The sequence below is a fragment of the Elaeis guineensis genome, chromosome 1 (assembly GCF_000442705.2).
Source record: "Elaeis guineensis isolate ETL-2024a chromosome 1, EG11, whole genome shotgun sequence".
NCBI classification, from domain to species: domain Eukaryota; kingdom Viridiplantae; phylum Streptophyta; class Magnoliopsida; order Arecales; family Arecaceae; genus Elaeis; species Elaeis guineensis.
This window is the reverse complement of record NC_025993.2, coordinates 102,699,809-102,771,897: the sequence shown is the minus strand read 5'-3', so window position 1 is coordinate 102,771,897 and position 72,089 is coordinate 102,699,809. Positions and strand designations below refer to the sequence as shown.

Here is a 72,089-nt window from a genome sequence, read left to right as displayed (position 1 = left end):
TTAATTTTCAAAAGTTAGAAAATCTACTTCTTTCAAAATTTTTTTCTTTTCATGAGTCAAATCAAGATTTAATTTTTTCAATTCTTTATTTTTCAAGCTAACTTTTATGAATTCAGTCATAAGTTCTGAAAATATGTCTTGTAATTCATCAAATATGAAATCTAGTGTGTTTCTGAACTTATCTCCTCTTGGTGAGCCATTAAACAAAGGTTGGCCACTTATTGTGTTTCCTCATTAGAGCTTGAGTCCTCATTATCGCTCCATGTGGCCATCATCACCGTTTTCTTTATCTTCTTCGTTGATTTTTTAAGAAGAGGGTAGTCCATCTTGAAATGTTTAGGCTTTTTTTATTCAAAGCTCATGGGGAGCTTCTTGTCTTTCTCCTTCTTCCTAACCTTACTTGGTTCACCTTTAAAAGGCTTCCTCTTGAAGTTTTGCCTCTTTTTTCTTATAAATCTCTTGAACCTTCTTGCAATTAAGGCCAAGGCATCTTCTTCATCTCCTTCATCCGACTCATCACTTTCATCATCTTCAATTGTGGTGGATTTGAGTGTGATGGTCTTCTTCTTCTTTCTTTCCACCTCATAGTTTTGCTTCATGGTTAACTCATATGTCATGAGAGAATCAAAAAATTTTTCTAATGAAAGTGTGTTGAGATCCTTGGCTTCTTAAATTATAGTGATTTTAGCTTTCCAAGCCTTTGGAAGAGATCTAAGAATTTTGCGAACAAGCTCACTATTAGTATAAGACTTTTTCAAATTTTTCAAACCATTTATAATATCGATAAACCTAATAAACATATTAGTAATAGACTTATTTGGCTCCATTTTAAATAACTCATATTTATGGACAAGCATACTAATGTTAGATTCCTTCACTTGGTTGGTATGTTCATGGATAACTTTTAACATATTCCAAATATCCTTAGCTGAGGTACATGTACATGTAAAAATTTTATTAAATTCACTAGCCTCTAGTACACAATATAGAATATTCATAGCTCTAGCATTAAGTTTAATCATTTTTATATCATATTCATCCCAATCTGCTTCAGATTTGGGAACATCAAAATCATCTACTCTAATTTTGGGTATGTGTGGTCCATTGATTATCACTCTCTAAATTGATAAATAAGCACTTGAACGTAAATATCCATGCGTACATTTTTAATAAGTATAATTTACTTCATTGAACAAAAGTGGATGGTTGGTCGATTGTCCTTCGATAAAAGAAGCACTCATTTGGATTACCATTTAATCTTAACTCTTGATCGTTGGATCAAATACAGCTGAGTACCAAGCTCTGATACTATTTATTGCCCAAATAGATAACCCAAGAGAGAAGGTGAATTGGATTTTCAAAAATTTAAAATAATTATGTATATTTTTTATAAGATAATGAAATGAGTGAGAGCAAAATATGATGCAATTAAGCAAACTAAGATATGAGAGAAATGGAAAGCAATAGAAGAGGTAAGCAATATACAAACATCATAAATTTTATAATAGTTCGGTACACTCCAGCACCTACATCCACTCCTTAAGAATCCCTTGAAAATTTTCATTATAATCTGTCTAAGATTACAACTTGATAGTTTTTCAATCTCCTTATCCAAAATTCAATTGATTTTGCACAACATTACCAAACAAAATCTAACCCAAGCCAATCTTTGACCGGGCCCCTCTGACCGGGCCAGCACTCCTCCTCCCGGTCACTTCTGTTTGTATCAGGTACCCTTGACAGAGACTTTCTTCACTTTTTTCTTGAAGATGCTAGCTTTAGGGTTGACTTTTTCTTAGGACCCTTCTTGTCTTTCTTCTTAGAGATCTTATCTACAATAAGAATAAGAGCCTTTTCATCCTTAAAATGATTTTCTGCTATTTTAAGCATATTCAACAGCTCAGATAGGCTAATATTTAGTTTATTCATATAGAAGTTTATGACAAACTGTGAGAAGGAATCAGAGAGTGGCTACAGGATCAATCCTGACTAAGCTCACTGTCTATAGCAAAATCTAACTATCCCAAACGAGTGATCAGATCAATCATCTTCAAGATATGAGTATACACGGACGTGCCTTTGCTCATCCTGAGACAGAATAACTGTTTAGATGTTGAAAATTATGTCTTAAAATTAATTATGTGATGATTGAGTTCATCCTTGTATATGAATTATTGATTATTGAATAAAAATTATTCTAATATTTTTTATCATAAAGTAACATCTTCTTTGAACTCTTGTATTGTGATGAGTCCTTAGAACTATACTAGTATGCAATAAAGAAAGGATTTATCGTATAATTCTTAAACATATTCACAATCAAATGATACGTCATTACAGGATGATGACGTTTATCGAGTAGAGGTCATTGTGTGCCATATAGGTTGGTTGTCCTCTTAACCAAGGAGGGTGGTGACATTGGTATGGTATACAGGTGAGATATAGGGGTACATCGTCACTGAATAAGTGACTTACCTGCTGAGCATTTTGTTGTCAAGAACTACTCGCAAAATACATGGATATAAGTATTCTTCAGACTTGAGATCACCATAATAACTTGCAAGCAACTCATTATGCTTTGGTGCTAGACTATTTGAATTTCTAATGTAGTGACAGAAGGCTATTGGGTACAGTCAAGTACTTATGAAGTCTGTGTGTGGATCAAGATGGGATTGATCCTTTCAAATTATTGAAGTTGATGTATCGCTGTATTTCAATTTAGCAAAGTTTTGACTAGGATAATCCATGAGATGAATTTGAAAGGTTGAAATACAATACGGATGAAGCAATCTCGTTGACAATTAATTTTGAGACCATCCTAGAGCATTCAGGGTTAAAAAGATTAATTATGCGGTAACCATGTATATGGATTCTGAAATATTCTTTTACGATAATTTGATCTATCTGGACGTCGAAAATCATTACTAGATGGTATCTCGATTAGTGATTTTTGTACTACCGACTTAGTGTTTGAACCTATGGAGTCACGCATACAAGTTAGACAAAGAAGGAAGGAATTGACCTATGTTTATATGTCTAATTTGAAAGTACTTGACTTGATTGAACATATAAGCTAACTTGATTGAGAATTAAGTTATGGGTCAAATAAAATTGAAGAGTTAACTATGTCTAGCTAACACTACATATGAGGTTCAGGTTCATTCTCGGAGATGAACAGTTTCTGATCTATGATCCATGGAGCATATGAAAGATTAAATTTAAGTACTGATTAATTTTAAATTAGATCTGAATTAATTAAGCTTAATTAGATCTAAAAATCTAAGTTAGATTTGGTATAAAAGTTCTAAAGAGTTTAGGATTGACAATCTTTTGAAATTATTTCGAACCAGCTTCGAATTGGATTCGAATCAAATCTGTTTTTGATGAGATATGAGTATTACACTTGCACTGAGATTCTCCTCTATTATGGGCTGACCAGCACCTGGAGCTTTGCTCATTTGGGATGTCCCATGTGGGTGAGGGAGTGGATGCAATTGATTATCATATGTGATGGCAATTCTATCTCATGTAGGAATCCTTCTTTCATGAGTATTAGATTGATTCAAATCGGATTTGAGTTAGGGCTGCTATACTTATTGGGTCATGAGAATTATCTATAAATAGAGAGGGCCTCTAACTTATGGATACATAGCAAACAAATCAAATCAAGAGAAAAAAGAAAGAGAGAGAGAGGCGTGAGAATAAAGAGAGGTCCCTTCTTTCCCCTTGCCCTCTCCTCTTGTTGCCGCCCCTCTTCCCTTGGGCATGGATCCATCTTGGGCGTCCCACCTACTGGTGTGAGGTCTCACACCAGTACATCTCATCCCTCGATTGATTGAGTTATGAAGGTAATTGGATTGGAGTTCATCCTGCTTTCCTGCAGCATCTGACATGCATGCGAAGTAGAGGGTCTGCACATCCAGGCCTCCACAAAGATTTATATCAGATAATTTAATATTTAATCTCCGATTCTATTACTAATTAGATAAAAATTTGATCTTTAATGATGTAGATGAATAAAAAAATTTTTAGATGCAACTTGAGCCTTTCGAAAAGAAACAGTTTCTTTCCTTTCAATTGATATCAGAGCAGGCCTGAAATATATATATGCATAACAAAATTTTATGAGACTAATTACATAAGATGTAATTGAGATTTTTTATGAGATATTAAATTTAATTTAAATCTATTTATATAAAATTTTTAATCTGATTATGATCAGATTAGAGATACCTAATCAATAGTTGATTGAGGTTGTTATAAGTTTGTTATAATAAAATTCTGCTGTTGCTAAATTTCTAATAGAATAACAATATAAATTAAAATATATTTTAAATTTATTTTAATAAAATTTTAATATTTTTTTTTTTATGAAGTAAAATTTATTTTAGATCTGAATTGGATCTGTTTTGACAGATATTTAGATCTGAATCCTATCAGAATTCAGCATCATGCGAAAATAGATTTTATCAAAAATTTATTATTTATGCATTCATATTTGCATCAAATTAATTTTTCATATGATATCAAATTTGAAATTAATATTTTGTAATCAGTATAAGATATGTTTCAGATCTGATATGGTGTATATAATATATTAAATTTAATTAGATTAGATAAAGAATATAATTGATAAGATCAAGGATATATTCATGATATAAAATAGTTTTGTTAATAATTACATATTGATGTAATTATGTATGAAACTAGATTTCAGATCTTAGTAGCCTAATACTTGGATTGATAAGATCATCAGACCGTCTGATCATAGGAGATTGAAGAGATTAATCTCTCTTTTGCTTATTTGATAGATTTTCTTATGATGTATAAGGGTGTCATTGTAATCTGATTTTATGAAGAAAAAAAGTGAATAAATTTTTATGTATTTTGATCATAAATATATTTAGATTAGATCTAAAATGGTTTATGATTCATTACAATAAGATAAAATTTAGATATAAAATTACTTTAAATTTGAATTGCATGTTACATATGATGTAATTGGTATTGATCTAAAGATTGTCATGATACATGAGATGTATATATAAAATTTAGATTATACCTATGTATATTAAATTGCTAAACATATTATAAAAACTGACTTTCATGTGTTGAAACATATGATATGCTTCACCTGAAATTTTTGTAGAATAGTTCTATAGATTGAAATACACATTTCACATACTTAATTATGAATTAAATTTTGAATGATTTAGATTTGAGAATTAAAGATCATTAAGACACCATATAAATTGATGGACAAAGGGTTAGCATGAATCAGATCCTTCTAATAGGTTAGACCTAGGGTTAGAAACACATATGAACCATATAGAAAAATTGATTAAATCTAATCAAGTATTGAATTAGATCATATCAGTATTTCTCTAAATCAATCTCAATAGTTATAGTTTGATCAAGTCCATGTATTTGATCCTAATAAATGGATCATGATCATAGCTCTATGGTTGAGTCTGAATATTCTGGTGAACCAAATCGAAACTAATTAACCAGTTGGTGTCTAAGATAAGTTTGACAGATTCGATCAAGTAGTTTTTAATTGAGAGCTATTCACCTAGATGCGTCTATGGTGAGTTAAGCGTATATCCCTCCTACTGATCTCACTTACCTAGCCAACATGATAGATTATATTTTGATTAGGTCACTAGTCGATTCGTATAGATCCATGCCATTAAGGTGAATCAGTGTGACTGATTTAGGTATCTTTAGATCAGCTTATGTCTAATCATTTACATGACTTGGTGAAGTTAGTGGGAGGATTTGCAGCTTGCAGGTTGACTTCTTCTCTTATTCTCAGATCAAAAAAATCAAATCTTCTAAATTATTAGGTCCATAAAGTGATAAATTTATGAGATAACTTGATCATTGCCTTCCATTAACGTGCATGATAATGAGTCCAATATTCTAAATAGGCATTGGATGTGCCACACGTCTGGTGTCTATTACATATTGAAATTATCATTCATCATATGACCATCATGATGTACCTTCAGATCAATGCTCAAATTGATCGATCCACACTCAGGTCTGGACATCCATTTGTTGGATGCACTTGGTATGTCATGTTAATGGTTGGATCTAACTAAGATTTTAGTAGAAGCACCACACGCCTACTGAAGAAAAGCCTGGGGCAAAACTTATTGCTAGAAGTTGTTTGGAGAAATAATTGGTTATGAACCTATCCATGGATGCACTAGGGTTGGTCGAGCCACACTCGGGCCCGAACGCAGTCCATGTGGATTTTAGTACCCGCTAAGGAATTAGTGTAATTCTTCGAGCTGGAGGTAGAGGCTACCAATTAGTAAAAATAGTAGGAGGACCTTTAGACTAAAGTCTATATTTTTAGGATCAAAAATAATTTATATACTAATAGGTTTATATTTTTTCTTTCAGTTATGCCCAACACACTATCCCTTTGTACGCTGTTGGACAGCGACAGGCTCATCGGACCCAATTTCGATAGCTGGTATCAAAAGTTGAAGATCGTCTTGGAGCACGAGAGGATTTTGTACATCCTTACGAATCAAACACCTGAAAAAATTACAACCAATGCTCCTCATGTCGTGAGAGATACTTACATGAAGTGACTCAATGACCGCATGACTGTGGATTGTGATGAGGGCAGCTATGAATGACTAACTTAGTCGTAAGTTTGAGGATGCACAGCCCGAGGAGATCATTCAAATATTGAATCAGTCCTTCGACACCCCTGAGGATGCGAAGAGATACAAAATCTCCTGTGCAGTGTTCAATGCCCGTATGCGAGAGGAGACTTCAGTCACCAATCATGTATTGTACATGATTGAGCAGATTGAATGCTTTAGCAAACTTGGCTTTTCATTGCATGAACAGTTAAGTAAGGATGCTATCCTCAATTTGCTACCAAAATTCTATCTATCCTTTCTTAGTCATTATAAAATGATAAAGCCTACAGTAAACTATCATGGTTTGCTAGGGTTACTGCAGACTTTTGAGAAGGATCACCACCTCCAGAAGGAGCCAGTAAATTTAGTGAGAGGTTCATCTATAGGGCGATGATCCTCTAGGAGAGGAAAGAAGAAAAAGGTACAGAAATCCCATGTCGTCGATCTCAAGCAGAGCAAACCATCAAAAGTGGACAAGAACCATATAGAGTACTTCTTCTGTAAGAAACTGGGTCATTGAAAAAAGAATTATCCTTCTTACATAGCTATCTTTGACCCAAACAGGCCTAAAAATAAGAGAAAGAAGCAATTGGTTGTTTCACAAGGTACTTATATAATAACACCTTATAATTTTTCTATTTAAGATACTACTATCTGGGTGTTGAATACCAAAAATTCTATTAATATATGCAATTCGTTGCAGGGACTGCAAGTAAGTAGAAAGTTTCGAGAGGATGAGTGGTTCCTTAACATTAGAGATGGAAGTCTTGTTTCAGTTCTAATCTTAAAAACTTTGTAGCTTATCTTCAAGTCCAATAGTGTCATGTTAAATAATTGTCATTATTGTCCCTCTTTTTTGATGAATGTCATCTCTATAGGCCTTTTGGTCAAACTTGGTTATAAGTTTATAATAAAAGATGATTTTTGTGATATCATGATGAATGATACTACAATTATGCATGGACAATTGAAACATGACATATACATAATATCACGGTCTATTAGTGTAATGTACACACTCAGTAAATACCCTAAATTAGATAATATCAGTGAATCTTACCTTTGGCATTGTAGGCTTGATCATGTAAACAAGAATAAGATTGACAGGTTGATCAAAGAACATATCCTTGAGATAGATAATTGTGAATCATTGCCTACCTGTGAGTCCTGTCTACTTGGTAAGATAACTAAGTTACCTTTTAAGAAAAAAGATGAAAGAGCCACCGATGTCCTAGGTCTAATACATACTGATGTATGCGGGCTTATGAACATAAGTACCAAAGGAGGATACTACTACTTCATTACGTTTACAGACGACCTATCAAGGTATGCGTATGTCTATTTTATGAAGCATAAGTCAGAATCATTTGAAATGTTCAAATAATTTTATACTGAAATAGAGAAACAAACTGGAAAGAGTATTAAGATCCTTCGATCAGATCGAAGAGGTGAATATCTCACCAGTGAGTTCTTGACATATCTGAAAGAGAATAGAATTCTCTCATAATGAATCCCTCTTGGAACACCACAATATAATGGGGTGTCAGAGAGGAGAAATCAAACCTTGTTAGACATGGTCTGATCCATAATGGATTTTGCGAGCCTGCCAATCTTCTTTTGGAGATATGCTCTAGAAACTGCCTGCTACATTCTGAATAAGGTGCCCAGCAGGTCTGTCGATAAAACTTCATATGAGATATGGATTGGATGTAAGTCAGTGCTCTTACACCATAAGGTCTGGGGGTGTCCAGCTTATGTCAAGCATTTAAAGACAGATAAGCTTGGATCGAAGTCCGACAGATGCTTGTTCGTAGGATATCCAAAAGAAACTAAAGGATACTACTTCTACCTCGTTGCAGAACAAAAGGTGTTTGTCAACAGCCGCATAGTCTTTTTGAAAAAAGAGTTCCTTGGTGAAGGAGCTAATGCCTATAAAATTGAACATGATGAAGTTCATGAGGTGGAAGGACTGATACATACAGAATTGAATTTGATTGGTGAATCGAATCTGAAGCCAGTAGAGGTGCTATTAAAAAGATCCGATAGAGTATCACGTTGGTCGGATAAATACTATGATTTTCTTATCTGAAACTGTTGCTCCTTAGATTGATTTTGATGATTACAAAGCAGTTGAAGGGGTACCAATGATTTCTCACTTGAAAAAATCTTATTGCTCTTCAGGGGCAAAATTGTAATTTTATCAAAACCCTGATTTGATAGTATCAAATGATAGAATAAAAAATTTGTGATCCAATGGTAAAAATTTTATTGATTTTAGACTTGTATTTTGAAAGATATGCATGATTGAAAATCATGAGTCGACCCATGAGTCGACTCCCAAGGCATGAGATGACTGGCACGCTGAAATTTCTGGCCGGCACAGACTTGGCACACCCTGTGAGTCGACCCATGAGTCGACCCCCAAGGCATGAGTCGACTCATGAGTCGACCTCTACGGATTTTTTTCCAGTTTTACAGAACCATGAATCCCGTTCACTTCTGTGACGATTTTCCACAGAGGTCGACCCATGAGTCGACCCCCAAGCATGAGTTGACTCATGAGTCGACCCCTGTGACGGGATTTTTTCATAACGGTTAGTTTTTAACCCATTTCAAATACTTTTAATGCTCATTTAATGCAGTATAACGGCTCTTTTTCCAGTCTAGAATGATTTCCTCTATTTCTTAAAGTTATAAAAGGAACAAAAAGGTGGGAATCAGAAGGAGCATTCAAGAAGAGAGATTTTAAAAAAAAGATTTCAAGCCAACTTTTCAGCTCTAAGCAAGAGCTCATTCAAAGCTTTCAAGAAGCCTTTAATCCAAGCTCACCAACTCCTCAAGTGCACATTCAAGTCTCCATCCACCTTGAGGAAATTCAAAAAGGGTCTTCTTCTCTTGAGTAAAGTGTATTTAAAGTTATATTCGCTCATTGAAGGAGCTTTCTTTGTACTTATTTGTGCTATAAATTGTTATACTCAGTTTGAGTGATTGGTTTTGTTTTGGAGGGGTTCCAAAACAAGGGAAGGTTGATCCGAACCTAGAATCGGAGTGTATTGGGTTGGCTTGTACCCGAAAAATAAATGGACTAGTTTGGAATAGCTAGAGTCAGAGTTTCTGACGTTTGTATTCGGGTTGAATACAAGATTAGTAGATTGAAATTCCCAAGTAGGAGCTTGGAGAGTGGATGTAGGTGCAAGGTTGGCACCGAACCACTATAAATCTTTTTGTTTGGTGTGTGTCTAATTGCTCTTCTTTATCTCTTCATTATTCTCTTGCATTCTTGCTCTTGCTATTAGCCTTGAATTAATTCTACTCACTCTATCTATTTAGCTTTGTCAAACATTTCTCATAAGTAATAAGTTAAGCTTAAAAGTTTTAGAAACCCAATTCACCCCCCCTCTTGGGTTGCATAGCTGGGCAACAAGTGATATCAGAGCCCGGTGCTCTAGCCCTTCTTTGATCTAAACAATCAAAGAGCCAAAGATCTATGGCAACTCATGTTGGCACTTCTCTAGCCGAGGGGCAATCCACCAACCGACCTCCACTTTTTAATAGATCTAATTACACCTATTGGAAAGCTCGGATAAAAATATTTATTCAAGCACTCGACTATGATATGTGGAGTATCATAGTGAATGGTTCTCACATACCCACTAAAATTATAGATGGTGAGGAATCAACCAAACCCGAGAAAGAATGGGATGAGGTTGATAAGAAGATGGCCCAATTAAATGCTAAAGCAATGAATGTTCTTTATTGTGCTCTTGATGCTAACGAATTTAATCGTATTTCTACTTGCTCATCTGCTAAAGAAATATGGGATAGGTTAGAAGTAACCCATGAGGGAACCAATCAAGTAAAGGAGTCTAAAATCAACATGCTTGTGCATAAATATGAATTATTTAAAATGGAGCATGATGAGTCCATAACTGGAATGTTTACTCGCTTTACTGATATTATTAATGGTTTAAAGAGTCTTGGCAAGTCCTATACTAATAGTGAGCTTGTAAGAAAGATTCTCAGGTCCTTACCAAGAACTTGGGAAGCCAAAGTGACTGCCATTTAAGAAGCTAAGGACTTGAACATTCTACCCTTGGAAGAGCTTCTTAGATCATTGATGACTCATGAGCTGAGCATGAAGCAACATCAAGAGGAAGAAGTCAAAATGAAAAGAACAATTACCCTTAAATCCACAGCTCCACCAGATGAAGAAACTGATGACACTGAAGACGAAGAACAGGATGAAGAGATGGCACTCATTACCCGAAGATTCAAAAAATTTTTGAGAAAAAAAAAATAGGGGATGAGGAAGAGGCCATTCACAAAAGGAGAACAGAGCAAAGAAAAAGAGAAAGACCAACCTCTTATCTGCTACGAATGCAAGAAGTCGGGATACTTCAAATCCGAATGCCCTCAGCTGAAGAAAGGTTCCAAGAAGTACAAGAAGAAGGCCATGATGGCCATTTGGAGTGCGAGTGATGACTCAAGCTCCGACGAGGAAAACTCAACCAAACAAGCTAACCTGTGCCTTATGGCACACGAAAATGAGGTAATTTCTGAAACTCTTAGTGACTTTACATTTGAAGAATTACATAAAGCATTCTATGATTTAGTTGATGAATTAAAGAAACTAGAGATGAAGAACAAAGATCTAAAATCAAAAAATTAATCTTTATTGAAATAAACTAAAAATATTTCAATTGAAAAATCCACCCTGCTTCAAGAAAATCAAAGCTTAAAGAATGAAATTGTCAAGCTAAAACCAATAGTAGAAAAGTTCACCTTGAGTTCAAATAAATTCAATATGATTCTTGATAATCAAAAAACCGTGTATGATAAGGCTGGACTTGGCTATAATCCCTTGAAGAAACAAAAATATCTGAAAAATATTTATGTAAACTCTTTAAGTAACAAGTCTTCTAATATTACTTGCTTCAAATGTGGTAGAGTAAGATATAAGTCATACACTTGCTTCTCTAACAAGTCTGCAAACTCAACTATAAAGAAAATATGAGTTCCAAAAGGAACCATTATGACTAACCAAAAAGGACCCAAGAAAGCTTGGGTACCTAAAACAAAAACTTGACTTTTGCTTGCAGGTGTGTCTAGCATCCCAAGGAGGAAACAGGAAATGGTATCTTGACAGTGGATGCTCGAGACACATGACTGGTGATGAATTCCAATTCATCACTCTTGATGCTAAGGATGGAGGGATGGTCACCTTTGGAGACAATGGCAAAGGAAAGATCATCGATATAGGTAACATTGATATCACTCCCTCCAAATACATTGAAAATATTTTGTTAGTAGATGGTTTAAAGCATAATTTACTAAGCATTAGTTAATTTTGTGATAAAGGATATAAAGTTATTTTTGAATCGTCTGTTTGCATTGGAACTAGTCCTATTAATGATGGCATTAAATTTATTGGACATAGACATGGTAATGTTTATATGGTAGACTTAAATGATTTAGCCAAAATAAACATGCAATGCCTAGTATCCTTGAATGCTAAAATTAGTGAGACTAGTTGGCTTTGGCATCGTAGACTTGCACACATTAGCATGCATTCTCTTTCAAAATTAATTAAGAAAGAATTAGTTCTTGATTTGTCAAAACTGAATTTTGAAAAGGATAGAATTTGTGATGCATGCCAACTAGGAAAATAAACAAGAGTTTCATTTAAATCCAAAAATATTATTTCAACCTCTAGACCTTTAGAGCTTTTGTATATGGACTTATTTGGACCTACTAGAACCACTAGTCTAGGAGAAAAATGATATGGTTTTATAATTATAGATGATTACTCTCGTTTTACTTGGGTTTTTTTTTTAGCACACAAAGATGAAACTTTTCATGTTTTCACTAAATTTTACCGAAAAGTCACTAATGAGAAAAGATTTTCAATTCAAAATATTCGAAGCGATCATGGAACTGAATTTGAAAATCAAGACTTTGAAAACTTTTGTGATGAAAAGAAAATTGGCCATAACTTCTCTGCTCCTAGGACACCCCAATAAAATGGGGTAGTAGAAAGGAAAAACAGAACCTTAGAAGAAATGGCCCGTACCATACTTTGTGAAAGCAACCTTCCAAGATATTTTTGGGCGGAAGCAATAAACACAGCATGTTACATTTTAAATCGTGCTTTGATTAGACAAATTTTAAAGAAAACCCCCTATGAGCTTTGAAAAGAAAGAAAACCTAATATTGCTTATTTTCATATTTTTGGTTGCCGATGTTTTGTGTTAAATAATGGTAAAGAAAGATTTGAAAAATTTGATGCAAAATCAGATGAAGCAATCTTTCTTGGTTACTCCTCCACTAGTAAAACTTTTAGAGTTTTTAACAAAAGAACTTTAGTAGTAGAGGAGTCCATATATGTTGTCATTGATGAATCTAACGATCTTCCTTCAAGGAAGAATGAAGGTGTTGATGATGCAGATCCTCTTATAGAAGGAATGAAGGAAATCACTCTGAAAGATTCAACAATTCAAGATGATGAGGAACATGAAGACAAACAGGATAAGGGAGGTGAAGAACATCAAGAACAACCTCAAGGTACAAATGACCTACCCAAAGAATGGAGGTATGCTCACAATCACCCTAAGGAGCTAATTATTGGTGATCCTATGCATGGGGTAAAAACTCGTTCTTCACTAAAAGATGTATTTAATCATTGTGCTTTTGTCTCTCATCTTGAACCAAAAACTATTGAAGAAGCTGAAAATGATTATAATTGGATTAATGCAATGCAAGAGGAACTTAATCAATTTGAAAGAAATAATGTATGGACTTTAGTATCAAGACCTAAAAATTATTCAATAATTGGCACAAAATGGGTCTTTAGGAATAAATTAGATGAACATGGAAATGTAATAAGAAATAAAACAAGATTGATTGCTAAAGGTTATAATCAAGAAGAAGGAATTGATTTTGATGAGACCTTTGCACCTGTTGCTAGATTAGAGGCCATTAGACTTCTACTTGCATATGCTTGCTTTATGAAATTTAAATTATTTTAAATGGATGTCAAAAGTGCATTTTTGAATGGGTATATTGCTGAAGAAGTCTATGTAGAACAACCCTCAGGTTTTGAAAATCATGCTTTTCCTAATCATGTTTTTAAATTAAATAAAGCTCTATATGGTTTAAAACAAGCACCTAGGGCTTGGTATGATAGGCTAAGCAAATTTTTACTAAATAATGGTTTTTCAAGAGGTAATGTAGACACAACCCTCTTCATTAAAAGAAATCAAAATGATATGTTAATTATACAAATATATGTTAATGATATTATTTTTGGGTCTACTAATGAATCTCTTTGTCAAGACTTTGCTAAGCTCATGCAGGGAGAGTTCGAGATGAGCATGATGGGAGAACTTACATTCTTCCTCAGACTCCAAATTAAACAAACAAAGGAAGGAATCTCCATCACCCAAAGCAAGTACACCAAGGAATTACTCAAAAGATTTGGAATGGAGAACTCCAAAGCAATTGGCACACCCATGAGCCCTTCATGTAAGCTTGACAAGGATGAAGAAGGTAAATGTGTAGACTTAAAATATTATAGAGGTATGATTGGCTCTCTATTATATTTAACTGTAAGTAGGTCTGATATCATGTTTAGTGTTTGTCTGTGTGCTAGATTTCAATCTAATCCTAAAGAGTCTCACTTGAATGCTGTTAAAAGAATCCTTAGATATTTAAATGATACTCAAACTCTAGGATTATGGTACTCTAAGGACTCATTAATTGACTTAATAGGATATTCAGATGCTGATTTTGCTGGATGTAGATTAGATAGAAAAAGCACTAGTGAAACTTGCCAATTTCTTGGAGTTAACCTAATCTCCTGGTTTAGCAAGAAACAAAATTCGATAGCACTGTCTATGGTTGAGGTCGAATACATTGCAGCCGGAAATTGTTGTGCTCAAATCTTGTAGATTAAGCAACAACTCGAAGATTTTGGTATCAAACTTAATGAAACACCCATAAGATGTGATAACACTAGTGCCATAAATCTTACTAAAAATCCAATTCAACATTCAAGGTCTAAACATATTGAAATAAGACATCATTTTATAAGAGAACATGTTCAAAATAAAGATATAATTCTTGACTATGTTTGTACTGAAAATCAATTAGCCGATATCTTTACAAAGGCTCTAAGTGAAGATAGATTCTGTGAAATTAGGAGAGATCTAGGAATTCTTGATCCTTTTGCCTAAATATTTCTCCAATTCCAAGGAATCGATGTCAAAATTTTTTTGAGCTCAATTTCCATCATCTCTCTTGGACCTAAACGCTCAAGATTATACCTCTCACAACTTGTCATTGAGCAAAAATTCTTCTCCCAAAATTCTAATTTTTTTTGAAATTTATTCATATTTTTCCTGAAATTTTGTGACTCATGAGTCGACCTCCTAGGGTCGACCCAATGGCATACTTGAAATTTTTGGCCAACATCCCATGGGTTCATTTCTTTTTAACTTAAAGCCCGTTCATGAGCCGACCCCTCCTTCTTCATCTTTCTCCCTCCAAAACTCGTCGTCCTCATCTTCATTCTCTCCAAATCCAAAGTTTTAGCCCAAGATCCTTCTCCCATCACCTCTCCACCTCAAATCGCCCCTTGGGAAAGGAGCCTTTCGCATTTTTCTCCCTTGATTGAAGCGGTTAGAGTGTGCTCTAGCTTCCACCATTCTTCTCCAAATCGGGATTTCTCTCCGTCAAAAATCTCTTTCCATCCTCTAATAACCCTCCTTCTCCTCACCCATTTGATCTTTCGAGTCTCCTTGCCTACTCTTGTGGTGAGAATGGCCCCAAAGATGAAACTCCCTCAAAGAAGGAAATCAGTCCGTGCACTAGAAGAAGGCATCCGCAGAAAAAGGCAAGCTTCTCAGACCTCCTCTGCTCCCATTCCAGCTTCAGCGTCTGCACCAGGTCTCTCTCTGTCTTCTCTTAGCCCTAGCAAAATCCCTCTCTCTGACAGAAAGGTAGAAACCGGCAAGAATATGGACTTCAGATTTTTTGAAAAAGAGGGTTTCTCCTTTGGTTCAAAGATAAAAAAATTAGGGTTGGGGATTTTACTGTTCTCTCAAGGAAGTTACATATGTAGACTTGGTTAGAGAGTTTTATCTAAATCTGCACTATGGCAATGGAACAGTAACTTCTACTGTTAAGAGAATTGATATCTGCTTAGATCCTATTATTTTGGGAGAGATTCTGCATTTGCCCTGTGAGGGATATTCTAACATGGAACTCCTAGTGAAGGAAGAAGGGATCAATGTAATTTTAGGAGGAACTTACTCGGGAAGTCTAAATAAATTAGAAGCCAAAATCTTGTCAATTGAAATGAGAATTCTACATCAATTAGTAACAAAGCTTTTCTTCCCAAGAAGTGGTAGACATGACCTCCTTTCTGGCCGAGATATATGTATAATATTTTATGTGATCACCCAAACCCCCTTAAACCTTCCTGCTTTAATGATTGAGGCCATGAGAGAAACACTGAATAGATCCAAGGCACATCTGCCTTTTGGTATGGCCCTCACACTGGTTTTCAGGAGGTTTGGAGCCAGTTTTGAGGGGGAGGCATCTGCTAAGCTTTCTCATGCTGACACCATCAACCAACACACTCTGCACCGCATGAGATTCACTAGGATTGATAGTGGTTAGATCAAGCGTACAGAAGAAAGAGCTGAGGAGAGAGCTGAGGATAGAGTTGAGGATAGAGCTGAGGAAGAAGGTCCCTCATCACCTCTTCATGACTTTAGGGCAGCATCTCCAGATATCTAGTTTGTTTCAGATCCAGAGGCTGGCCCTTCAGAGTCCACCAGGAGGTACACACCAGTTCAGCAGCCAGACAGCAGAGCACCTCCTTCAGAGTTCAGATTGGCTGATGATCAGATTGAGCAGATTTCTCAGCGTGTGGCTTCCTTGCTTTCTCGTCAGTGGAGCACTTCTGCATTTGCACTGGGATCCACATCATTAGATACATTTGATCAGACCTTGATCCCCCATATCTCCACTGTATTTTAGTTGATCTCAGATCAGTCTGTTCGGATTCAGCAGCTCGAGGATTGCATTTTGAGACTGACTGGGAGAGTACTTGACTTGCAGGGACAAGTCTTAGCTTTGGCCCATCCTCAGCCACAGGAGTGCACTATTGAGATCACAGACCTTACTGCGGAGGCTGGCAGGCTCAGAGGTGTATTGGAGGGTGGTTATGAGTTCTTGAGGAGAGAGATCAGAGGCTCTAGTGAGCATGCTTCTACACAGTTCACTGCACTGCTTCAGTCTGTTTCAAGAGCTCTGAACGTTCTTGATTCCATCAGGCTCTCTCTTGCAGTCCAGTCTTTGACCTCTGAACGTTCTCAGCCTTCAGGATCATCTCGTCCACCTACTCATGCCAGCACCTCCACTCGTGGGAGAGGCAGACGGGGTAGAGGATGAGCTCTTGGTTGTGATCCATCATCTCTCCACCCCATCTCTGATACATCTGATTCTGATCCATAGAGTCATGTGTTCTACTAGATCCTTGTTGTTAGTCATGTCTGTTGTTCTTTCTAGGATCTGTCTTTTGGGCCATCTAATGATGCTAACTAGTTGACTTTTATATTATGGAATATGTATTGAAACAACTATGGTATCAATCATCTTTTAATTATATATTTACTCTTTGTAATGGTATCAATCATCTTTTGATTATATATCTTTTCTTTGTTGCTAATTCATATCTATGGTACTCAATAGCATATTTTGTTTAATGATTGCTGTATTCAGGAGGAGCAAATATTAATGATTAGCACAAGAAGTTTGAAGAAACACTAAAGAGAAAATGTATTCAAAAAAAAAAGAGGGGAAGTTAACAATATTTGATGATGTCAAAAAGGGAGAGAAATTAATGAAAAATATCAAAAGCAAGATTATTAAATGACTTAAAAATACAATGAGTGAATTGCTAAGCAAAAGTATCAAAAGAGAGATAAATACAAAACTTAATAATAAAATGAGTGAATTGGGAGAAATTAACAAGATTGCTAACAAAATGAATGAATTGCTAAGAAAGCAAATGAGCAACCTTTAAAATTAGACATGCTCTGATACATCTTAAAAATTTGACATGCTCTGACATGCTTTAAAATTAATTCTTAGACATGCATTGATACACTTAATTGTTAAACATACTCTGATACTAAAACTAAATAATCAAATGAGAATGAGCAAATTTTCAAGATGCTAAGAAATTTAAAAAACAAACAAATGAGCAAATGAGATATTTTCAAACACGCAATTTTCAAATCCTAATATAAATTCTGCTTTGCTCTGATAATAAAAATAAATTTTCTGCTCTGACACCAAAATCACATAATCAAATGAGCAAATTTTCAAATCATTAAGTAATAGGTAAATTATTTATGCAAATGGGCACATGTATCACATGCCAAAAGAATCAATCTTCTTTTCAAGCAAATGCACTCATAAGTTGGTAGTAAATTTCCTAGTTATCTTCAAACTACCTATAATGTATTTCATTCTTTTGAAATTCATGATCACTAATTCATATAAATGCTTTTGTTCAAGTATTTTGTCATCATCAAAAAGAGGGAGATTGTTGCTCCTTAGATTGATTTTGATGATTACAAAGCAGTTGAAGGGGTACCAATGATTTCTCACTTGAAAAAGTCTTATTACTCTTCAGAGGCAAAATTATAATTTTATCAAAACTCTGATTTGATAGTATCAAATGATAGAACAAAAAATTTGTGATCCAATGGTGAAAATTTTATTGATTTTGGACTTGTATTTTGAAAGATATGCATGATTGAAAATCATGAGTCGACTCATGGCACATGAGATGACTGGCATGCTGAAATTCCTGGCCGGCACAGACTTGGCACACCCTGTGAGTCGACCCATGAGTTGACCCCCAAGGTATGAGTTGACTCATGAGTCGACCTCTGCGGGTTTTTTTGTCAGTTTTACAGAACCATGGATCCCGTTCACTTCTGTGATGATTTTTCACAGAGGTCAACCCATGAGTCAACCCCCAGGCATGAGTCGACTCATGAGTCGACCCCTGTGATGGGATTTTTCTACAACGGCTAGTTTTTAACCCATTTCAAATGCTTTTAATGCTCATTTAATGCAGTCTAACGGCTCTTTTTCCAGTCTAGAATGATTTCCTCTATTTCTTAAAGCTATAAAAGGAACAAAAAGGTGGGAATCAGAAGGAGCATTCAAGAAGAGAGATTTTGAAAAGGAATTTCAAACCAACTTTTCAGCTCTAAGCAAGAGCTCATTCAAAGCTTTCAAGAAGCCTTTAATCCAAGCTCACCAACTCCTCAAGTGTACATTCAAGTCTCCATCCACCTTGAGAAAATCCAAAAAGGATCTTCTTCTCTTGAGTAAAGTGTATTTAAAGTTATATTTGCTCATTGAAGGAGCTTTCTTTATACTTATTTGTGCTATAAATTGTTATACTCAGTTTGAGTGATTGGTTTTGTTTTGGAGGGGTTCCAAAACAAGGAAAGGTTGATCCGAACCTAGAATCGGAGTGTATTGAGTTGGCTTGTACCCAAAAAATAAGTAGACTAGCTTGGAATAGCTAGAGTCGGAGTTTTCGATGTTTGTATTCGGGTTGAATACAAGATTAGTGGATTGAAATTCTCAAGTAGGAGCTTGGGGAGTGGATGTAGGTGCAAGGTTGGCACCGAACCACTATAAATCTTTTTGTTTGGTGTGTGTCTAATTGTTCTTCTTTATCTCTTCATTATTCTCTTACATTCTTGCTCTTGCTATTAGCCTTGAATTAATTCTACTCACTCTATCTATTTAGCTTTGTCAAACATTTCTCATAAGTCATAAGTTAAGCTTAAAAGTTTTAGAAACCCAATTCACCCTCCCTCTTGGGTTGCATAGCTGGGCAACAGAAATGGTAATCCCATCGAACTTGATGAGAACGATGAGGATCCGATCATCTATATGGAGACTATGCAAAGGTCTGACTCTCAGAAATGGCTTAACGTCATGAAATCTGAGATGGAGTCCATGAAGATCAATGGTGTATAGACACTAGTTGATCCATTCGAAGAGATAAAACCCATAGAGTGAGAGAAAAAGAGGAGCAGATGGGAAGGTAGAGACTTATAAAGCCTATCTAGTTGCCAAGGGTTACCGTCAGCATTATAGTATTGACTATGACAAGACGTTCTCTCCTGTGGCAATGCTTAAGTCTATCTGGATTATGCTTGCTATCACTGTACACTTAGATTATAAGATCTGACATATGGATGTCAAAACCACTTTCCTTAATGGGGAGCTGGAAGAAGAAGTGTATATGATACAACCTGAAGGGTTCACATCCACAGATGAGTCGAAAGTGTGTAAGCTGAAAAGGTCTATTTATGGACTTAAGCAGGCATCTAAGAGTTGGAACATGCATTTTGATAAGGTGATCAAAATATATGACTTCGTTGGGAATGAAGAAGAGCCTTGCATCTACAAGTGGGCTTCTGATTATGTAGTCATCTTTCTTATACTGTATGTGGATGATATACTATTACTAGAAAATGACATCCCGACTTTGCAGAGTATGAAGCTGTGGTTATCATCACAGTTCTCTATGAAAGACTTAGGAGAAGCATCCTACATCCTAGAGAAGAAGATCTATAGTGATAGATCTAGAAAGTTGCTTAGATTATCCCAAACCACGTACATCAATATCCTGTTGAAGCGGTTCAACATGGATAATTTCAAAAAAGACTATCTTTCGATAGGCCATGGGATTACACTTTTCAAGAGGGATTGTCTGACAACTTCTGAGGAGAGAGAGCGCATAAGTAGAATACCATATGCTTCGACAGTGGGATCTATTATGTACGCTATGACATGTATGAGGTCGAATGTGGCCTATTCACTAGGGATAGTAAGTAGGTACCAGTCTGATCCGAGTGAAAAGCATTAAAAAATTATGAAAGTAATTCTTAAGTATTTGAGAAATATTAAAGACCAATAACTTATCTATGAAGATATTGATCTGAAACTTATGAGATATACTGATTTTAATTTTCAATCAGATTGTGATGACAGCAGAAGCGTGTCGGGCTATGTATTTACTCTGAATGGAGGAGCTATTTGCTGAAAGAATTTCAAGCAACATACTGTGGCCGATTCTGTATTCGAAATGAAATATAATGCTGCATCGGATGCTGTAAAATATTCTTCACCGCTATCACCTGGTGCGAAAGATCATGAACCATAGTGATGTCGAACTTCAAAAAATCGATGAAAAGGAGAACCTAGCCGACCCCTTCACTAAAGCTCTCGAGATCAAAGAGTTAATGATTTCAAATGAAAGATGGGTATAAGATACTTCTCTGATTGGCTTTAGTCCAAGTGGTAGTTATTGAAAATTATGTCCTAAAATCAATCGTGTGACGATTATTGATTATTGAATAAAATTTATTGATTAACGATTATTGATTATTGAATTATTGATTATTGAATAAAAATTATTCTAACATTTTTTATCACAAAGTAACATCTTCCTTGAATTCTTGTGTTATGATGAAGTCCTTAGAACTATGCTAGTGTGCGATAAAGAGAGGATTTATCGTATAGTTTTTAAATATATTCATGATCAAATGATATGTTATTACAGGACGATGACGTTTATCGAGTGGAGGTAGTTGTGTACTATATGGATTGATTATTCTCTTAACCAAGGAGAGTGGTGACACTGGTATGGCATATAGATGAGATATAGGAGTACATCATCACTGAATAAATGACTCACATACTGAGCATTCTACTGTCAAGAGCTGCTTGCAAAACATATGGGTATAAGTATCCTTCAGATCTGAGATCACCATAGTGACTTGCAAGCAACTCACTGTGCTTTGGTGTCAGACTATCTAGATTTTTAATACAATAACAGAAGGCTATTGGGTACAGTCAAGTACTTGCGAAGTCTGTGTGTGGATCAAGATGGGATTGACCCCTCTAGATTATTGAAGTTGATGTATTACTGTATTTCAATTTAGTAAAATCTTGGTTAGGATAATCCATGAGATAGATTTGAAAGGTTGAAATACAACACGGATGAAGCAATCTCAGTTGACAATAACCTGAGACCATCCTAGAGCATTCAGGATCAAAAGGATTAATTATGCGATAACTATGTGTATGCATTCTAAAATATTTTTTTATGATAATTCGATCTATTTGGACGTCGAAAATCATTGCTAGATGGTATCTTGATTAGTGCAGGAATTGGTTTCCGTGCTACCGACTTAGTGTTTGAACCTATGGAGTCACGCACACAAGTCAGACAAAGAAGGAAGGAATTGGCCTATGTTTATATGTTCAATTTAGAAGTACCTGACTTGATTGAATATATAAGCTAACTTGATTGAAAATAAGTTATGGATTAAACGATATTGAAGAGTTGACTATGTCTAGCTAGCACTATACATGACGTTCAGATTTGATCCCAGAGATGAATAGTTTCTGATCTATGATCCATGGAGCATATGAAAGATTGAATTTAAGTACTAATTAATTTTAGATTAGATCTGAATTAATTAAATTTAAGTTAGACTTGGTACAAAAATCTTAAAGAGTTTAGAATTGATAGTCTTTCGAAATTGTTTCGAACTAGCTTCGAATTAGATTTGAATCGGATCCATTTTCGATGAGATATGAGTATTCCCACTTGCACTGAGATTTTCTTCTATTATGGGCCGACCAGCACTTGGAGTTTTGCTCATTTGGGGCATCCCATGTGGGTGAGGGAGTGGGTACAAATTGGTTGTCATATATGATGGCAATTCTATCTCATGTAGAAATCCTTCTTTCATGAGTATTAGACTGATTCAAATCAGATTTGAGTTAGGACTCTTATACTTATTAGGTCATGAAAATTATCTATAAATAGAGAGGGTCTCTACCTATGGATGCATAGCAAATAAATCAGATCGAGAGAAGAGAGAAAGAGAGAGAGAGGCATGAGAAGAGAGAGAGATCCCTTCTTCCCCCTTGCCCTCTCCTCTTATTGCCGCCCCTCTTCTCTTGGGCATGGCTCCATCTTGGACATCCCACCTGCTGGTGTGAGGTGTCACACCAGCACATCTCATCCCTCAATTGATTGAGTTGCAAAGATAATTAGATTGGAGTTCATCCTGCTTTCCTGCAGCATCTGACGTACATACGAAGTAGAGGATCTGCACATCCAGGCCTCCGCAAAAGTTTATATCAGATAATTTGAGATTTGATCTCTGGTTCTGCTGCTAATCAAGTAAGGATTTGATCCTTAATCATGTAGATGAATAAAAAAAATTTTAGGTGCAACCTGGGCCTTCCGAGGAGAAACAATTTTTTTTCCTTCAATAGATATCTCATATCTAGCAGTCCAACTCTGTTTTCCATACAACTTCTTTAAGTTGAGGAGTATGGGAGGAACATCCATGCCTTTATGTTGTCTCTAAAGCTCATTACTCATAAAGGCAAGCATGATATATTTGACAGTCACACTGTCATCTTGCCATATCTTGTATGTAATACTTTCCTCCTCAGTAGCATCTTCATCGATCGTATCAGATGCAGGAGTATCCAAAATATAGGAAACTCTTTTCTGTATGAGAATAATTCTCAAGTTTCTCAACCAGTCTATATAATTGGATTCGATCAACTTGTTGGCATCAAGTATGTCACGCAGTGAAAGTGAGAATGTCATTATGTAGATAAATCTACAATAACAAGAACATAATATAAGTGGATAACTCATGATGATATACGCAACTAGATTAGGTCTTTAATCTAATTGTTACTCCTATTATTTTATCGAATACCATAGCCCTCTCCTACGATAAATGAAACCTTGTGGTGCACAACAAACCTTCATGAGTTCAAAGGTAGGAAACTCCTTTCTAATTGCATCTCATGCAACTCTCAACATAAACTTACCTTTAAAATATTTAAAGTCTTGTGGTTGCACAATAAACTATAATATTTTAGTTAAGTTAGATCTTTTATTTTCATACAGTCGTATCTGAATAATGCGACTCTTATAGTTGCACAACAAAGCAACATATCCAAAATGTGTAAGCATCAACTATGCACCAAGACAACCCCACATCAATCCTCATAATAAGTCTTGTGGTTACACAACAAACCCACTGTAGTTCTTGACATGAAATTGGCTTAGCATGAAGGAAGGCTTTTGTAATGTCTACATCACTAAGCAATCCAAATTCAAAACTCAGTAGACCAAATTAACTAGATAAGTAGGTGAAAGGCTCCCGATACCTTCCTTAGATATCAATAATTTGGTCAGATAAGTAAATGGACCTAATTAAATAACCACCTTTGACACTTGTCTTAGACACCAACTGATCAATAAATTCAATATTCGAATAATAAGTGAATCTCGATACTACAACTTAATATAATTTTTAATGAGGGCTTTAAATTGATTTCTAGCATATCATAACATTTATATCATATGTAAAAATGCATATCATAAGAAGAAAAATAATAATATCATGCATCATAACATGTTATTCAAGTTGTAATATCATTCATATACATATGTCAAAAACATGATTACAAAAATCATGTAGGGTGCATTCAACAATTGAGCCAAAGTTATTTGACTATGATTTGGATCTAACACTTGATCCAATTTACTTATCAAATTTGATTTAAGCCAATATTTTGAATCTTAATCCAACTTGGATTACATCATATTCAAAACCCTAATCACATTAGGTCTGACCAGGTCAACAATTGACCTAAATCCAATGCATCCTAAAAATCGATTAAAATATTAATCTACCATGAATCATAAAATTTTAGATTATGATAAATTTTAAATTTAACAACTAAAATTTAAAGTCTAACTACAATCATGGTCAAAAATAATTTTTGATTTAAAGATCAATATAACTAATCGATTAAAATAATCAACAACATACGAATCAGATCAAATCTATATTACAGCAATAGCATCTGTTTGATTGAATCTAACAAAGATGGCTCTGATACCACTATTAGATCTCGATCACGTAATAAAATATAAATTTTAAAAATTTTTATATGCATAGAAGAAGTTTTAATATTTAAAACTCGCTGACCGAAATACAAATCCTAGAATCATCTTGCAAACTTCAATCAAACCAAAACAAGTATGTAAAGAGATAGAAGTTATACTTTCTGAAGATAATGGTCTAGTAATAAAATAATCTTTATAAGACTCTAAAGTAGAAGTCCTCCAACAGTGATCCACATGGGACTGATCAGAGTCTTTCCCATCCAATGTAGTGTTGCAGCCTTTCTTCATAAAAATACTACCGACTTTTCTTTTCAAATAATGATTGCACCACCACCTGTATACCTTCGAATCCTCTACTAAGATCACACCAAGAACCTCTTCTCAAGAGATCTCACCACCTAAATTTGATTTGGAGCTCCAACACTTGAAAAATCCAAATCCTAGGACAAACAACCCCTTGCTTTCTTTTTCTCTCTTGCCTTTCTTTTTATTTTTTCTTTATATTTTTTCTTATCTTTTTTTAAATTTTTTTGTCTTTTTCTCACTTATCACATGCCTAACAATCAGAATATCAGCACCTTATCACATAAGGGATGTCTCTTTAAATAAGGAATGAGGAGACACTAACAATCCCCAAGGGGCACCAACTCTTGGTGCTCCACTTCTTCATGTGGAGATTAAATTCTCCATATGATGAATTATGGCACAGAAGAGCCTTCAAACAGAAGGACTCCTCCTCTTCTACACCCATAATTTCTTTATTTAATTTAGGCATGGGATATTAAGGAATGATGAGAGAATTTAAGGTAGAGAGGTTAAGAGTCTTAATAAAGGACTCTCCTTCTTCCTTAATGCAGAATTAAATGGGGTGGCATTTATTTTTGGCATGGACTTCTGATGTGGCATGGAGGACTCCTATTCATATGAAACTCTTCCATGTTAGGTAAAAAATCAATTAAATTCAGACCTAATCCAATTAGATCAAAGGCAACAGGTTAAGTTTAGCTCAAACACTTTGAACTAACCTAATTAGAAACATAGATTAACAAAATATGCTAGCATATTAAATTAACCCATAGAATTTATAATAAACCCTAATTAGATCAGGACAAGATCAAATCTTAAGGTGTATGACCTATTAGGTTCCATATCTAGCCAGTAGTGGACTCAGGCTCATGACCTAAACCAATCGATTGAATTAGATCCATCCAAATACATCAATTAATCAGAATTCTTTCTAATTAATTTTTAAATTAAATTTTTTTAATTCTTATGAGTCTACAAGTCAAGATTAATATCTAGCAACGTATCATGACTATCCAAAAATGATAAATTTGATAAAAATACTAAAATTATCCTTCAATAGCAAGTTACCGGTGTAATTGAATCTTTCAATCATACAACATCTCAGATGAGCTATAGGTATGAAATCATGTCAAACCTAAATACTTATCTATATATATCTCGATTAGATGGTAATGATTCAATTGATGATACATTAAAAAAATTTTTCTAATTATCATCCTATTTTGCCCAAAGATTTTTCGAATCATCAACCTATGAGATCACATAAGATGTTCACTCTCCTTATTAGGAGTGATCGATCTCTTATTGATCATTCACAACCTTCATACACATTGCACCATATCAAGAATACCCCACATAAGGATCAAAAAATCAAACTAGAGAATGAACTAAAATATGGATTCATATACACAAGATACCATGGTGATCTCAGATCTTAGAATCACTTACACAACTCTCACTAGAGAACAATCAACTGACATACAAGATACCATGGTGTTCTCTCGTAGGTCAATTCAGTGAACTCATTCTCTAACGAGCACCAACATCTTTGTATTAGTGTTACTATATAAGTGATTGTGAGATCAACCATCTCTCCATCGAGCATACATAGGATGTGCCAGTCTTATCGGTATTATTGATCTCTAACTCAATAAACCAATGATTGAAAATATTTTAAATTAGGACTATTAAAGATTTAGATCTCACTGGCATGATCTTATCATAGCCTTAAGATCATTGTGCTAACCTATAGGGTTTATTATAATCTTAAATAAGCATAAGATGCAGCATATAATGAATCAAAATGCCTAATTTTATTAATAAAAATATCAATTGCATGAGTTTGAAAGATAAAAATATAGAAAAATATCCTATCGTATCACACATATGATTGGCTTGTAAGGCATTATTCTTTCACTTGGTTCATGTATAAGATCAACTAGAGAAATAAAGAGGTTCAACATTAAGTTCAAGCTTAAGTCAATTCTAGAAAGTTGCTATCGATTAAAAAATAATTTTTAAAATATTATCCAATCAAGCTTCATCAATAAGAGTCAGAGATCTTATCAAATCAAGTGATATTAAGATGAATCAAGGATCTTGATTGGTCAACTAACATTAAAATAAGTTACAGAGCTTATCAGGAGATACCATTATTCATACCATCTAAAAAAAGGTACTTGATTTCATAATAAGCAAAAATAAAGGAATGCAAAAACAAAGTATCTAATTTAAGATAAATTATATTCTGATTCTTGAACTAGGTCAAATTTTTTTAAATAATCTCTAAACTATAAAAAGCTAAAGTTTAATCTCTAAACTATTTGCGTCAGTTTAATGTTATCTTCAAATATGATTCAGATAATTTTCTCTCATGAAAAGTCTAATGTGGTAACCTCCGATGCTTAAGTATAGAATCTTTTACTCATATAGCTCAACCTGCACTAATATGGCTTAAAATATTTAAAAAAATACTACTGATGTGGCCAAAATTTCTAATTTTTCAAAATATATCCTTTTGGGCAAAAGATAAATCATACCCCAAGATCGCCACTAGAATCGATGGCACTAATGGCAGATACATTGCCCCATACTCCTTGATCTCTCGGATCATCTCTTCCATCTCAAATTTTGATAAGATGACCATCGTCAATTTCAATCCTAGTAGCCTCGTTGCGAACACTACTAGACCGTAGATATAGAATATCGGGATGATGTAGATGAACGTCTCTAGCACGCTGCTGCCCTCCTCTAACTTGAATCGATTGAGGATGATCTGGACCATTGAGATCAGATTTCGGAGGATTGCCATCATGCCTTTACTAGTCCTGATGGTCCTAAAGGAGTATAGAAGCATCGCCGTGTCATCCTCGCTCATTGTCTTCTGCCAACACCTAAGATCAGGCTCCATCGCCATCAATTCTTTGATCGTGTAGTGGATGTGGGCATCATTGCTGGTGATCCACCATCCTCAAGGAGGATGATGGGTAAATCATGGTCATAGGGGAGTTTACCAATGAGGGGGCAGGTGGCAAAAGTCAAGATCAGGTCAGTTAGAGATTTACTTGGTAATTTCTTATGGGGTGTTTAGGAGGTTGGTCATGGTGAGAATGGCGCCGAGGGACATGACGGTGAGGGAGATAATGGGGAAGTGGATGGAGTTGGAGAAGAGGAGGATAACCTAGCCCTTGCGAATGGAGACATTGGCGAGCCACACCTAGAAGGTGCTTGCAAGTCAGTTGGCCTTGATGTCAATGACTTGGAGGGAGGAGGAGGCATTGGCCGGTGGTGGTAGGGAGAAGACTGTGAAGGCATTATCGGCTAGCTTGGTGATGCGGAGAGAAGTATTGGAGAAGAGGAAGGAGGGGAGGGGGCCAAAAGGCAGTTGTAAGAGAGGGAGAGGACCTATAGAGAGTGCATGACAAGGAGGGCAATGGGGAGGATACCTTGAAGGTCGTTGCCTTGGAGGCCAAGGTAGAGGAGAGAGGAGCAGTTGGCGAGGACGGTAGAGATGGGACCCTTGAGGCAGTTCCGATCAAGCAAGAGATAAAGGAGGGAATAGAGGCAGGTGAGGTAGGGAAGCAAGGTGCTGTGGAGGTGGTTGAAGGAGAGGTTGAGCTGGAGGTGGGGGTGACGGTTGGCCACATGCATACAAAAGAATTAACCATTGAATTTCACCCCTTTTGGCCACATCAACAGTATTTTTTCAAGATATTTTAAGCCATATCAACATTGATTCAGCCATGTGAGTAAGGGATACTCCACATAAGCACCGGAGGTTGCCAATCAGACTTTTGATGAGAGAAAATCATCGGAATCGCACTTGAGGATAATGTTAAACCAATTCAGATAGTTCAAGAACTAAACTTTTTATAGTTTAGGGACCATTTAAGAAAATTTAACTTAGTTCAAGGATCAAAAACATAATTTATCCAAAAAAAGTACTTGATTTCATAATGAGCAAAAACAAAGGAATGTAAACATATTTGTAGGAGCATTCAAAAGATCCTACAACTATTTAAAAAATAGCTCAATTACCTAAAAATCTTTTAATTTTGTTTCCTTTTCAATTTTAGCACATCATTCAATTTTTTTCAATTGGATATACATATTTTATAAATTATTACAGCATTGGTCCACCATCAATTGGTGTCCAATTATATCGTTAATGTGCAAATATGGAAATGACGTATTAATATTTTAAAGATGATGTGTCATAGACCATGTTAAGCATAGACAAGGAGGTGAGAAAATAAGAAAGATATCAAGATAGAGAGACAAAGAGAGAGAGAGAGAGAGGGAGGGAAGGAGGGGAGAAGGGTTGAGGGAGTGAGGGATGAGATTAGGGTTTGTATTTGGGAGCTTAGTCTTGGATACCCTTCATTTGAATGTGCTTAAAAGGGTAAGTGGTCAGATAAGGGTTTGCAAATACAAAATTGCAAGTTGGAGGGCCTTGGAAGCTTTAATATGATGGCATAAACAATCACTTCTATAATAGAGTAGTGATTTCCTTCTCTCTCAATAACTCTCAATGGTCCCTCATCAGATCTCTCTATCAGTAGTCCCTCATCGAACCTCTCTTAGTGGTCGCAAACTATTTGAAGAAATGCCCGAGGCCTTTTTGCACCAAAAGGCAAAGGTTGGTTTTTTATTATATTTTGTTAACTATTTGTTTGATTAGCTAATTATAGTTCTGCACCATATTAGGATAACAAACAAATAAGGATTATTAGGATTGCATAACGTTACATGCATCACACAGCTTGTTAGTTATGCTATTTGGAATACTTGAGTAATTGAAATTAAATAATTAAAGTGATGTAATGATATATATTAATTAATTAATAATAAATTTTATATTATTTTGTTACTAATAGTGGCAATAGCATGATTTTGTCATATAGAACAAGAGATAGAATCAACATACAAATGCATCATGGGGGTACTTTACAAAGACATCTGAAACTGACATACCAAGAGTTAAGTTTGATATGTGGAATAATAGTGATCCAGATTTCATTGCATAATTTGAGTTAGTAGACATGGCAAGGTCTTAGAGTATCAAAAGGTATCGAGAATGTGGTACAGAGTTTCAAACATGAATGTAAGTGAGGGTGTTAGAGGAATTAGGAGTAATAGTGAACTAATAGAAATAATACCTATTGTAGTTCAATATGGGACCATTATGATGTATGTAGAAGTTGTGACTATACAATACTTAAAGGGTAAAAATGTAGTTGAAGCTAAGGAGTCTAATGTCAAAGCTGTGCTTACTGATACTTTTGATAAAACTCTTACAAATACTCAAGTTGCAGCACTTGTAGCTAGTGATAAGTCTGTTGATGAAGATGATGATCCTAATTACCTGTCAATGGAGCCAAATGAAATCGAGGAGGCTTTGAGTATTGATGAGCTCATGATAGATAATAGAGAATATCTAGAAGTTAGAAATAAGAAGAAAGATGTAAAGTAAAAGGGCACTATTGGAATACTTCATGAACTTGGCATTGGAGTAGGTGTGCTTGAAAGTAAAGTTGATGCTGTTAGATCAAGTTCTATTAGACTAGATGCTATTAGGCCAAATCCTATTGGAGCTGAAGGTAATAAACCTACTCATTTTGTACAAATTAATGAAGAGAGATAAAGAGAGTTGAATGATTACCATAAGAATCTGAAGCTTCAGACGCTGAAGTCCTATTCAAATAGTAGAGAGGATGAGTAGTTTGAGTCTAGAAGGGAGAAGAGGATATGGTACACTTATTACAATATAAAGTGTGACAATAGGAATGTGAAGTTTGAACCACATATGAAGTTTGTAAGCCATAAGCAATTTGAGGATATTGCTAAGAGATTGCTATAGCAAATGGATACAATATTAGATGAAAAAAGAGTAATGAGAAAAAGATGGAGGCCAAATGTATGACAAGTATCCATATAAGATATATGCAAGCTAGATGCAGAAGGGGAAGATATTTATTATAAAATATTTGAAAATGAACACAAGTATTGTAGGAGTTTGAGGAATAGACAAGTTAATTCTGAATGGTTTATTAAGGAATATATTAATAAATTTAGGGTTAATCCTAATCAGAGTGTAAAAGAGATAGAAGAAGATATATAAAAGAAAAATATGCTTTGACTATAACTAGGATGCAATACTATAGAGCTAAGTGGAGGGTATTGATAATGCATACAGTTAGTCTAGAGGATCATTATAGTAAATTGTAGTCCTATATTACTGAGCTAAGAAGGACAAATAAAAATAGGATTTTTACATTGAATTTATAGGCCTACTACTACGGCAAAGCTATATTTTCATAAATTTTATGTTGGATTTGATGCTCTGAAGAGATATTGACAAACAAGATGCAGGGCAAGCATTGGAATGGATGGTTGTTTTTTAAAGATATTCCAAGGAGGTCAACTCTTTTGTGATATAGGAAGAGATGGAAGCAACCAGATTCTTTCAATAGCCTGGGTAGTTGTTAAGGGTCAGGGTGAGAATATTTGGATTTGATTTTTAGAATGACTACTTGATGATCTTGAAATTCATGATGAATATGGTATACAATAATTAATGACCAGCCGAAGGTGCTTCTGTTAGTATCTTACTAATTTGTTTTCCATATTCTTTAATGGTTTTCTTTATATTATACCAATAACTTAACATGCAACATTTGTTTGTCATAGGGCCTTTTTAATGCAGTAGGAAACATAATTTCACATGCAGAGCCTAAAAATTGTACCAAGCATATATATATATATATATATATATATATATATATATATATATATATATATATATATATATATATATATGCTAATTGGAGAAAATCAAATCTTGGTCATGTGCTTAAAAAATGGTTTTGGACAGTTGTAAGAGCCACAAATCAAGCATATTTTAATGATGCCAGTAGAGAGATACAAGACTTATCAGGCAAGGCTGTTGATGCCTTATGAACCAAGGTCCACCCTTCTATAAGGCATTTATCAGTATCTTTTTAAAATATGGGATCATTGATAATAACCTTGCAGAGACTTTTAATGGTTACATAAATCAAGCAACATATAAACATATCATAGATATGCTAGAAAAAATAAGAGTTGCATTGATGGAGATGTTTGAAAAGAAACAAATGTTGGTAAATTCAGATAACAACATATGCCCAAGAATAAAAAAGAAGTTAGAAAATACTAGAATATGGTCCAAGGTCTACACTTCAAGGCTTAATAAAGAGTTAAAATTTGAAGTTAGAGTTTTAGATCATGATAGGTTCATTTTAGACCCTAGTAAGAAATCTTGCTCACGTGGACAATGAAACTTAACTAGCATACTTTACATCCATACAATCTTATGCATCAACTGGATAAAACAAGATCCAAATATATATATTGATGATTGCTATAAGAAGAAGACATGTTTAATGGTGTTATCAGTATGCATTTGGCCATTGAATGGACAAAGGATGTGATCTACAGAAAACAATGAGCCAATCTTGCCCCTCCTATCAAGAAGATGCTTGGAAGGCGAAAAAAGAATAGAAGAAAGGATAGGGATGAAAAACTCAAGAACAAAAGGAAACTACCTAGGACCAGACTGTAGATGCAATGCAAGACCTATGGCCAATATAACCATCCTAAAAGAACATGCAAGCATAAAAATCAATATGAAGGAGCTAACATGAGAAGCTCCCAATTTGTATAAAACCCTAATATAATATATCTTATAGTCCTATATGAGTCTCAATGACTTCATAAAATTTTTTTTGCTACTTGTAGGTTATAGGAAGATCACAAAAGATAGAGGTGTTGGAGCCACTTCTCAAAGACCAATGAGTGAAAGGAGGCCAAGAGTGTTGTAAAGATAAGGAGGGCAAAGTTCAATCACAAAAGATGTCGACTCTCCAGCCAAGCCAATTGTATAATAAGGCAACCTTTACTGACAAATAGAGGGTAATATTGTTTCATATTTATTTTAACATAAATATTAGTTATTTTTAATTATTATTTTATATGCTATTGCTAAGGATATAAACATTCTTCATCACAGATCATTCAAGGCTTTGGTGTATATCTCTCTCCTAAAATTGGACTAAATTATGTTAGGATAATATCATTTATTATTTTTAATTACTATATACTAAATCTATATATAATGCTAACCCTAATCAATGAACAATTTGGGATTTAAAGATATCTGGAAGAAGTAAAATTCAAACTTTAAAGATACTACCGTAAAACCTGCGGTTGGAGGTGCTAGAACCAAACCATCACTTGGAAGTGCTGCAATCATAGATAGCTTTGAAGATAGCCAAAGCTCTTCATTAACTCAAACTCAGCCATGCCAGGAAAAGAAAGGGACTTAATAGAGTGTTTATTACAATATAATATTCTAATTGTCCCAGACATAATGCATATGCCTGTAATTTTTTTGGTTTGGAATATGTGACACCATAGTGTTCTAGTTGTTTGTTTTGGACAGTGGCTATTTAAATAGCCATTATAAATCTATATGGGTTGATAGTAAATGAAAGTTCTTTTTTGATTTAGCTCTTCCATACACTATGTAGGCTTGGTGCTTAATATGATTATGCAATGAGCTTTAGGATCTCTGAATTTAATTGCGGAGCATCTATTTCCCCTCTTCATTAGCTGATGTACAACAACTCCTCATGGTTATGCTATGTCCTAGATGAGCTATTAGAGAATTGTACAAGGAATGGGCTATTTTTATTTCATAGATAAGCAGGGTGTATGAGCAATGCTATAGAGTCCTCTTATTTGAGCTTCAAAAAAAGGATGTTTCTTTAGAAAGAATTAAGTTATACTTGCTAAAATGATTACTACTTTCTAATATAGTGCCCTCTAGAATGGTTATACTCCCTATAGTGTTAAGCCCCATTAATGGTTGTATGACTAATTGAAAATAGCATTCTTGGATGTCTCTAACTTCTCCTCTTCTGCAATTACTCTACTGTAAACTAGCTCATGGAATGAAATCCATGGGTGACCCTTTACGGCCTCCCTTATCTTCAAAAAAAAAAAAAAAAACATAAAGCAAAATAATCATAAACCAACAATAAAACTTCTGAAAACTACATAATACTATTTATTCATCATAATTAACATCCATATCGTAACATCGATACAACCAACCATCAGTGAAAAAAATATTTCAATCCTCAAGCACTACCTATATGAAACATCAAAAGTTAAGGCAAGTACTGCTGAAATTATTTCTAATTCACCCTCAGCAATAACCAATACATCAATAGCATTGTCATCCATGAAAGCATAATAGACCTAACATATATCTTTTCTCTTCCTTTCTGCTTTAAAATCTCAAGCCTTAAGTACTTGTTCTCCTCTTGCAACTTTGCATACTGAATTTTTATTTTCTCAAGCTCATCCTCTATTTTTACCTTCAACATCTTCATTTTAACAGTTTTCTCTTTCAGTATTTTCACCAATTGACTGTAATTTTTTTCATGTCCTCCATTAGTCGAAGCTTCTCCTTAAGCCCCTCTCTTTGACTACTCGATATGGTAACCACCTACTTCCCATGATCACGTATATAAAAATTAACTTACTGAAAAAGATCATAATGATTTTCCTACAAAAAAAATAGTTCAATCAACAATTACTAGCTCCTAATATCAGCTAAGCATTTGAAAATTCTTAGATTCCTTCTACTTCATAAAATATACAACCCAGCTTTAATTTAGTGATGACATAGCACAACGCTGAAATAGCTGAGAGAACTATTTCCTCGACCATACCCAAGCTTCCAAAAACATCCATTGCAAATCCTAATATTTTCTCTCACCCCACAATTAATTTCACAAAAAAACATGAAACCTAATCACAAGTCTATCTCCGTGGCTCTCTTTCCTGCCCCCCTTTAAGAATCTAACCCATTTTCAATATATTTCCACATCTTTTATCAATCAGTAACATATCACTTCCACATCTGCACATTAATGATAAAGTTGGACAATGATTGACCGCAAATCAACATTGCGACAATTTATAGTTTATAATACTCAATTAAAAAAAAATTTAAATGATGTACTAAAATTAAAAAATTTTTAGATAATTAAATCTTTAAACAAATATCTAACCATTATAAAAAGCATATTAAATTCCTTGAAATTTCCGACACCCTCCATTGCTTCACTGGAGCTTTTTCTGCTGGCTGCTTTCCCCAACCTTTCTAATCCATTATTGGTTAAATTTTCTACTTCAATAAGTATCATTACGCTACCCACGAATAGTTAAATAAATGCTTGCCACCCATCACCTTTGGATCACCAAACTATAAATGTTGCCAACCAAATGCTAATCTCCATGAGTTGGATCGGTACAACCACCAAAAAGCAAATCTTTTTTTTCTCCGGATGGAATTTGGACAAACGCACTCAAAAAATAACCCTGAATAGTTACAACCACAGATATTTCAATATTTTTGATGGTCAAGCAACAAACCCCATAAAATTTTAAACCCAACCATCCAAACAAATCTTTAGAAAGCGTGTGAAAACCACAGAAGAAGATCACCAGATGACAAAAGTTGACCAAATACCTGACAAAATTATCTCTAGAATTGATTTGTTCACATTTGAAACAAAGAAAATGAAAATAACCAGAACAAAATGATGCAAGACGGGTTCAAACCACTGCTAATTTACACCACACAACCCCTTCAGTTTGATTTTGGTTCCTCCTCTCCTCTTTTTTTTTTCCTTTCTTTTCCCCATTTCTCTATACAAGATTTAACCACAAACAAAGTCCCTATGATTTTGCACAATAACAAATTAAGAAGGGACAAGAGACAGATCATTTACAGCTCATCAATACTGAATTGATAACATGCATTATTAGTCGGACGTTGGCGGCTTCAGATGCCGTGGTTGTGGGAAGTGATCTTTGGTGGGCCAGTATGTTATAGACCTGCTCAAATATTGGCCGTACATGCATTGTGATCATCGGATCTGTTGGATTGATTGCAACGGCTACTTCTGTCATCCATCCAACTTTGCGCGAAGTTTCATTGCTGATATCACATGCTAACTGCTGCAGAAGAGCTAACAGTACTCCTTGATTTAGAGGAAGTGGTACCGTGGAACAAATTGCATGCAAATCAACCTGAAAACCCAGAATTAGTATGACCCAAAAGAATAGAATTTTGGGGGTGCTAAGACTCGTAAATAATCAAAAAATAAGATAAGAAAAAGCTTAAGGTGAAAGATTTCTCACAACAATATTTGCTGGCTTAAACAGTAATCCATCTATTAGTCAACATTTGTGATATAGCTTGATGTATATGTAAGATTGCGCATCATACCTGAGAACATAGCCAAGACACGATGGAAACATTACTTCTCTGAAGAGCCATGGTGAACGCTTCCTCATATTTCCTCTCAGATATCAATCTTGTTAGTTCCTTTGTTGGATCCAGAGGTGCCTCAACCTGTTGTACAGACAATACCTGCTAAGACTAAGCTTAACATACTCATTTACTAAGCCGACATTTAAAGAAAGCGATGATCCGGACTCCAAATACTGAAGAATCAAAAGGGTTTAATATAAAACATAAAAGACAAGCAAGATCAACAACATGGAAATTGACAGGTGGTACCATCTCAGGATGAGCAGCCATTGGGCCATTATTTTGCTGCATGGCAATGGGATTCAATGCCTTCGTGTTTCCTGCAGCAAGAAGAGCCAAAAGCTTCCGCTGGCCATCAATCAATTCAGTAGTAAGATTTTGGGTGATTGTGGATGCAGAATTGATTGCATCCTGCAGGACAAAAAACAACGTTATCACCAAAATATATATATATATATATATATATATATATTATGGGCCTTGTTGCAGAGAAATTCAATACATCAAACACCACATGCACCACAGTATGATCAGTAATCCGGAACTGAAAGCACTTACCCTCAAAGTGAGAGCCAGAGGACTGTGTGATGCCTCAAATTGCTGCTGAGATGCAGCAGTATGTTCAGTCATTCCCTTCTGGAATGCAGCGTCCACTTGTTCAAACATTGCTTTGCAAGACTGCTCAAATGCAGGAATCATTGAAGATTCCAGAGAAGACCTCAAGCCATCCTGCATGCGCATGAAAGAGAAACTGTTTAGACCAAAACTAGCCCTGTAATTTCTAAAAACAAAAGGTTGGCGCACAAAAACAAATCAGTATAGCTCGTAACCATGTAAAACAAGCCAGCGACATCTAATTCATGTTTTCGCAAATGTCACAGAACAGAAAAAAGATGCTCTTCTCAAATTATAGAACTACAACTTTATTTAAATCACAACGATAACCCCGATCATCAAAATTTATCACAAGATATAAATGTTGATATTGGCTCTATGAACCCTCATTTGCCACTCATGTCAATTAATGGCTTAGACCACTGTCATTGAAAGCCTTTGCAGACCATTTCTCAGAGATTCAACCTGTGCTACCTTTGTTCATTCTGTACTCATCAATAATGTCTCCCAGGTGTCCTTTCAAATTTTCATTCTATGTGCCTGTACAATCTTCGGGGCTGCTAGCTTTGTCCTCAACCAGTGCAACTCCCATAGCTCCACTACCCGTCCTGCACTTTTATCTTTTCTAGTTTTGCCAGACATACTCATCCAACCATTCTCATTTCTATTGCAACTCAGTTTCCCCTTAGAGCTTCTTTATCGCTTAGTACTCTAAGCCATGCAACACTTCAAGTCTTAATGCCATTCTATGATTTTTCCCCCCCACTTTACAGCACATGGCATGTTTCACAAAACTACCTACAAACACCTCTCCACTCTCCACTTCATCCATCTAGCTGCAATATCTTACAAGCCTTCATCAAAGAAACTAGCAGACAAGAATTTATAGAAGGGGGATAAAATTAGTATTTCGTCTTTGAACAGGTTATCATGGGACATACAAACTAGTTAACTCTAAAAGGTACCTCTCTTGCCAAGCCTGCATACCTGAAGAGCTTGCTTCCCAGAAGTTTGGAACTGCACTTGGATTTGCCTAGCCACCGTAGCTTCAAGTTTTGAATTGACAGTCTTCTCCAACTGATTTACTGCTTTGTCTCCAACACCTCTCTGACAACAAGGGATTAATGATACACCAACAGGAGTATCGAATTTTAGCCAAAACAGTAAGCAAGGAATTGAATAGAACCTGAAATGCATCAGTTATTGCTGAAGAAATTGTTTTTTCAATAACTGGTGTAATTGTACGAGCTATGACTGGTCCAACTGCAGAGATTTCCTTCTTCAATGCTCTTTCCAACATGGCAGGCCAATCCTTGCTCATACAGTTTGTGATCAGACTTGTGATCTGCTGCATTCGATCTCTCTCTAGCTTCTCATGCTTCGCATTTTCTTCCTGGAAACGGGCCCACAAAGCATCAACATTGGCCTTGATGGCTTTCTCCATACTCCGGCCTAAGGCTGTCTCCACTCTTTTGCCTTCTTTGGTGACAGGAACAGCCAGCGTTACACTCATCTGCTTCTGCATTTCCTTTTGCATGGTCATAAGCTGCAAGACAGACCATTTCTAAAGTCAGATAACAAAATGAATGTCCTAACAAAAGTAGGCTAGATATTTTATTCATATCAACAACAAAGCATCATTGTCAAGACTGTTCGGACATAGATAAATGGTCATCATATTTCAAACAGCCAAAACCACCAAAGTCAGCCTTGGAAACAATAGCAGAATCAACTCCATTTCTTGCAATCTCAACAATGACTTAATGTAGAATATGAAAGAACGTATAGAAATATCTCCTGTTCCAAAAATCTAACAATTTTATTAATAATATGGCCATCCTTTTCTCATCTAGCAGAAAAATATCCACTTCCAAAGAGTCACGATGTATGCTGTTCATTTTTTAACACAGTACATATGTGATTTAAAAAAGTCATACTATAATCATCCCTTATGATGAATCCTCTATCACGGCTATGGCCAAATGATAGAACATAATGGTTATGTTGATTTTCATATATTCAATAGATGAAAAGGGCTATAAATAAATAATACCAGTAAGCAATCCAGGCCTAAATCAACTGCTGAACTGCAAACAAGAGATCATGGAAAATGCTAGATTCCCCCTTTGTTACAGCACAGACATAAGTTTTTGACTACCCCAGGCTGTATTACTAGCAACAAAAACATTCAAGATAACTGACCACCAGAGAAATGCTATAGCCTTTCGGCACAAATGTCACTGATAATTGAATACTTTTTTGACGATGTCAACACTGCTTACTATGCCCAATTTGAATTTCAATAATTGACAATCTTTCCAAAAATGTATACTACTTTAATTAGTATATTTAACACTACAGTATTTTATGTTTTTAATTAACTTTCAAGTTCTTGCTTCCTACTATTTTACCCAATTCTTCAATGCAGACAACCCCCAACCAGACATAAATAATTAGGAGAGAGAATACTGTTGTGAAGAAGACAATTGGTGAACAAAAGTAGATCCAGTTTTAGCAACAGCATTCCTGCAGATAGTATTCTTGTGGAAACCTTTCGATGTAATACATGAAGGAACTACATGATGATGATGGTGTGGCAAGATGTTATTGGATTCCAGGAATTATTTTGGGACATTCACTACAGAATTGGCCAACTGGAGAACAACATCCACCAATCACTCTCGCTAAACTGAATAGCTTTGCATCAACCACCTCAAAACCAACCCCCCCGCCCCAACACCCCTCTTCCCAACCCAAACCCCCAACCCCTAAGGAAAAAAAAAAACACCAAAAGATGTATGTCTGAGCCTTGCTCCACTCAAAAAATTTCTAATAACAATACGGGCAATCATAAGGTGATTGTAATTGATAAGAAATCATGTGGAATTTTGTATTGATTAGAGCACATCAAAGACAGATCCTTCTGTTAATTTGAAATGGTTATGATCTCAACAAGCAATTGGAATCAAACATGTGACCTGCTGAAAGTTCCTTATACATACAAATATATGTGACGTTTGAAAGAATGAAAACTAACAATTTGTTACCTCAAACATCAATTTGAGGCAAGTATGCATCAAATCTACCCCTACAACCTTGGAAGGTGAGTCATATAATGAAAATGGTTACCCCTAGACTTATCGGAAAGCAAGACTATGACATGGTTGCTAGGAGAGTAGAAGTTAATATTTCACACTGAATGAAGCAAACTCACGATTAAGATATAGACCAAGAACTGCATAACTAAGGAAACAAAGTTCCATAGCACAATGGATTTTGTGCAAACTTTTGAAATCAGAAATCTACTATACATCAGACATTATAAAATTTCATTCACTACAACCATCAGTGGAATGGAAAGCCAAATCTTTGATGAAATCTTCTCTTGACAATTCAGGTACAAAAATGGTGATGAGAGATGATGCTTGTTGTGTGCAAGGATACATCATACCAAACACAAATACCTCCAGGGTGGCTAAATAGTAAATGCCAACAAAAATAACAAAATTCATTGGGTAAAGGAAAACAGGAAAACATGGATATTAGAATGGCTTTCTGAAAGGCTAGAGAATTTCTTGAAGGCTGTCCCAAACCTTGCATATGATTAAATTTGATATTCTAGATAATTATACAAGGAAAATCTCTTGAAATTTATGAGATACCATTAGCAACCGGACACATGCAATGTACATTCAAAAATAAATAAACATATAAACCGTAAAAAGAAATATCATGTTCTCCCCCCTTTGAGATATCGCCCTTCAAAAGGGATTAGAATCCAACTAACTCTGGATCTGGGAGGAAGAGGGCAACAAAAACCCACCTGCCCAAAAACACGGAATATAATCTTATTATTTTATTCCCTTTTTCGAGAGCCAGAATTTTCTTCTTCTTTTTTAAATAGTCTAAAAATCAGTTATATACCCTAGGACAAGCTTAAGGATATTTTGGTTAGAAAAAAATGACCAATGGAATCAAAATGAAATGGTCCCCAACCTCAAAATTTTCATTTTTAATTTAATTAAATAAATATCTAAGGCAGCAAGGATTGCATCACTTGATCTTTTGTGTTTCCTTATTTATTAATTTGTTCAGTTACTAAAACCTACATATCACAAAAAGCACAAATGGCTCTTCTCAATGAAAAGATAGAAATGATAAAACCAACATGAATTATGCAAGTGCCATGTAATTCATATTAGAGTTTAAAGAATGGAGTAGATCCAGTAAAGAAAACATCTTATGAATACATTTCCCTCAGCAAACTGTGCTAAATGCATAAACACTGCAATTTCAATAGACAATACAGAACTTTTATTTTACATTCTGTTTAAAAAAATGGCTTGCACAAAAGCTACATTTATTTTCGAAAGGCCAATAAACATAACATTTTTCAAAAAAATGCTTTCAACAAAAAATTTGAACAGTTAGCACGCTGACTGGCAATTAGTCAATTGATGTTTGACAAAACCATATCCAGTTTTTCAAAACAAAGTATTGAAAGATGCAAGCAATGGAAAATGTGCCAAGAAGTGATTGCTTTATTAAATGACAGATGTTAACAAACAATGATAGCAGCAGTAAATACACTTCGAGGAAAAAAAAAAAAGACTTGATTCTATGGATTGATAATGTTCCAAACCAAACTATGCATTTCCTTGATAGTTGACCAAACTATGCATTTTGTAACACATGATGTAAACAGAATAGTTCAGCATTCATAACCAAGTACTAAGAAATTTCAGAATAATCAAGTAAAATCTGCAACTCCAAATTGCTTCTCATAATCACCTGGTTCAGCATATCCTGCATTGCCAGAATTTGAGGAAACACAGTTTCAGTGGAAGGAGCAACTACACTGCTCCCCGGTTCATTTGAAGAATCAGTAGAGTTAAAAGGACTTGAATATGGGGATGATAAACCAGACGCTTGAGACTGCTTTCCCTTTGACTTCTTCCCTTTGGCAGCAGTTACTGCAGTACCAACAGATTCTGCCACCTTTTCGGGCATATCCTTTGTGCTGTCTTGAATTTCTTCCTCGCCAGTACTTGGAGGTTGTTCCAATGACTCAGCAACAGCTATGCCATCAACAGCACGAGATTCTTCCACACTGCAAGTTTCAGTTTCTGCCAAACATGCATTGGCCATCTCAATGCTTGATTCTGAAATCTGGGAGGATTTCTCCTTTCTCTCTGCAGTAACAACTTTAGCCTCTTTTTGGGAGTCAAAATCCTCATTCTGACTTGATCTACTCTCACCTGCAACTTTTAGTTCCACTTCTACATTCTCCAGTTTATTATTAACAGTTGCATCTGGAACCTTCGCTTCGTCACCTTTAGGACCTTGATTAACATGACTGGTCTCAGATGAGGATATTGCACCTGATAAGATTTCCGATGGAGTTACTAGATGTGTTGTGTTGCCACCCAGCTTAAACATAAGACGAGGATTAGGCACCATAGAAATATCATTTTGACCAGCTTTAGATCCATCCTTTCCCAAGTTATCACTCATGGAAAGAACATCAGCAGTACTTGTGATAACAGTGTCCACTCTCCTATCAACCGAATAATCAACATTTGATGGGTCAACATCACGGCCACCAGGTGATGGTACCTGCTCAAAACCTTTTGGAGGGCCTTTCAAGGCAGGTAGCTTTCCTGCAGGGTCTAAATTCAAAGGAAGAGGGGAAGATAAAATGTTTGCAGCATCAGCATCTGAACTTGGAAGTGGAGGAGCACTGGGCTTAACTTCAACATTCGATGGAGACAGTTCCTGAATACCATTAACCTCTGAAGCTACTGAAGTTACAGGATATGAAGTTATAGGTTGATTGTCAGTGCCGCTATCCATTAATGGGGGTTTGGGTGAAGCACTTCTTCCTACAGGAAGATCACTAACCATAGGTCCACGGGATGGTTCTGCAACTGGTACCCCTTCCGAACTAGGTGTGTCAGAAACACGTGATATACAAGGATCCTTCCCCAATGCAACATTATCATTTGGTGGTGGCAAACACTGTGATAAATCCAATGCATACTGCTGAATAGCCTGTGTCTGAACACAGTAAACCTGAACCACCTGTTCCCCATCAGGAAGGCAGTCATTTGTTCCGGTAAGGCTCAAAATAGGCATTGCCACAGTAAAATCTGCTACATAGTCCATGCATGTAGCTGCTGGATATGGACCATAGTCTACATGAACTGCATATATAGCATTCTTTTTAGCATTTGCAAGTATTATAAGGCTTGCTCGAGGCAAAACCACAACTTGGTTAAAAAATGCCTCCTCAAGCCGAGGTTCTGAAGAACTTCTCAAGTCCAAAGTCTGAGTGCACTGCCATGCTTCAGAATCATTAGGCAAAAGCCAACCTTCTTCCCCAGCAGAGGCCCATATTTTCACTTCTCTATTCAAAGAACCCTAAGACAAATGACAAGAAAATTAGAGATGCTATTGTTGTATGCTAAACCCCCAGAATGACATCCATTGTAACTGCAATGGACTACTAATTGCATCAAAGAAATAGCATAAACCATGTTAACTCTCTAGCTAACTGCTATAGTATATTTAATCTACTAAATCTGAGATGATAACAGAACATGCAAGAATATGCATATTAAAGAATATCTTGTTTATTTTGTACATGTCTTAAATGAAATAACGGCCACATACCGCTGTGATGAGATTAATGTGATCGGGTCTATGAGGCGATGTCAAGAATGCAACTGAATTGACAGCTTGACCATCATGCGGCCTCAAAGTTGTAAGGGGAACTGCTTTACGATCTTCCCAGATCTTAACCTGAGGTATGGGGTGATATTAAAAAAGAAATCAATATACGGCAAGAAAAAATGCCTCAAAATATACACAAAAGTAATGTCCTACAAATTTTCCCACTAAAATATTCAAACAGTCAATGCTCACAGGTTTAGCGGCAGAGATCAATCAAGAAGGCTCAACCATCTATTTACAATAATGCAAAATGTTATATCATATGAGAAAAACAGCAAAGAAACTCCTCAAAGAAAAGAATGGTGTGAGTGATGAAGTGCTGAAAAACAATGGTTGTTCTCACCCATCTGCAAGTAAAAACCAGCTAAAATAGCTGCTGCTCCTACTGACAAGGTAAATCACACACCAACATCTAAAGTGGAACTTCTGGATTTTGCTAAATTAGCAAGCATCCGACAAAATCAAATCAAGCTATCAGTACAAGAAACTGTAGAGAGCAACTGATACCAATTCAATGAAGTACTCCAATTAGGATTAAATTAACAAAGTTGCCAATTATCAATCAATGCATGACCAAATGGTTGCTTTGCAGGTGTAGCATAACTATCCCAAAAAACAAGAATGAAAATCTGGCACCAGTCGAGCGTGTATTTTATTCCTGGCTCAATTGCTTCTTAGTTCAATGTCTGTCTACAGTCCAACAATCTTCCCTGCAGAGAACGATTCTTATCTGATAAATCCCAAGGTATCCCAGAGCCTTCTTTCCCCTTACTTGTGCATTGTTATTATGTTTACTGTTGCCTCCATGTCAAACTCCAGTGGCCCTCCAAAATTGACTGGACCTAGATTTTTGAACTGTTCCTATCATGATTACACCATACACATCTCAAAGATGCATCACAAAAGTTGGTAGTATAATTTCTTGATAAAGGCTACAGGTAGTTTTCAATCATCAAGTAAAAAAATAAACAAAATCTACTTCCACCTAAAAAGTTACATCAGCAGAGAACTACTCTTACCATAATTCTGATGACCTAAATGATTTCCAAAGAGCATTCATAACGCTTGCACAACTTCTCTAGTGCATAACTAGAAAATAAAAATCAAGGCATTTTAAAACAAAAATGAGGAAATCCAGGGAAAATTTTGATTTAAATATTAAAAAATTGCGATCCAGAATGGAGCACTTTGTTTAATAGCATGTTCAAGGCAAAATGACATACTGATCATTGATATAACAAAAGATGTGGCCATCATAGACCTAGGGTTGAAAACATTTTCTTGCTGGAACCTCATAATCATGTTGAAATTTCCAGTATTACCTTTCCCTTTTCTTTCCTTTTTTCTTAAATCCTTCTGTTCTTTCCTCTCCTCTGTTTCTCTATTGTTTCCTCTGTTTCACTTGATTACTGGTGTCAGGCAGGTTCATTTCTTATCCTTCCTATTTTAACTTAATAGAAGAAAAGGTAAAACCAAGCAATCATATAAAATCTACAATATTATATGAAGGACAGCTCTTCTCATAAAGCATAAAATATGTAATTCATTGGTTGGCCAAAACACCAAATCTGGAATTTGGTAATTCAGGTTGAAACTAACCGAAACTTCAAACCATGACTTCGGAGTTATTTTTTTAACCAACAGCAAATGCTGATTAGTACAAGGGAGGGCTATATAATGGTTCAACAACAAAATCTTGTAGCAATGACATTAACATAGGTAGTTCTGCAACGGTACTAAGATTCAGCTGCTAATGGCATACCTTGCAAAGAAAGGAAAAAAAAAAAGGATATACCACACTAAACCACCTGACAAGAAAACGTGAAAGGGGCACATGCATAGTAAGAAAAGTTGGTAAAATAGTCTTTCAGCAACTTCAGATATTTCAATTGTGATTGAGGTTTGCAACACAACATTCCCTGCTGACGGGTACACCATGCAAGTCTGTAGAATTCTTGTAACAACCCTGACATGATAGGGGTTTTGCAAGCAAATAAAGGGCATTGTCTGACACAATGGGCCAAACAAAATATGTAGCATAACCATCAAATTTTTTATCTCAATAATTTCTATTCAGCTATATGAACCTTCTTTGCCAATCGTTCATGTTAATGCATCATCATTGTAAACTAACTAATATACTCACTGAATAATTTATTCATGTTAACAAGTTTTCTCCTCATTTCTAGACCTTCAAAAGATATATGTGCTCCTTCCCACCTTAACAATTCCTCCACTCATTTACTGTCACACCAAAACCATCTTAATTATTTCTCCATCTCTTTATATTCGAGTGCCGGAACATACTTCATATGTACTCATCATCCCATTCTTTCTGACTTTATAAGATATTTAACACATTTCATCATATTCATTTTTCAAGAATATTTGTCTCGTGTTTAGACCATGTCCAAAATGTAAATCATAAAATATTGCAGGCTTAGTTGTCAACTTGATGTAAGTCTACAGTATACAATTACATACTATACATTCGACCTCTCTGTTTGACTGGGCTTTCATCTGTCAAATATCTCTTCATCTATCTCCACATTCTTCTATACAGTTGATTCCTTGTAACAAATAAGATGACACTGAAGTATCTCTTGGTTGCCTACTTCAACCAAGGCCTCCTTTTCATTGATGTTGAATTCAATAGTCTTTGTTCAAATTCTATTGATTAGAAACCCTTATTCTCCATAATTCCCTTCATAAATTTAATTGGCCTCAAATCATAACCTTGCATTACCAATTAACATAATATCATTGGTAAACAACATAAACCATAACAAAACCATTTTAACACTAAAAACTAGGTCAGCATTTACAATTTCAAAAAGATATAGACAAAAAGAATCAATCGCAAGGAAGGCAAAATGGCTGAAGATTTGCCCATCTTGCCACCACCACTACAAAATGAAAACCAGAAAGGTCTTTATAGGTGCATGCAAAAATTTTCATAAGGGAAACTTCGAGCATTCATGGAAAAATTTGCATCTCACTCATCTTGACATTAAAGACCAAAGAAAAGCCAAAAGGGTTGATAGTTTGGGTGATGCAACCAGATAACCTTGAAACAAAACATGAACTTAGAACCAGAATGACAAGATATGCACTCTAACAATGCCTCACCGGCTTGCAACATCAGTATTGTGCCGGTTGCTTGTACTTGACATGCTGCCATGCTGACATTATGAAGCACTAGCATGGTGTGGCATGGCACAGCACAGATCATTCATAACTTTCCAGTGCCAAGTTGGCACACCACCAGCATGCAATCCTTCAATCCTTGCATTAAGTAGGGAAACAACAATAATGTGTCGGCACAAGACAAGCAAGGAGGTCATGTAACTAGAGCAGCAGTATTCCCATCCAATTAACAATAAAGTAACATGACAAACTGGCAAAATTGTTGGGATGCAATTGTTCCAAAATGGATAATTCTTCTATACATGGTTTCAAATATCAATGGGATGTCCCACGGGATGGGGTACCATCTTAAGTGCCAGGACAAGATTATCCCGCCATTGTCCAAGCATCCAGTCAGCACATCCCGGGATATCCCCCGTCCCAAGTGTCAGGACAACAAGGGATGACAGCACTTCTCGTTCCTCAAGAAGAATCAAGATAGCCCCATCCCATGAGATTTAAAACCGTGCTCCTATACAATGGGACATGACAATTCTAGTCATGCAAGCCCTAAAAGGAGAATGGAAGAAGTAACTGAGATGTAATGTCCAAATCATCTAAAGTTAACATCAACGCGCAAAAATTTCAAACAGCTTGTGAAATCATACAAATGCATAAACAAACAGAACTTGAGCTACATCAAACGATTGACTTGTTGAAATGGATGCCCAAAGCATCTAAGTTTAACATCAATCTAAAAAGAATTTCAGGTAAAGTTTGCACAATCACACAGATGCATAAACCAACAGAATTTGTACTGTTCAATATAACCATAATAGAATCTACCAACAGAGACTCAGCATATACTTCCAAAGCACCAAATGGTTTCAAACTATTGTTTAAGCAACCATGGAGTACCAGCATGAAAATCTTAGCTAGACGAGATATTGCATGCAGTCAAACACGTAAAAATAATAATATAGTTATGGATAGCTTTGGTGCATATAAGATGAGCGTGAAAAAAGGCGTCGATGAAAAGGCAGTTTTTCATGCCAGCAAAAAAATAATGGCATGATTACATGGAGATAGATTATCTAAAGTTGTCAAAAAATTTGAAATCCACCTCAAGGAGCACACATTTTTTCTAGGTAATCATGCATTGTTAAGCTTTACAAAAATACCAGATAACAGCAGCAAGTTCTCCTATATATCACAATCGTAATTCTCTCTACTACTCCAATGTTAGAAAATCAACTTTACGATTATCAAGAAGATTTTCAGGCAAAAGTACAAACCGTGCCATCTTTTGATGCTGAAGCCAAACGAGTTGTCATCCATTGAGATATTGACAAATCTGTCACTTCACCATCATGCTTGCCCACAAAATGCACGCCATCGATCAGCTTCTCAATTGGGCATCTTAGAGGTTCCTCTGCAGAAAATTCTTTTCCTCTTCCCACTTTTGTTATGTCAATTTTTAGAACACGGTTTCCAATTCCAACAAATAAAAGTTCCTGCAGAATAGTTATTGATGACCAGAAGTATGAGCTTGATATATAACACTACAGACATTCCATCATAGCAGAATATTCAATAGTAGATGCAACTGTCCAAGTAAATACGCCATGGAGAATATAGGGACTGAGTATATTTATTCAAATAAAGCTGTTAAAGAAACCATCCATGAAATAGCACTAAAACAAATGATAGCTTTTACTTGTTTGTGAGAATGCCAACAGATTCGTGGATGATAGGATTCTCCATCTCCTACAATCTGAATGGCAACTATGATTTTTCCTGTAATCTGTGGCTTATTTTCCTCATCAGGCCCCTCGTCAATCTTCCATGCAAAAACCCTTCCGTCCACACTTGCACTGCAAAACATAGAATAAGTGAGCTGCCAGGAAACTGCTGAGGAAAGATAACAGGAGAGACAGGTAGAAGACAAGTTGAAGATTACCTTGCCAGAAAGTGGACATCTTCAGCAAAGAAAGCCATGTCTGTAACCCTCTGGAGAAAATGCAAATCCAGTCAGCTGGAAGTGCTAATAATAAAGACCTTCACATATGCAGTTCTGCAGATTGTCTCTCTAACTAGTGTATAAGGGAAAAAAAGCATATAAGATGTGAAATGCAATACATAATGACTTAAGAATATCTTATCCATGAATTTAGTTGTCATTCCAGGTAAAGAAGATGATAGAAGAAGCAATAACTTCTTCCATTACAAGCAAAAAAGGAAGTTGCAACTAAAGCATGTCAAATTAATTAAAAATACATGATCACTTAAAAAAAAAAAGTTAAACATGCCAGCAAACTTGGAATACCATCTATGCAAACAGTTCTATAATAATATACAAGATTTAATAGCAGCTGATGCGTAAAGAAAAGCTACATGTGCAAAGGCAGTGTTACAAAACGAGATTGCATTTTTCTTCAAATTAAGTAGAAAAAAATAAAGAATAGAGATAATTATGAAAACTGTTCATTATTTGGAAAATTCTATGCATATATTTCCTCAAGCATCTTATACATATCACCATGTGGAATTTAAGCTGCTGAACACTTGAAAACTTGGTGCCAAAAAAATGCAATAACCAATAACAAAAATCTGGTGCCGCACAACTCAGCACAATATATCTCTTTTAATTGTCTACTGATATTCATCGAGAAAAAGAAAAAAAAACAACGCACAAGATAAAAACTACTGCATGAACACAGTTGTAGTAAGAATAAGTTTGTAATACTTATTATTTTCCACAAACAAAAGCCTCAAAGCTCTGTTATACTTGTGTCATCTCCAAGAATAGTTTCCATGCCTCTCATGGTCTGTCCGGTACTTTCTCTCCCTCTCTCTCTCTCCTCGATAACAAAGTCTTGATCACCTGCCCACTACACAGTGCTTTACAAGCTGCCCAAATACACCAAAGATATAACAATTGACAAATATCAGCAGGATAATGAGTAAATGACTTTTTCCGCACATGATAATTATCTAAACTCCTGGTGCAGTTTGCTGCAAAACCAGCCAACCTTTTTTTTACTCTCACGACCTAAATTGTATCAATCAAACTACAATCTAATCCCAATTAACATGTGGCCATGATAACTATAAATCACTTAACCGTAACTAAATCAATAATCATAATCACAGCCATCAGGCTTCATCCCAACTATTTGTGGACAACTTTATTATTTTTCATTCACCAAAGAATCCTACTTCTGCAAATGCCCGGACTCCTCATACAGCATGCTCCAAAGGAGGAAAGTTTCAAATTTCAAACAAAGTTCCCTTAGCTTCATATCATGCACAAGACAATGATAATATCATCTGATCATTCTCTCCCCTGCCATAAAATACAATGTGAGACCGACACCCTAGATTATGCTAAATCAAACACATGAACAACCATTTCCATAATATTTCATATCATCGCTCCATCAAATCCATAGGGCACTATAGGAATTCTTTCATCTCCAAGTTTCAGTCATACACAGCTAAGATACGGTATTTTGATTAGTAATCAATATATGGTATTAATTACATTGTTATTATGATTTGCAACTTACTCACTTTATAGAGTAAACATGGAGTTGAATGGACTTCTACTAAAATTTTACATGGTCATAAGCTCGATTATTTCTCTGACCTCACAAAATCGGGATGGCATCAAGCACACCAACATGTAACTAGTAAATAATATGAGTTTAAAACACTGGCAAATCAACTAGCACCATGGATTTTCCTCCAAGAAACCCACAAAAAGAACTAGCACCATAATAAACTTAAAGATTGAAGAGTTTTCAAAAAATCCAAAAACCTCCTAAACAGGAAACTTCAAAAGGCAGTTTGAGCCGTGTCAGTTCCAAATTTCCCCCTCCTCGCAAAATTTTAACCCGGCCTTCCTATCACATACCCATGTCAATTGCACTGCCATCTAAATCACAAATGATGAAGAGATCGTAAACACTTACAAATCAAATCAACCCATGAATTATTATGAGAAGGCTGGCAAAAGATCAGAAATTTCACTGAGATCAAACCTGAGTATGCCCCCGGAGCAGCGATCTCAGTGCTGTGTTGATGTTGAGGACGCGGATCGCACCGAGCTTGAGCCCATAGCAGATGTACGTCCGGTTGACCGCGATCTGGCGACCCAAAACAAGCCCCGGATCCGACGTGTACTTGGTGATCGGAGTGACCTCGAGCTGCGGCGGCTGGGACTCCCCCGGCAGCCGAGAGTCCACGTCGTACACCGCCCGGTCCCCGCCCGCCAGGTGCCTTCCCCGCGGCATTTTGCTGCTCGGCAACCTCGCCGGCGCCGGTTGGCCGATGGGTGCCAGCGTCGCCGGAGGCGCGGAGGGGATGGCATGGAGTATCGGGGGGTTCGCTGGGGCGGAGAACTCAGACGGTATGGAGGATGGGGAAGGCATCGAGACCGTGGATTCGAGGTGGGAGGTAGCGGTGTTGCCCAGAAGCGCCATCAGGCGAGCGCCGTGGTTGGGGCCGGGGCTAGGGTTAGGGTTAAGATTAGGGTTCGGATTGGCGCTGGGGAGGTGAGGAGGGGCGGCGGGGTAGGAGACGGTGGGGCGGTGGAGGGGGTCGTGGGGATAGTGGAGGAAAGGGTGATGATGGAAGGGCGGGGTGGTGGGGGGGTACGAGAAGGCGCCAGGGGACGGCGAGGGGTACGCGGGCGGTGGAACGGCGCCGTAGGAGGAGGGCGGAGGGACGGTGGGAGGGGCGCTAGGGTTAGGGTTAGGGCTGGGGTTTGGGGGCTTGAAGAGCTTGTGGAGCTCGAAGGGGCCGGAAGGGTTGGGGCTTCCGGCGGGGGAGGCCATCGGCGGCGGTGGCGGCTCCGATAGCAGCGGAGGAGGGCGGTGGAAAGTAGGGTTTTGCTGTGGTTCAGGCTATCGTGCGCCGGGCTGCGGTGGGCGTAGGTTAAGAGATCTGGAAACCGAGTGGAATGGGAAGAACGGAATGGAGAGGACGAGAGTTAGAAGGGGAAAAATGGAGGGCAAATTAATAATTTACATATTAATCTATTTTGGATTTGGGAAACAATTACTAATTTACTATTTGTAACTTGCAAGTGAGGAGTAAAATAATTAATAGTGCTGAGTTGCATTTAACCCGTGGAGGAGTTATGTGTGGGATTTTGTTTCTTAAATTGTTGCTGGGGAAGATCGGAACTCGATAGGGTTTTGGAATTCATTTTTTATATTATTCTTTTCGCCGATTTGGAATGGTGTGAGGTGTTTGTGTTTGGGCATTCGGATGGACCAATTTTCCCTGTGCAGGGAAAGGCTTGGTTTATGCAAAGGGTTAACCGGATATTCTGTTTTGAAATGATATCTTTTATTTGCAGGGAGGCTCGTGAATTGGTTAAGAAATTTTTGGATTTGAGATGAAAAAGACTGGAAAGTAAAGTGAGACACAAAGATGACCTTATGCATTATGAGAGATCGCAACCTGATGGGTGGATAATTAGATACCGTCACAATTACATACAGTTATGATAACCCTATTTTTGAGGCTAACCAACTTGTCAAATGGTAGTTTTCTAGAAAATAAAAATATCAATGACACCACAAGAGAAGGTTCTCGTAGGGGACATTGAGTTTCATTGAGAGCTTAGAAAAAAGAGCCATCTATTTATCCTTCTTAGAGAAATATAATTTTTTTTGCTAAAATAAGATAAGGAGGAGAAGATCTCTATAATTCTAACTAATGTAAAAATTACTTGTTTATAATAGTATGTACCGGGGATATATATAAACCTAACTATAAAAACTCTAAGTATGATAATAAGTCTATAATAGGCTTTAAGTATAATAATAAGTCTGTCAACATATCAAGTTGATTATATTAACACCCACAAACTCAAGATGGTGCAGCAAAAATTAGCTTAGACTTTGGAAATTAAGTCTCGAAAATGTCTAGATTGATGGGTGTTAATCAAGATATTTGCAATCGGATCAATAGAGAAATTAGAGTGAAGTTGTACAGTATGATAATGAATATATTAGTAAATGAAGTGGCAATCAGTTTTAATAAGTTTAGTACGCTCATGAAAAACATCATTATGAATAACCTAAATGGTACTTTGATTATTACAATACTAAGTAGTACTATCATGATAAGTAACTCTTATATTTTCTAATAATTATTTGAGTCAAAAAAGTTTATTAGTAGCACCAGTAACAATCTTGTATTCACTTTCAGTACGGACTTAGATATAATAGTCTATTTCTTACTACACTAGAGATAGGACAGTCGATCAGAAGAAAATAATAGCTTGTAGTAGAGCATTAGTGTAAACACTCAGGTACAAGAAAGAATTGACAAGAAAGTATAAGCCATGAAATAAAGTACTTTGACTAGCACAAAATGTGCAAAACAACAGCATATTGAGTGGATTGAGAAGCTATCATAAACTGACTAACAATACAAATAGCATAAATTATGTCAGGACAAGTGACCATGAGATATGCAAGATTACCAACTAACTATCTATAATAAATAGCATCAAAAACAAAAGATTGATAAGTGGATGTGTTAATTTTGCATGAGTCTTAAGAGGTTTTTTGATGATAAAGGAGGCAAATGCCACCAAAATTTATTGATAAGAAAGATTTACATAACAAAGTGAAAAAGAAAGGAGGTATATACATGGATTAGAATATTTAGGAAGGGGTTATAAAGAGTTCTAACATAAGCAAATTTTGCTCCTGAAGTTTCTGCTACACCATTCTAGAAAAGAATCAAATGCAACTGATACTTCAAGTACAATTGAGACCATGATACTCAAAATAAAATACAATAGATACTTTATCTCCATTTGAGACTAAGATAGCAGCCTACATCATGTATAAATAATCAAGAAAGAGAACTTCATTCAAAGAAAAAATAACACCGTCATCCAAGATGTTATTCCAAATTCTATAAAATTCAGGAAGCATCTTCTGGTGGCATAAAGAAGATCACTCAATAAATATTCTGAACCCCAGTATAGCAATGGAATCGACTGAAAAGCACTTGTTTAAGAAGATCCTTGCATTGCATTCTTTATAGCAATTCTAAATGATTACAGTGAAGAGTAAAAGAATAATCAACCATGTAGTTACTGAAAATATATTTTTTCTCCACCTCTTATAAAGATTAGTGAAAAAAGTTTGAGGGTGCAAAACGCCAAGACAAAGATAAAAATTCATCCAGATATAGGAGAAAAACTGACAAGAGTAAAAGATATGATCAATATTTTTCATCCCATGATAACAAAGGACACAGCCTCCTAATTGCTTGCCAGTTTTTCTTTCAAATAACTCTCTAGTATTTAGATTTTTCTTTCAACAAAGTCACAAAAAATATCTAACTTTGAGCGAGGCAGGAAAAGCCCAGAGAGATTTAGCAAACTCACATTTCACCCTTTTGAATTTATGAAGCGGTAACAAGATGTAATAGAAAAGGAGCCTTTTCCATCAAGTTTTCAAATGACATGATCGTAATCCTGATTTGAGCTTACAACAGTAAGGATGGAAAGAAGATCATCAAATTCTATTTGAATCTACAATGAAGAGTGCCTAGGTCTTTTGAGTCTCTAACTTGAAGAACTAAACTTATAAACATCAGCAATCACTCTATTATTTTTTTTGCTGATGTCGAATAGCTTTGGGAATAAAGTCTGTACAGAAGCATCAGAAGTCCAAGTGTCCTTCCAAAAAAAGGATATCCTTCCCATTACCAACGTAAAATCTGGATCTGTTCTATACCATAGGTATAGCATCAATGATATCCTTCCAAATATTCGAACATTTTCTTCTTGGCTTTGATAGTTTCATCTTTTGTTGATAGGCAAAGTGCACTTGCTTTCTCCATAGATCCTAATCTTGAATTAGATATCTCCAACCCCATTTGGTAAAAAATGATTGATTGAACTGATTGATGTCCAATACATGTTATCCTCCCTCATCCTTTTGAAGACACTCAGTACTCCAATTAACTTTACAAGATACTCCATTGACCGTCTTATCTGCATTTTATAAAAAAAATCTCCTAAACTTGTCAATTTTTCTCACAACCCACAGGTAATTTGAACAAAGACATATAATAGAGAGGGAGGGCAGTGAGAACAAAATTAACAGGAATTAGTCTTTCTCCAAAGGATAGATATCTCCCTTGTCAAGCTGTCAATTTTTGGTCAAATTTTTGAAAAAGCAAAAACTATTCATTTCTTGAAGGTTTATTTTCACAAATTGGCAACCCCAAATATTTTAGAGGTTGAGGAGAGAAAGAGCAATTGAGCCACCTAGTACAAACCTCTACATAATCACCAATATGGCCAATAGGAGAGATGGAACTTTTGCAGTAATTAATTGAAAGATTCGAAACCAGCTCAAAACTATAGAGAATAATTTTTAACACTCACATGAATTCCTTTCTAGCTTTAGCAAAAATAAGTGTGTCATTTACATGTTGAAGCATTTTAGTGCCACCACAAATTCATGGATTGCCCAATCCCTCAAAGATTTCATATGAAGCTATATGATTTAGAAGGTGGCAAAGAAGATCCACTATAATAATGAACAAAAAAAGGGAAGAGTGGATCTCCTTATCTAAGCCCATGCCAAAATCTAATTCTCCAATTCTGCATTGACATTCACAGCCACTTTGTTAGATATCATAGTATTTTTAATCCAATCAATCCACCGAGAAGGAAATTTTCTGATAGAGAGGACTTGGATGAGGTAGAAAGGGTCTATTTTATCAAAAGCCTCATAGAAATCCAGTTTACACACCACACCCTCGTTCTTTAACTTCCTTGAGAAGAAAATAACTTCATTTGTACAGAAAACATTATCAAGAATAGACCTTTCTTTAATATAAGCTATTTGTTCTCGATCAATAAGCTGATGCATGAAAGACTGCAACCTATTAGCTAAGATCCTAGTGAAAATCTTCATACAACTGTGGATGAGGCTAATTGGCCTGAAGTCTGATAGAGCTTTCATTGCATCTTTTTTTTGGAATTAAAGAAAGGATAGCAAAATTCAATCTTTCTAAGTTGAGGTTACTTTCAGAGATTTGCTTGAAAAGAAATAAGATATCAGCACTAACATATCCCAAAAGTGTTGAAAGAAGCACATAGAGAAGCCAACTGGACCTGGGCTCTTGTTCCCTTGAAAGATAAACACAGCTTGTTTGATTTCTTCTAATATAAAAAGAAAATCAAGACTAGTGAGATCCAAGCATGAATCCCTATAAAGAGCCTCCCAATCTAATTCCACAATTGTAGCAGGTGGCTTGTCGAACATCCCTTTAAAATAATTAGTGAAGGCATTCTTGATACCTTCCAAATCTAAAACCTTGGTACCATTCCATACAATGGAGCTAATCCAATTTACTTTTCTATGATAACTTACTATCTTATAAAAGAAAGTTGTATTATAATCTCCCTCTATCAACCATTGCACCTTTGTCCTTTGCTTCCAATACATTTTCTTATTGGAATTTGGGGTTTGAAGCATGCATATATATTTTTAAATTTAATTTTCTAAATACCACAGTAGAGAATAAGATTAAAATAATTTTAATCTGAATTTTGTATGCATAAAAATATAGAAGCATATGGATCTATTTCATATGCTGAAATTGATATATGCTGAAATTTAAATTGTTATCAAATCATATACTTTTTTCGTAATCTCTTTTTTCAAATATGGATCTGGAAGAGACGAGGCTCTCTGTTAGTTGCATAAGTATCCGACCTCTACGAGTATCCACTCAGGATCAGTCTGAAATAGTCCTCTAAGATCTACATTTTGATTCTTCAAAATTTAACCTACTGAATCTGAACGAAACCTAGATCGCGATCAATGTTTGATATTTCTCCTTGATCTTCTTCTTCTCTTCTCTAATCTTTTTCCCTTGCTTATGTGCTGTTACCAGCACTAAAAACCAGCAATCAATGGATGCCCAAAGCTTTTGGGCATGAGATAACTTGGGACGCACATCCCAAGTGGTATGGTGTGGGGACGCCTAAGGAGAAGAGAAAGAGGGAGGAGGAGAGGGCGTGGGAGGTTCTCTTGGGGTGGAGAGAGGCTGGCTTAGATGGTCTTAGGATCTTAGGGGAGGTCTCCTTTTATAGATATAAATATTGAATCCTATTCAATCATATAATATAAGTCCTACTTGCATTAGGATTTCTATTAACTTAAGTTATCCAACTTACATTAAGAAGTCCATTAGGCGCCAACTATTGGAGCCCTTGCACCCATAATTACACATCCTCTTTTGTATCCAAGAGACACCCCATATGAGAACTAAAGGCCCTCTAATCAATAGACACATCCAAATTGAACAATTCAAAGTGACGCCCCATAATAACTATTAAGAAGATTCATAAGGTACTTGCACCCTTAATTTATATGATCTATAACCTTAGACACCCAATAATTGAAGTCTCATGAATCTTATTCATGTAGATAATCAGCAGATAATTAAGTTAGAATTAGCTTATCAAATAAGTAATTCTAATGGAAAAAAGAATTGGGTCCAACTATGTGCTAGCAAGGTTACCATGAACCCAATGAATTTTTTTAAACCCAATTGATACTTCATAAGCTCAATTACTAATTTCAGACAAGATCTCTTTGTTGTGTGACCTCATAGATTTAATTCTATCTGGTAGTGAGACATACAATGATCTATATCATTATATCATTGAAACTCTTTTTAATGGATCAAAATAGTTCCACTCTAACCTAATCAAAGATTGTTAATCCAAAACAACCCTAGTGAGCTCTCACAATTCGTCAGTGACACCTAGCAGCATATAGTGACAACTCAATAGAACTTAAATCAATCTCTAGGTGTAGTTAACATGTGATTCAGTCTCTCTATCATGAGTCCTGACTAGATGGCAGGTCATGGATAAATCATTAAACCTCAATATCAGTCATATGGTAGATTCGATTAGCTTAAGTCCAGATATGATGTCTATAAAATTTTTTTTCTATCAATCACTCTACTGTAGCCACAGATTCATGGACTTAGCTTTTCAAATCCCATATGATTACTCCTCTCTATCAAGGTTGATAGATCCTATCTTGATGCGCATCCTACTCCTACAGTGGACCAACTGTCGTCAATATCCACTATAAGGGCTTATTGAGATCCATGTTTATGTGTCAATCAAACTCCAGCAGCTTCACTACGAGCAGTAGTACCATCTCAAGTCAAAGGATCAGACATACAACTATAACATCGAGACAATCACTGACGATGAAATAGAAATCTAAGTGATCTCTCGTATGGTCACGCTCAGTGCTAGTTGTTCTCTAACAACTACCTGCACTCGTCGTCCTGTGTCTCTACACAGTAGATTAGAGATCCATCTATCGTGAAAAAAGTAATTTATGCATCAATCTATCCAGATCTGTCACCGTCCTTATGATGATCCTATGATCGAGAGCCTTTAGGAATTAAATACATATCTCTAATTCTCAACACTTTGAGAGTATGTATCGAAACTAATTTCATGGATGATTCAAGGACATATTACACTTGAATGAAAAAGAATTTATCCTTTTATTGATCATATCAATATATTAAGTATAAAATTATATCCTAGATTAATTACAATATGTTAGCCATATTAACTTCTAGGACATACATCTAACAATCTCCTACTTGGACTAAAACCAATTGGCCATAAATCTAAGTCACATCTTTTCAAGATGGACTTCTATTTTGGTTGGCTCAGCTGCTTAGTCAGCGGATCTGCCATGTTATCTGCGGAGTTTACTCTTTACACCTCGACATATTTCTTATCGAGGTAGTCACGTATGATATGATAACACCGCTCGATGTGCTTTGATTTTTTATGAGACCTCGACTCCTTAGCAAGTGCTATAGCTCTATTGTTGTCACAGTACAGTGATATGGCATCCGATATCATGACCTCAAGTTCTGCAATGAATTTTTTGAACCAGAAGCCTTCCTTCGCAGCATCCGAAGCAGCGACATATTCAGCCTCTGTGGTCAAATCCGCTATGATAAATTGCTTGAAACTCTTCCAGCTAACTGTACCACCATTATAAACGAACACATATCCTGAAGTAGACTTTCTATCATTAGGATCATACATGAAGTCTGAATCAGTATACCCCTCAACTCGCAACTTAAAGTCTCCTCCAAAGATCAAGAACAAATCCTTAGTCCTTCTTAAGTACTTAAGGATGTTCTTCACAGCTGTCCAATGCCCTTCACCTGGATTCGACTAATATCTATTCGTGACACTCACGGCAAGAGCAATATCAGATCAGATACATAGCATGACATACATGAGGCTCTCTATTGCCGAAGCATAAGGAATCCTGCTCATGCGTTGAACCTCCTCAGATGTGGTCGGACACATCGTCTTGGAGAGACGAATACTATGCCTGAGAGGTAAAAGATTTCTCTTGGAGTTTTCTATACTGAACCTCTTCAGCACCTTTTCAATGTACAGCTTTTGTGACAGGTCAAGCATCCATCTAGGTCTATCCCTATAGACCTTTATTCCAAGAATATAGGATGCTTCCTTTAGGTCTTTTATGAAAAATTCTTTAGACAACCATCTTTTGACTATGGTCAGCATGGGAATATCGTTCCCAATAAGGAGAATATCATCCACGTATAATACGAGGAAGGTGATCGTGCTCCCACTGACCCTCTTGTATACACAAGGTTCTTCTTCATTTTTGATGAAATCAAATGATTTGATTGCTTCATCAAAATGATGATTCCAACTCCAAGAAGCTTACTTTAATCCGTATATGGATCTTTGCAGTTTGCATACTCTATGATCACTATCACCGAACGTGAAACTCATAGGCTACTTCATATAAATATCTTCTTCAAGATATCCATTCAGAAAAGTAGTTTTCACATCCATCTGTCAGATTTCATAATCGTAATAAGTTGCAACAGCAAGCAGAGTGCAGATGGATTTCAGCATGGCTACGGACGAGAAAGTTTTTTGATAGTCAATATCTTTATGCTGACTATAACCTTTAGCCACAAGTCTAACTTTATAGGTCTCTACCTTACCATCGGCACCTATCTTCTTTTTGTAGATCCATTTACTCCCGATTGGTACAATGCCCTCAGGTGGATCCACTAAAGTCTAGACTTGATTCGAGTGCATTGAGTCAATTTCTGACTTCATTGCATCTAACCACTTCTCGAAATCGATGTCAGATATCATTTCGTCGAAGGTATTGAGGTCATTAGTATGACCCCTATCTCCCATAAAGAACATTTGCTTCACTTCCTCCATAAGCATATTCATGTACCTTACAGAAGGTCGGAAGATCTTGCTAGATCTACGAGGTGGTAGAGGAACATCAACTATTGGCTCATGAATTACATATTCCTAAGGATCTATAGCTTTGGGCTCTTTAGAGACCTTCTCTTCGAGCTCCACTAACCTTCCACTGCCGCCATCTTGGATAAACTATTTTTTTAGGAATACGGCATTTTGACTCACAATCACATTGTGATCTTGTGGAAAGTAGAAGTAGTATCCCATAGATTCTTTTGAATACTCTATAAAATGAGCTATAATAGATCTATCCTCTAATTTTTTCGCCATCTGTCTCTTGACGTAAGCTAGACATCCCCAAGTCTTAAGATAACCCAGACTGAACTTCTTACCGAACCATATCTCATATGGTGTGGTAGGAACAGACTTTGAAGGAACCCTATTAAACAAGTGAATGGCAGTTAACAAGGTATGTCTCTAAAAAAATAAGGATAGATCAGTGAAGCTCATCATGGATCGAACCATATCCAATAGGGTCCTGTTCCTCCTTTCGAATACCCCGTTGAGCTGAGGCGTTCTAAGAGGGGTCCCCTGAGAGACTATGCCATTGTCCTTAAAATATCTCAAAAATTTTTGACTAGAGTATTCACCATCTCGATCAGATCGAAGAACCTTAACGGGTTTACCCGTTTGCTTTTCTACTTCATACCTGAATTTTTTGAACTTTTCAAAGACCTCAGACTTGTATTTTATTAGATACACATATCCGTACGTAGACAAATCATCGATAAAGATAATGAAGTAGGTGTAACCATCCCTGACCTACACATCAAATGGCCCACACATGTCAGTGTGTATCAGGGCAAGTAACTCTATGGTCCTTTCCTCATATCCTATAAAGGATAACTTAGCCATCTTTCCTCGAAGGCAAGATTCACAAGCTGGATATGGCTTTGGGCAAAGAGAGCTAAGGATCCCATCTTTTTTCAGTTTGTTTATCCTGTCCTCTCCAATATGGCCTAGTCTATGGTGCCACAAGTAGTTTTGGTTAATTTTATCTCTGGATCTCTTTTGGCCTACGACACTCACTATTTGCTCGTTTCAGTTCACATTCGCATCAACATGCAAGTGATAAAGACTGTTAATTAAAAGACCTCATGCAACCAATTTATTTCGCAAATAAATGGAGTAAAAATCTTTATTAAAACTAATTTTAAAACCTTCCTGTGCTGGCATAGACATGAAAATTAATTTCGAATAGCTACGAAATATAATAACAGTTTTTCAAATCTAATCTAACGCTAGACAGTAATCGAAGAGGATAAGTGCCAACGACCTCTGTAGCAACCTTTGCTCCATTGCCGACCCGAAGGATCATGTCACCTTCCCTCAACCTTCTACTTTCTATCAGATCCTACATTGAGGTACATATATGAGCACTTGAGCTAGAGTCCAATACCCAAATAGAAGTAGAAGAAATCATAAGGTTAGATTCAATTACGAGCATACTTTCGAAAGATTTATCACCCTCTTTGCTCTTTAGGCTCTCCAGGTATTTTGGACAGTTCCTCCTCCAGTGGCCTTCAGCATGACAGTGGAAATATTTTTTCTTTGCCTCAGCCGCCTTTGGACCATCCTTCTTCGGCTTGCTCTCTTTCTTCTGCTTCTTTGCGGATTTAGCCTTCTTCCTTCTAACAGACTTTTTGTTGGAAGAAGAAGTCCGCTCCATAGTAAGAATAGAGTACCTTGAACTCTTCAAGATACCCTCCATTGTGACCAACATGTTGACAAGTTCGAGAATAGTGCAGTCAATTTGTTCATATAAAAATTTACAATGAATTGACTATATGAACTGGTAAGGGATTGAAGGATCGGATCCATCTGCAATTCCTTTTGCATATCCAGCCCGAGCTTCCTAAGCTCTTCAATGTCCTTGATCACAGTCATACAGTGCTCGTGGACAGACTGTCCTTCACGCATCTTCAGGTTGAAGAGTTTTTTAGATACTTCAAAACGCGCAGTATGGCTCTACTCACCATATAACTCTTGTAGGTGAGTAATCATGGCCCAGACAGTGGACATATGCTCGTGCTGACTTTATAACTCGTTTGACATAGACGCCAGCACATAGTACTTAACCCGACTATCTTCATCCGTCCACTTCTCAAAAGTAGCTCTCTGCTCAGCAGTAAGATGGTCTGAAAACACAATAGGATCCTAATCGAGAACATGGCTTAATTTTTTTGAAGTCAGGATAATCCTGAGATTTCTGAGCCAGTCTTTGAAATTATTATCGATCAAATAATTGGTTTCAAGGATGCAAGCTAGAGGCTTTGAGATTGACATAATAGTTTAACTACAAGAGTAGAGATTCAAGTTAGATTTTTATACTTAATTTTTTTTAATTTATTTCTAAAAACTTTAAGATGTAAATAATAACTTTCATTAATTTTTTGGATCCCTTCACTCTCTAAAAAAAAATAAAAATCTTAACGTGACAAAGGATTCCTAGTGGATGTTGCGGTCCCATCGATGACATGCATCTTACTTAACAGTTATTGGTAACATGCACACCGATGCGTGGACAACTCTTTGCCCAGATGCTTCACTAACTATGTTGCAGCTACTTGGTCTCTAAATTATGTGGGCTCATCTAACAGTTATTGCCCACACTTCTTAGTTAAGCCTGACCCACCGTTCATAAGCAGGTGCAAGGTCGTCATTGAGTCCCTCATCTAACAGTTATTAGGTCCAACCATATTTTTACCCTGGAGCAACTCTTTACTAATAGAGTGGTTGGTATTCTTGATGCAACTAAACCACTATAACTAGCCGAGAACAATCAACGTCGGTAACACGTCCGCACATCTATAATGATGGAAGACCTATGGACTTAATATTTATGGAGAGATTTGAATTTAGGTCTCATCTAATCAGTCATTATATGACTGATCTAACTAGCATAGGCTAAACCAAAATACTAAGCAACCTAATTCAAAATCCAATCTTCAAATTGGCCAGATAAGTGGAGAACGATGGGGGTCCCCCCGTTGTCTTTCTTAGACACCAATGAATTGGCCAGGTCGGTTAACAGAACCAATTAAATAATCATATCTCATTAACTTGTCTGAGACACTAATAGGTTGATTGATCAGAATTGGTTAGCTCAAGCTAATTGGGCTCAAACCAACGAGCCAAATTAGATCCTTAGGTTAATCTATTCTACATATGGAACTCAATCGATTTTATCAACAATAATTATATGATCAATAACTTAATTGATCTAACTCAATTCAATACTTGACTCAGTTTGATCAATTACTTAATCGAATTAGATCCATATGACTCAAATCAAAAATCTTAGATGTAATCCTATTACACGACCTAATTTTTGATTTTTCTATGACCAAAACTCTAATGCACAAACACAAATTTTGGATTCTAAAATCATATTTCAAATCTAAATTCTTTATATTAAAGTAAATTTTAAAATATGAAAATAATTTTTAAATTTTAACATACAAATATATATCATATATATGCATATATAATTAGATCTAAATAAAATTTTAGATCTAAGAATGATATCATATATCTTATATACTAGTCATAAATAAGATTAAAAATAAATTTATGATCTAAATATGTAATTAGATATCACATATATGAATCAAAATTTAGATCATAAAAAATTTCAGATTTCATGCATGCATCTATATTTTACATAAACATTAACTAGAACTCTTTCTAGATCAAAATTCAGATCTATCCATGCAACAATATATCAACTATATGTTCTAAAATTAAATCTAAAATTAGATTTTAAATTTGAAGATCCATCCATACATCTTATGTATTAAGAAAAAAATTAATTTTGAAACCCTTTCAAAAATATGTATATCAAAATTTAGCATATGAAAACCTGTGGCTCTGATACCACTGTTAGAATTTGGGGTTTGAAGCATGCATATGTGTTTCTAAACTTAATTTTCTAAACACCATAGTGGAGAATAAGATAAAAATAATTTTAATTTAAATTTTACATGCATAAAAATATAGAAGCATATAGATCTATTTCATATGCTGAAATTAATATATGCTGAAATTTAAATTGTGATCAAATCACATATTTTTTTCGCAATCTCTTTCTTCAAATCTGGATCTGAAAGAGATGAGGCTCTCTGTTAGCTGCACAAGTATTTAACCTCTATGAGTATCTACTCAGGATCAGTCAGAAATAATTCTCTAAGATCTGAATTTTGATTCTCTAAAATTCAACCTGCTGAATCTGAACAAAGCCTAGATCGCGATCAACGTTTGATCTTTCCCCTTGATCTTCTTTTTCTTCTCTTCTCTAATCTTTTTTTCTTACTTATGTGCTACACCAGTACTAGAAACCAGCAATAAATAGACACCCAACAGCTTTTGGATGTGAGATAACTTGGAACGCATGTCCCAAGTGGTATGGCATGGGGATGCCTAAGGAGAAGAGAGAGGGAGGAAGAGAGGGTGTGGGAGGTTCTCTTGAGGTGGAGAGAGGTTGGCTTGGATGGTCTTAGGACCTTAGGGGAGGTCCTCTTTTATAGGCATAACGATTGAATCCTATTCAATCATATAATACAAGTCCTACTTGTATTAAGATTCCTACTAACTTAAGTTATCCAACTTACATTAAGAAGTCCATTAGGCATCAACTATTGAAGCCCTTGCACCCATAATTAGATATCCTCTTTTGCACCCAAGAGACACCCCATATGAGAACTAAAAGTCCTCTAATCAATGGACACGTCCAAATTGAATAATTCAAAGTGGCATCCCATAATAACTATCAAGAAGATTCATAAGGGACTTGCACCTTTAATTTATGTGATCTATAACCTTAGACACCCAACAATTGGAGTCTCATGAATCTTATTCATGTAGGTAATCAGCAGATAATTAAGTTAGAATTAGCTTATCAAATAAATAATCTTAACGAAAAGAAGAATTGGGTCTAACCATGTGCTAGTAAGGTTATCATGAACCCAATAGATTTTTCTAAACTCAATTGACACTTAATAAGCTCAATTACTAATTTCAGATATGATCCTTTGTATGTGACCTCATAGATTCAATTTTATCTGATAGTGAGATATACAATGATCTATATCATTGTATCATTAAAACTCTTTTCAATGGGTCGAAATAATTCTACTCTAACCCAATCAAGAATTGTTGATCCAAAATAATCCTAGTGAGCTCTCACAATCCATCAGTGACACCTAGCAGTATATAGTGGCAATCCAGTAGAACTGAAATGAACCTCTAGGTATAGTTAACATGTGATTCAGTCCCTCTATCGTGAGTCCCAACTAGATGGCAGGTCATGGATAAATTGTCAAACCTCAACATCAGTCATATGATAGATTCGATTAGCTCAAGTCCAAATATGACATCTATGAAAACTCTTTTTCATCAATCACTCCACTATGGCCACGATTCATGGACTTAGCTTCTTAAATTTCATAGAACTACTCCTCTCTATCAAGGTTGATAGATCCTATCTTGATGTGCATCCTACTCCTATAGTGGACCAACTATCGCCAATATCCACTACAAGGGCTAATTGATATCCATGTTTATGTGTCAATCAAACTCCAGCAGCCTCACTGCGAGTAGTAGTACTATCTCAAGTCAAAAGATCAAATACACAACTACAGCATCGAGACAATCACTGACGATTGAATAAAAATCTAAGTAATCTCTCGTATAGTCACGCTCAGTGCTAGTTATTTTTTAACAACCACATGTACTTATCGTCCTGTATCTTTACATAGTAGATTAGAGATCCATCTATCCCGAAGTAAGTAATTTGTGCATCAGTCTATTCAGATCTGTCACCATCCTCATGAGATCCTATGACTGAGAGCCTTTAGAAATTAAATACATATCTTTAATTCTCAACACCTTGAGAGTATGTATCGAAACTAATTTCATGGATGATTCAAGGACACATTACACTTGAATGAAATTTTTTTTTTCTTTTATTGATCATATCAATATATTAAGTAAAATATTATGTCCTAGATTAATTACAATGTGTCAGTCATATTGGCTTCTAGGACATACATCTAACATTTCTCAGTTTTAAAAATATTTTGCAGTTCAAGTGTACAAGCCTCCCTAAGGTCTCTATCGAAAGATGAGAGAGGGGCAATCTCTTCCCTTTAATCTAACTTCTAAATTTCTCCCATTCATCTTTCTTTATTAGCTCTAGTTTGTCTTCTCACCAAAGCCAACCAATCTTTTAATGCAATTCTCGTAGCTCTCAATTTTTAGACTAAGTTTGATGCAGCATTAGAATGTGAACCAACAGACTTCCAAGCATCAGATATAATGTTTGAGATACTATCAAATTCCAACCAGCTTCTATCGAATTTAAACAAACTTTTTTGTTGAGATTGAAGGGCAAAAAGGGGTTTAATAGGAACTAATCTGAGCATGAATTAGGCAATGCCAACTACCAAGAATGCAGGCACATATTGTCCCATTCAGTGGATACAAAGAACCTATCCAATTTGGCAAAATAGGTAGATATCTCCTGTTGTACTAGGTGTATTGCTAACCTTTCAAAGGGAGATCAATCAATTTCGAGGTCTTGATAAAATTATTGAATGCTCTAGTAATTTTGGATGCCTACTGATTTCCATTTCTTTCTGAAGCTTTAATAGTGGCATTGAAGTCCCCTTCTAATATCCAAGGTCTAAGAAAAAAAAGTTTTGATTTGCTTCAATTCTATCCAAAATTTTTTCTTTAATCCATACACCACAGGCCCATATGCTATAGTGAATGACCATGTAGCATTTAGGATTCTATCATTCCACATGATGGTGATAGAAAATCTCTTAATCTCTTGAGATAAAATCATAAACTTAGAGTCATTCCAACCCAATAGAATACCACTTACTATTCCATCTACATCTATAGAAATCCAGCTATTAATCTAACCTCCTGAAAGAGACCTTAGAATGGATGGAGAGGGATTACTAAGCTTAGACTCCTATAATCCCACAGCACAGCACCCACTAAATATAATTAAGTTTCTTACAACACATCTTTTTTAGAAGGTTCACCCAAACCTCTGACATTCCAACTAACCACTACCATAGGAAGAGATAGAGATCAAGCACAGTGACTTTGGATAGACCTTTGTTTGAACAATATAATTCTGAAAATCAAAACAATTCATCTTGATATCCAAAGGAAAGAAGAAGTAGAGGAAACAAAGAAGAACCATGGAGAACAAGTTAAATAATTCCAAGTATATGAGGAAAGGTAACACTATTGACCATAACGAAGAAAGTAGAGTCCAAAATATGCTAGAGTAGATGATAGAAAAAACATCAATAAGGATAAATAGTAAACCTATATGGTAGAGCAAAATATCCAAAAAAACAAGCTAAAAATAAAAATAAAAACAAAGGCTAGGTTGACTAGCCCTCTCCTTCTCCATTTTGATGAAAATTGTGACAAATCGATCATCATCACTTTCAGAAATAATAATGCCACTCTTGTGGCCTCAGTCTATAAGAGTTTAAGGGGTGAAGGATTGCAAAAAAAATGAGAACTATCTGTAGCCAAAGGGAGAGATGGCACCTATTTGCTAGTAGATTGAAGATCCATTGGCTCGAGTTTAGCAACCTTAACAATGTCTTTCCTCCTCCTGTTGGACATTAGCTTCGAGATGACTGCTTTGACGGCCATGTGAGCTTAAACTTGAGTTCGTCTACTCTTTAAATTGCCTGCAGAGCTGATGCACTTAGATTTTTTAGGCTCAAAGATGGCCGCAACATTCTTACAGGAGGTGGCAATTAAGGCATCAGACTTGACCAGATATAATGTTGGGCTTGGGCTCGCATTTGCTTTGTCATTAGTCAATGGCACATCCTCCACAGACTGGTCTAGGCTATCATGAGAACTATCAGAAGTAATATTGTACATGGATTGTACCTCTCGAGAAGGGTTGAACGGGTCAAAGTCTTTGACCCAATGGGAATAAGATGCGGCTGTCGCTGTATGTGTGAGAAGGTCATCTGGAATCTTAGAGCTTTCGTTCAAGGGGTGCTTGAGAATGGAAGATCTAAAACTTAAATTTTTCTACTCCACTTGAGAGGTGGATAGAGTAATCAATGCAGGAGAGCCAGATGTATGGCCCATGGAAGATCCAAACACTGCAAGAGGAAGATCAGAAGTCAAATAATCCAAAGCATTTAATGCTGAATTTGCTTGGTCTTCGACTCGATTGAGATACCGGGTTGAAGGTTCTCCCACCTCCCACTAAGATGGTGGAGGAAATGGCTCAAAGTCTGGGATTTGTGAAGTTACTGGAGATCTAAGAACCGAGGTTGGAACTCTATCGTTTGATATCAGTCAAGGAAGAAGACAAGCCTCTTCAAATTCATTACAATGGATCCCAACAAGAGATAGAGATGAGACAACTCTTCTTTGATTATCTTTAGAAACATTCCTTTGGTCATCTTCTTCCCTAGCATCATCATTCCTAGCAAAGTAGGATGGATAACAGGATGAAACTCAAAAGTCCTTATGAACCTGAAAATCTTCATGGTCTTGCATATAGGTGAGATCAGATTAAGGGGGGAAACCACTTGCAGCATCTAGAATAACAACCTTTACATCATAAATGAAATCACCACAAACAACCTTAATGGTTTCTGGGATAAAAGTGATATTTTCACAAAATTTAAAAATATTGTAGGTCTCTTAATTCAAACAAATAATAGAAGAAACAAAGGTTCGATCAAAAAGATCAAAACCTCCAGTTAACCTCCTTACCAATTCCGGATTTTGATAGATTGGAGGAAGGTTCACCAAACCAATTAGAGCTTTGCAAAAAAATTTATGGGCTCTACCTTCATCTCGAGTAATCAAAAATGAGACTCAATGTGCACTTGGCTTGTGATAAATGATACCTATTGCTGCAGATTTTCTGACTTGAGTCGGCCCAACTGGAGATTGGCAATGATAGTAGGACAACAGTAGCACTATCTACAAAGCAAGTCTTGGATTGAAGGTAGTTCTGGCGATGACTCTCTCACATTTAAGTCAGAAATTTGGAACATGTGAGAAGGAGTGAGCATGATGGAGATGGAGTGCATACCTTAGGGGTCCCCTATGGGCCTCTATTTATAGGCAAAGGCTAAGGTGCCGTGAGGAGAAAGGAGAATTAGACTATTATTTTTTACCTTATTGGACATGATACATTCATTATCTCTTGTCTTATTTGACGAGATATATTTATTATCTTCCATCTTATTTGATGGGATATATTTGTTATTTTCTTTCTTATCTACTCATGGTAGAAATAACTTATCTAGCGAGATATATTTATTATCTCTTTTCCTATCTAGCGAGATATATTTGTTATTTTCTTTTTTATTTACTAATTACAGGTTATCATGTGGATTCTAAAATTTTTCTTGCTCGGATCGGCCAGCATCAAGGCCCAATCGGGCCCAACTTTCCTGTACATTGCTTTAACCAATGAGAGAATTTTCTATCCGTATCATATACTCCCTACTCTCGAGTCTGAACTAGAATTAAGTTAGATGAAGGAAATACATCATATATTAGCTTTAAGTAGTAACTGATGCTAATCCTGATTCAGACATCTGACATGTAGAAATTGTAGCATCATTTTAAGCAAGCCACATTCAGATAATCAATTTATCCAATCTTGGACTGAAGACCTCAGACGACTATGCCTCTCATCCCAAGATGAGTAAAGTAGAAACTCTTAGTTGTTCGAGAAGTGAGGGCAAACCCTAGAGGACACTCAGAGCCCCTGAACCAATCTGAAGACCTCAGTTGCCTAAGAAGTGAAGGGTAACCCAATTAGAGGACCCTCGATGGTTAAAAAGTCTTAGATCAACCTGAAGCTCTAAAGGCCTTAGGTCTGTTGAAAGCTTTAAAAGGGCTTAAATCAGCCTGAAGCTCTAAAAGGCCTTAGATCTGTCTAAAGATCTCAAATGATCTTGAGCGAAGAAAGCCTCTCATCCTAAGTCAAGTTGAGCTAAAATCCCTGATCAACCAAAAAGCGAAGGGTAACCCCATAAGAGGACCCTTAAAGCTTTAAAGTGTCAATTCGGACTGAAAACCTTGGGTGACCATGAGCAAGAAAAGCTTCTCATCCTAAGACAAGCTGAACAGAATCCTTGATCATTTGAGAAGTGAGAGGTAACCCTATAAGAGGACCCTTGAAGTCTAAAAATATCACCTCTAATGAGAGTGACTCGACCTAGAATAGCCCCTCATCCCTAAGACAAACTAAGCTACAAGCAATAGTATAGTGGAAAGAATTAGAAATTCAAAACATCAGCAACGCGACCTAACATGAGATCCTTAAAGAAATAATCACACAAAGATACTCAGAGCCATCCCAAAGATAAGCCAAGCTAAAGAGTATGCTACCTTCGGGAGACTGCCTAAAGGATGTGCCTAAATACCTCGACCTATACTATATGACCTGAGAAAGGATAAATCAGTTATCCGAATGCAGCTTGCTTAAAGTGATACTATAATCTCTACACATTAGATGTCTAAATCAGGATTAGCATCGGCTACTACTTAAAGCTAATATATGATGTACTCCATTTGTTTGACTTAATTCTAGTTTGGACTCGTGAGTCGGGGCATATGATATGGGTACAAAATTTTTTTCTTAGTTAAAGCCAATGCATAAGAAAGCTAGGCCCAGTCTGATCTTGATGCTAGCCGATTTGAGCTAGAAAAATTCCAAAATTCATATAATAACCTGCCATGATCAAATAAGAAAAAAATAACAAATATATCTTGTCAGATAAAATAGAGAGAAAAAATATATCCAGCCAAACAAGATAGAGAGATAATGAACATATCATGCCCCATAAGATAAGAAATAACTACTTGATTCTCCTTCTTTCTCATGGCATCTCAGCCGCTATTCATAACAAAAAATCCACAGGAGACCCCCAAGAAACGCACTCTATCTCACTCACGCTCACTCCTTTCCATCTATTTCACATTCCCAGCTTGAGCGTTGGAGGGTCTCCCATCAAAACCACCTCCGATTCAAGACTTGATTTAATTACAAGTAACACCGTTGTTGTCCTGCTATTGCCGCCCATCTCCGGACGGGCCGATCTGACTCTAGGAATCTCCAGCAATAATATCTATCAAGACTAGATGTAACCTCAAGACCTAAGAAGTAACTCCATACTCTCAAATTTTTTCTCTTGAATTTTTGATTAAGATACTATTTGAGATCATGAATACCAGTGAAATTACCCCTTGCTATAATCATGCCATCCACAACAAAATAATACTAAGGTGATATCCTTAGCACCTTTGCTAATAAAAAGAGTAGATAATAAAAACTATAAGTGAAAATCAAATCAAGAGGTAATAGCACAGTATTTTGCAAATCAAGCACGGGAAGCTTATTTAAAACCATATAAAGCATGACCAAGTTAGTTATAACTTATTAGGTGGATGAGGGTAACATAATAGTAGCTGCATGTACACTTTTACTAAAAGATCACCATTAAGTAAAGTACTCTTGACATTCATATGAAAAAATGATCATTGCCTAGCAGTAGTGATAGCAATAAAACTTCTAATTGTGATTAATCAAACAACTAGAGCAAATATTTTCTCATAATTAATGTCATACTTTTATGTGAAACTTTTGCCAACAAGACGAGATTTATAACTCTCAATCAGATCAAGTTTTAATTTTATAAATACATTTGCAACCCACCAGAGATTTGTTAGGAGGTAAATCATCCATATTCCAAGTACAAGTTTTCTCCAAAGCCTATAGTTCTTCTACCATTGCTTGCTATCAAAGAGGATCAAAATTTGTCT

At 36.0% G+C, this 72,089-nt stretch overlaps 2 protein-coding genes across 3 annotated transcripts; both read right to left on the bottom strand.

Annotated features, from left to right (window-relative positions):
* Nucleotides 1-27,526: 27,526 nt before the first annotated feature.
* On the bottom strand, nucleotides 27,527-27,940 carry LOC105038436 (4-coumarate--CoA ligase-like 4). The gene has a single exon (XM_073253634.1). The coding sequence runs from the start codon at nucleotides 27,938-27,940 to the stop codon at nucleotides 27,527-27,529; it is 414 nt and encodes a 137-aa protein (XP_073109735.1).
* Nucleotides 27,941-35,593: 7,653 nt separating this feature from the next.
* LOC105038171 (enhancer of mRNA-decapping protein 4) lies at nucleotides 35,594-51,867 on the bottom strand. Of its 2 annotated transcripts, none has more exons than XM_019848461.3 (12): nucleotides 50,929-51,867; nucleotides 48,846-48,895; nucleotides 48,603-48,759; nucleotides 48,181-48,399; nucleotides 43,700-43,828; nucleotides 41,819-43,447; nucleotides 38,214-38,573; nucleotides 38,015-38,134; nucleotides 36,971-37,141; nucleotides 36,662-36,823; nucleotides 36,368-36,511; nucleotides 35,594-36,168 (listed from the first exon to the last, which is right to left on the bottom strand). In XM_019848461.3, exons 1-12 carry the CDS (start codon nucleotides 51,721-51,723, stop codon nucleotides 35,860-35,862), a joined length of 4,245 nt encoding a protein of 1,414 aa, XP_019704020.2. In that variant the 5' UTR covers nucleotides 51,724-51,867; the 3' UTR covers nucleotides 35,594-35,859. The 2 variants fall into 2 exon arrangements, with proteins under 2 accessions (XP_019704020.2, XP_073113792.1); XM_073257691.1 differs by having other exon boundaries at nucleotides 36,368-36,493.
* Nucleotides 51,868-72,089: the final 20,222 nt, after the last annotated feature.

Coding starts and splice junctions, on each gene's coding strand:
- LOC105038436 (XM_073253634.1), bottom strand. CDS start 27,940: ATGGCGATGGAGCCTGATCTTAGGTGTTGGCAGAAGACAATGAGCGAG.
- LOC105038171 (XM_019848461.3), bottom strand. CDS start 51,723: ATGGCCTCCCCCGCCGGAAGCCCCAACCCTTCCGGCCCCTTCGAGCTC. Junction 37,142..38,014: donor CTGGGAAGCAAGCTCTTCAG/GTATGCAGGCTT, acceptor ATGCGCATGCAG/GATGGCTTGAGGTCTTCTCT. Junction 36,512..36,661: donor TGGCTGCTCATCCTGAGATG/GTACCACCTGTC, acceptor TAGTCTTAGCAG/GTATTGTCTGTACAACAGGT.